The sequence below is a fragment of the Pantherophis guttatus genome, chromosome 3, assembly GCF_059756535.1.
Source record: "Pantherophis guttatus breed Tessera chromosome 3, ASM5975653v1, whole genome shotgun sequence".
Classification (NCBI taxonomy): domain Eukaryota; kingdom Metazoa; phylum Chordata; class Lepidosauria; order Squamata; family Colubridae; genus Pantherophis; species Pantherophis guttatus.
The window spans coordinates 28,804,559-28,876,647 of NC_142065.1; the positions used below are offsets into that span (position 1 = coordinate 28,804,559).

The 72,089-nt window shown below is 37.3% G+C and overlaps 1 long non-coding RNA gene across 2 annotated transcripts; it reads left to right on the top strand.

Moving 5' to 3' along the window:
• Positions 1–17,269: 17,269 nt before the first annotated feature.
• Positions 17,270–57,020, top strand: LOC148114532 (uncharacterized). 2 transcript variants are annotated; one of them, XR_015732994.1, is made up of 3 exons: positions 17,270–17,466; positions 48,273–48,390; positions 56,831–57,020. It is a non-coding gene; the product is annotated as an uncharacterized LOC148114532 (long non-coding RNA). The 2 variants fall into 2 exon arrangements; XR_015732995.1 differs by lacking the exon at positions 17,270–17,466 and adding an exon at positions 33,957–34,054.
• The last annotated feature ends 15,069 nt before the right edge of the window (positions 57,021–72,089 follow it).

Below are 72,089 nucleotides of genomic sequence, written 5' to 3' on the forward strand. Positions count from 1 at the left end.
TTCTGGGGCCAGCCAGAAGTGATATTTGCTGGTTCTCCGAACTACTCAAAATTTTCGCTACCAGTTCTCCAGAACCTGTCAGAACCTTCTGAATTTCATCCCTGCCTCATGCACTAAAAGTTACATCATAACTCTCTTCTTTTTATAATCTGTCCTATATAACCTTTGTCAGAACCATGGATTATAAAATCATTCTTTTCTTTTTTTACACAAAAAGTCCGTAACAGTTTTCCAGTCAGCAATAACTACAGGTATTGTCTTTTCTCTAATCAATTTGTCTATCTCAGCAACTTTCATCATCTTTAGCAATCATTCCTCTATTGTACATATTTCCAAATCTTTCCATCCTTATTTGTATAATAATCTTGCTTCAGTTATTATGCGTAAAAACAAAAATCCATTCTTTTTTCCAACTCTTTGTCCATCATTCCCAAGGGAAAATGTTCTAGTTTCAGTTGTATATTAATCTATAAAATCTCTGAATCAGTATATGCATTTAACTTCCAAATCTTCTAGCTTTTTTACATATCCACCAAGCAGCCACCAAAAATGACCCTTCTTGTTGTTCAACAAGAATATGTTGTTCAACATAGATTTGAAGAACCTTTATAAAGGTAAAGCTAAAGTTTTCCCCTGTCTAGTCATGGGTGTGTGTGTGCTTATCTCTGTTTCTTAGCTGAGGGAACCAATGTTGTCCAAAGACAGTTCTATCTTCATTTGGCCAGCATGACTATCTACCGAGGTACATCGAACACTATTATTGAAGTAGTACCTATTTATCTACTTGTATTTGCATGCTTTCAAACTGTTAGGTGGGCATAGCATGTTGGCCGCATGACCTGGGAAAACTTTATTTGTACATAAAAGCAAAACTTTTTTTCTTATGCATTATTCTAATTGGAATTACTTTCAAGTACAATTATATCTGTATTATCAATCTTCAATCTTGTGTTAAAATTCTGCTGGTTCCTTGTCTTCTTTCTGACAAAATACACGAGAACATCCCTTGGAATTTTTCTTAATTTTGTAAATTTTGCATGTAGTCTTTAAACATTATCATTTTCTGCATCTGCATCTGCTCCTTTCCACCCCACCCCCACCCCCAGAAATGGAATAGTTTTTATTACTTTTTCTCTAATGCCTTCACCAGAATCCTTCAGAATCACTCTGGATCTCAAGAAAAACATACATTATTTCTCAACTACAATAATACCAGATTATCTAAATATGTTTCCATCTCTCTAAGAAACTCTGGTATAATTCCTATTTCTGCAGGCTGCTCTAATGATCATCTCCTCTCTTCTTCTGGTTTTTTTGCCTCTTTTCTGGTAGTTGCCATTCTAATAATGTAATCCAAAAATGAAGTGTGTTAATTATGAGAGGGAAAGTAAAGGACAGGCTTTTCCCCTTTCCTTTTCCTTTTCCTTTTCCTTTTCTCTTCCTTCATTCTTTCATTGCAAATGGCATTCTATAATTACAGTTGACATCACAGTCTGCCTCATATTACCTTTAGTTTGCAAAATCCATCAGTTATCTACATTTTTTAATGTTAAACAAATAACATTCCCATGAAGGTCAAGTTAATTTGTTTGTTTCTTTTAACAAAATTTAATCTTTCAAAATACTGTCCCCTGCACCAGCAGAATTCACTGTCTGATGGTAACAAAGAGATATAGAAAACGTCAACTATTTTCTGCTAGCTAATAGTCTTCTGAATTTTTGCAGCCCAATATATGAAAGGCAACTTGCAAACTCCAATTGATGTTAGAAATATTTGTTGCATTCACTTTTATTTTTCTGCCCATTTCATATGCTTCTCAACAAATTGAGATCAGTTGTTTTGTGGTGTTTGAAAAATGTATATTTAACTTACTAAATATAATCAGAAGTTCAAAATCAATGACATGAACCTCATAAAGAGTCTCTTTCCACACAACCAGTATGGATCTCTGGCAAAAGTCAAGCTCCTCTTACAATGGGTGATAATAGAGAAACAGGTGTTAGAGAAGCTTAGGAGGTTTATCCTTTTCTAATGTTGACATAGGATGTAACATTTTTGTAAGCCTTGTGAGTGCATAGTACCACAAAAAAAATTGAAAAGCAACAACTGGAACATCCTCTAATGTTTATTTTCTCCTGTACCTGTAAGACTTAAGGTCCAAAGCCTGGTGTCCAATGTCTGCAGAAAAGCTATGAAATTATGAATATTTACAACAGTGAAGGGGTGAGGGTGGGTGCGGATAACAACATAAACATCACGAGGTGATTATGTAATTTTTGTGCGATGACATCATTACATCACATCATCATAGGTTGTTCCTATGCCTATGCTTGAATTTAAATATGTGCACCTAACTCAAAAAATCCCTGTTGAAAAAAAAAGTGGCCTTGGTGACCTCTCACATTTAGATATCTCAAGTAAGACATAAAGATATCTCTTATTACATGTCCATGTCTGGCTTCTGCAGAACCACCACATGCAATTTGGCCAGCTAACAGTAGTGCATCTCCATTCCACTAATCTTAAGTAAAATAATTCAGACTTGAGGGTAATTGTTTAATTACAGTACTAACTATAAAAAATGAGTCCTTATTACTAATATTTAAACAGAAACATCAATCTCATGAAAATTCTGTTCATATTAGGATTAATCACCAGAACTTCAGGAGTTGTGGGTGCATCATCACTGGAGGTTTTTAAAAACCACTTATATGACATGGTATAGGTATAGGGGCAGCTGCTTAAACTGTTGTGGCCCGCCAGCAGCCTGCGCAGATTGTTGCTGATCCTGACGACGAGGAGGCTGGTGTGGGGTCGCGCCAGCAGCCTGTGCAGCCAGCGCTCGAGTCAGACAGCGAGGAGGCTGAAGAAGATGTGGTGCTAGAGGCAGAGATTCAGCCAGGGACTTCAGAACCTCCAGAAGCTCCTTCAAGTGAAGAGGATGAAATGGAGGAGCCTCTTCTCAATGCACGAGCACGCAGAGCTGCCAAAAGGCAGGAGTGGTTACTCAGGAGGAGGTCTCAAGAGTAAGGCTTGGGGCTAATTGGCCACTCCCTTAGCCTATTTAAGTTTGCACACAGCTTGTAAACATTGCAGGAAACAACGCATGTTCGCTCGCTGGTCATTGAATGTGGATTGTCTTTGCAAACCTGGCTTCTGAGCTTTCTGCCAAATCTCGTAAGACTTTATCTTATCTGTGGACTTCCTGGCAGATTGTTAAGGACCTTTTAATTAACAGCCTGCATTTGCAAAAGACTGTGTTTTGAAGTAAACTGAGTTGTTTGGAGTTTTGTGTGTGCTACATTCTTTGGGTTCTGTAGCTGGGGCAGAACATAAACTGGGGATTGGATTAAAAGACCTTTGAAGTACCTTCCAACTCTGTTGTTCTGTTATCTGTTGTCTTGAAGGTCCCCTTTCACTTTTAGAGGTCTGGAATTGAAGGGACAGGATATTATATATTATAGGAGTGGAGTCCTGAATCTCCTTGCATTAGCTGTCTCACATCCAGATAAATGTCAGAACAGAAACTTCATCAACATCATCATCATAGGGCTGAAGATGTGATATTTCTACAAACTACTTCGGATTTTCTTTCGTTTTCATTGAATTGATTGTACTCCTAGTGATATTGTACTAATATTAAATATGCTGCAAACATGGATGAGAGTTATTCCAAATAAATAAAAATAAGTCAGCAAAACTACTATTTGAAGAAAGTCAGTTTAACAATTATGAGAAAAGAAACTGGCCAGGCAAAATATTATGGGAAACAGAAGTCTCTTCTCTTTCTTTAATGCAACAACAAATCAATCACCTGAGTTCAAAGCAATATTGTACATATTTAAAAATAGCTAAGCAAACACGAAGTATTTGGGAGAGTGGCTACTCTGGTTAGATGATAGATTCTGTTGCTTAATATTTTGAATCTGCCTTTCAGGGTTTAATTTGTAAGAGTGGCTTTCAGAGTTTGAATTCAGCATTTCTGGGCTGATGGCCTTTGTAAACATTCTCAGAAACAACCTGGGAATGGTTGAGTGGTTCGGTCTATCAGGACAGAGACTTCAAGACAGTTTCTCTCAGTAAGATGTGGTTTGGCACAACCATCCAAACCACTTACACCTGGTTTACTTCAATACTGTAGGCAGGATATGGTTTAAAATCTAGAAAGCAAGAATCTGAAAATAGCAGATGTTTTATAACACAACACAAAAGTTTTGCTCTCTTTCATATTCAAATAGCCAACGTAATCCAAATAATAATTTTGAGAAATGAACCATATATGAAAAAAGAGTTCCGACTCAAGTTTCTGCACTGGCTAAAGTTCAGGTAAAAACCAAAACTAAGCAATTTGGATTCCATCCCTTTCCCTCAACATGCATATCAACAGAGAGACTGATATTTAACTTGCTTCTTTTCCAAATTTATAGAAGCACTGGGTAAGACAGAGTAAGCTCTAATCTTCTGTCTTTCCTCTCCCTACAGAAGTTGGTAAAACTTGAAGCAAGATTCAGACTTCTTCAACCCACAAATGAAGTGCTGATCCACCCAAGGACAGTTTACAACAAACTTGGATAACTGAGTGGGATTCACTCTGTAAAATAATCAACTCAATCCTGCTTCAGTATATAAACTCCTATAAAACTGCTGGATGGGCAGCTTCCCAATGGAAGAAAACCCCAACTTAGTTTTTTATTATTATTAGATTTCTATCCTGTCTTTTTTCTGTACAAATCAAGGCCACATGTATAATGCGACTGTCTATTTTCTCTACAATATCAATCCTAGGACCTGGATTGGGTTCTAAGGAAGGACCAGAATTCACATCTTCTAGTTTCTAGCCCAGCCTGGAAACTGGCTCTTCACTGAGCCTTGCTCTCCTTGATAGACAGGACAAGAAGAAATGGATGGAAACTGGTCAAGGAGAGAAGCAACCTAGAACTAAGAAGAAATTTCCTGACAGTTAGGACAATTAACCAGTGAAACAACTTTCTTCCAGAAGTTGTGAATTCTCCAACACTGGAAGTTTTTAAGAAGAGATTGGATAACCATTTGTCTGAAATGGTATAGGACCGTGATTGGGAACCTATGGCATACGTGCCACAGGTGACACATGTAGCCATATCAGTGGGCATGCCAGCTCAGCTCTAGCATGAATGCATGTGCTGGCCAGCTGATTTTTGGGCCTTCTGGGCCCACCAGAAGTAGGGAAACAGGCTGTTTCCTGCCTTCGGAGGGCCTGGGGGGGCTGGGGAAGGCCCATTTTTATTTCTCACTGGCTCCAGATCCTCTCTGTGTATCTGGGGAGGGTGAAAACAGCCTTCCCCACCCCTTCCAGAGGCCTGAAATTGCCCATTTCACAACTCCTGGTGGGACAGGAAGTGACTTTTTTTGCTTTCCCCAGCCTCCAGAGACTCCTAGAGAGGCTCTGGAGGCTGGGGACAGCAAAAACCGTCATTTCCTGTCCCACCCATTGGGAAATGGGCTGTTTCAGGCCTCTGGATGGCCTCTGAGGCAGTGGGGAAGGCTGTTTTTGCCCTCCCCAGATGCATAGAGAGGATCTGGAGCCAGGTGAGAAAGAAAAACAGGCCTACCTGGCCATCACGTGCCAGGTGCAGGAGGGAGGGGGGTTGCACATGAATGCACAGTACATAGAATTATGGTGTGGGCACGTGCACACACAAACTTCCCCTGCCCACCCCCTCCTGCCATGCGATGACAAAAAGTTTAGCCATTACTAGTATAGGGTTTCCTGCCTGAGCAGGGGGTTTGACTAGAAGACCTCCAAGGTCCATTCTATTCTATTCTATTCTATTCTATTCTAGTCTAGTCTAGTCTAGTCTAGTCTAGTCTAGTCTAGTCTAGTCTATTCTATTCTATTCTATTCTATTCTATTCTATTCTATTCTATTCTATTCTATTCTCCTGGCTGCTTTGAAGATGACTGCCATTCCTTCCAAGGGGTTAATTTTCAAGGCAAACAAAATATGTATTGCAAATCAGAGTAAGGAAGTGATTGTCTGCCACTTTTTCTATTCCCCTACTATCTAGTGGGGGCATAGAAGGACAAGGATAGTGGGTGGGTGGGGGATAAACATTGGTTACCAATCCTAAAATTCAAGAGTAAAGGAGCCATCTCTTAGAATACCACTTATTTCATCTGAATAAGGAGGTCTTCATCCCACAACATCAAAGAAAAGTATTGCTGGATAGCTCCTGCATACAACAAATATTTTAGAGACATGTGCTTCCTTTCACTTTTAATGGTTTATCTAGTTATATTCTGGTCTTTGTAATTTAAATATTTTCCATCCCAATTGGTTTCAATCTGTAGCCCACATCATTATATGTAGTTAGTTCTGGCAGAATGAATGAAAGGTCTCTAATGCAGAAGCAAATAAAAATGAATCTTATAATTTTCTCTTAGTTTTCAATGGAAAACCCTATCTGCTCATTTTCTGTTTTGAGCTTTGGCACTTTCAATGCAAAGGTTGTCAAATGTTTAGGCTTTGGTATAGATATCATTGCACAAGTAGTATGTCTCATGTATGCAATGACATTATGATGCATGTGATAGGAACCAGGTCTGCCAGCTAGAAAAAAGAACGGGAAAAATAAAAGCAGATTCATTCAGATTTGTTTTTCATAGTTTTTTATTGAATTAGTTATACTTTGCTTTAATGTAAATCAAATGTGGGTGGATTTTATAAATGAATGCACAAATTTATTTTATTTAACTCATTTCAGCAACCTCAAATTCTAGTGGCAATTATATTTCACCAGGATATAGTTTATGAGATGAGTCTTCTTGATTTCACTGAGTACTTTGCCCTTTATTTATGCTGTATGATTGCAACTGATTATACTGTTTTGGGATGTTTCCAGGTATTTGGTTGAATGATATGAATACAGGAATCTTGGAGGATGTAGGCATAAATATACGCTTTTTTGTATGTTTCGATATATTGAAAGCCAATACCTATAAGTGTTGTGTAAGTGCCTTCTGAAGATGAATTTACACGTCTCTCGAAATATCTTATTATACGTATTTTGACAGCAGCACGATTACTGTTCGCTCAAAATTGGAAATTAGACCAACTCCCAACCAAAGATAAAATCATCTCAAAGATAACAGAGTGTGCCAAAATGGATAGATTGACGCTAGAACTCCAGGATAAGGAAGAAAGTGATTACTATCTTGTGTGGCACCAATGGTACCAATGGCTGGAAAGGGAAATCAGTACAACTGTAGATGACAGAAAATAGGGTGAAAGATTAATAGTAAGAGATGAATAAAGAGAAGATGCAAGAATATCCTTAGTTTAAAACATTTGAATTAAAAGGTTAATACTATTTTCTTATTAATACATAGAGAAATATATTATTTATTCTGTTAATGACAAAAAACATATATGTAGAATGTTGTGTGGGTTTGTAGGTGGTGGGGTTTTGTTTGTCTTTGTATTGTCTTTATATTTTTGTTTAATAAAAACATTTAAAAAAAAGAATTTACACATCTCCTATTATCTGAAACTTATTGTGCTTAAAAATTCTTTACAGCTCTTGGTGTTGATTTAAGATTGATTGGTGTTGGTGATGAAGCAACCTAGAACTTAGGAGAAATTTCCTGACAGTGAGGGCAATTAATCAGTGGAATACTTGCCTCCAAAAGTTGTGCTCCAACACTGGAACTTTTTAGAGATTGAAAAACTATTTGTCTGAAATGGTACAAGGTTTCCTGCCTGAGCAAAGGGTTGGACTAGAAGACCACCTAGGTCCCTTCCAATCCTGGTAGTCTGTTATTCTTGAAAGACCACATAGAGGTAAAAAAGAAATGAGATTAGAATGCTTTTATTTCTGCAAAATAATGTACAGTATGTTTTGAATTTATACTTATATCTTGTTATACTGAATTGAAAATATTTACAGATGCTTCACATCCTGTACATAAACTGTTTCAACTCCTATCCTCCTATAGAGCACTGCACACCAGAACAACTATACACAAGAACAGTTTTTTCCCGAACGCCATCACTCTGCTAAACAAATAATTCCCCCAACACTGTCAAACTATTTACTAAGTCTGCACTACTATTAATCTTCTCAACATTCCTATCACCCATCTCCTCCCACTTATGACTGTATGACTGTAACCTTGTTGCTGGTATCCTTATGATTTATATTGACTGTTTCCTGATATGATTTGATTGCTTATTTGTACCCTATGACTATCATTAAGTGTTGTACCTTATGATTCTTTTATTTTATGTATACTGAGAGCGTATGCACCAAGACCAATTCCTTGTGTGTCCAATCACACTTGGCCAATAAAGAATTCTATTCTATTCTATTAAAAAAAAGTCTACCATTGTTGTAAAATGCAATTATTCATTTATTGCCCAATCATAAAAACAGCTACCAATATTTACAGTATGAATATAGTTTTGTATTTCCTATCTATGTTTCCACTTCCCTGGTACATTACAACTCTGCTGTTGATGATAGTTCATGGTTACAGATTGCTTTTGGTTATATTACAAAAAAAAAAACAATCTGTTAAAGCAAAAAATAACCTTTTATAAAACCTTGAAGACGAAGCAATTATGGCAAGGATTTGTAGATTTATGCTTTTTTAACCGTTTTATGAAGTATATTTTCAGAAGAATGGCTAGAGAAAGAAATGTATGTCCTTGTATTTTTAAATAATGTGAAATTCAATGCAAGAGGGGAAAAAAAGCCATTCTATGACATACAATGTACACTTGGTTTCATCCCTGTCCATCAAGGAACAATTTAAGTAGTCTTCTCTACAGCTTGGGGCCTGAATTCCAAAGAACAGAAACATTATCTTACTTTTCTTGTGGATTTTCTCACTGATATAGGCCTCAGACAAACAAAGCTGCAAATCAGTAATCAGAAAGCAATCTACATCACCTTTATTATAATGATTTCATATGCTTCTCTGTTGCAACTATTTCAAAAATTCTTGGCAAGACACTAGACCACATGAAAGTGGCTTGCTTATTACCACCCTTTAGAGCAAACATTCTATGATTTTTCTTCCTATTTATTTTCTTCATCAAATGTTGGACGATCTGTGCATCATGCACATAAGCTTGACTTTTCCAAGTCCTCTAACCTAATACACTTGAAAACATTCCATAACAAACTGGGGAAAACATACCACCCAATCTGTATGACACAATTGGTTAGATGTTTACCGCCTGCAGCTCTTTAGTTCTGGCCCCCTCTCTTCATATGGCCCAGGGTGAAAGGTTGCACACGGGTTGTTGTTGTTGTTTGGGAGACTCTATGATCTCCAAACAATTCTTAGAGCATGGTGTGAGGCTGTGGAGTTAACATTTGTGTGATGCTGTTTGTTATTATTTTATTACACAGATATTTAGAAAAGCCAAAATCCTTGTGAGGTTTCTTCTGATTGTTCCAAAAAGAAAACATTTGCATTCTGTGGACCATGATTGGGAACACATGTATTTCCCCACCCCATTTTAGGCTGCTCTCTATTGCTAATATCTTAGAAAACAAGCTAGAGCTGCATTCTCTGCTGTTCTTTAATTTGAGAAACTCAGCTGTAGCAATTAGACTTGATGTATTCCCCATAGATAGATCCCATCACAGAGTATTGGGCCTAACTGTGGGCAGGAGGGGATATGAGTGACTGACTTGGACAACATTATGCATATGATCCAAAATGGGTGAGGTTAGTTAAAGGCATGAAGAGCAAGTCATGCAAATACTTTTGAAAAAGAATAGCATTTTTTTTCTTTTGTCTATATATGATTAGGGCTTTTGCATACAATATGATGATAACAGATACATTTATCCTGGAAGACAGAAAGTTAAAAGATGGTATGTTAGGCTATCAAAAATTTGAAGATGACTATTGTGAATATGGGAGAGAAGACCTGAATTGTGTCCCTTCACACATCTAGATTCACAAACTGCATTTGTTAGAGTATCAAGAAGGGACAAGGTATTGCCTATATTCAGAGGTGGCATTCAGCAGATTCTGACCAGTTCTGGAGAGCCGGTAGCGGAAATTTTGAGTAGTTCGGAGAATCAGTAGTAAAAATTCTGACTGGCCCTGTCCCCATCTATTCTCTGCCTCCCAAGTCCCAGCTGATCAGGGATTTTGCAATAACCTTCCCCTGGAGTGGGGAGGGAATGGAGATTTTACAGTATCCTTCCCATGCCACTCCCACCAAGCCACACCCACCAAGCCACGCCCACAGAACTGGTAGTAAAAAAAAAATTGAATCCCATCATAGCCTATATGTGTTTAATAGAAAATTTATGAATCAATGGGTTCAAATTAAAATTTCTTGAAACATTAGGAATAATTTCTCTTAATATCAGCTGGCTACTGGTTAAATAGTCTGTGAATTCGTCTTTCAAGAAACTAAATGTCTGCCTTTCAGCAATGCTTTATTTATTTATTTTTATTTATATCCTGCAGTTAATATTTTTATAAATAACTCAAGATGGTGAACACATACAAATTTCCTCTTCCTATTTTCTCCACAACAACAATCCTGTGAAGTGAATTGGGCTGAGAGAGAGTGACTGGCCCAGAGTCATCCAGCCAGCTTTCATGCCTAAAGTGCAGTGGTGGGTTGCCCTCTGTTCAGACCGGTTTGCAAGAACCGGTAGTAAAACCGGTGGGACCCGGATGTCATCAGGAAGCTTCTGCGCATGTGCAGAAGTGTGCGCGCGAGAGCGAAGCAAGCTCATGTGCACGGCCCCATTGCAAACTGGTAGTAAAGGTAAGTAGAACCCACCCCTGCTAAAGTGGGATTAGAATTCACAGTCTCTTGGCTTCTAGCCTGGTACCTCAACCACTACACCAAACTGGCATTTCTTTAACATTAGGACAGCTGTGCAAAAGCTTCAAAAGAATGCTTTACTTTGATGATACATCTGCTTCACAACACTGCACACTCCCATTGTTTTGAAAAGTGAAGCAAAGGTGTTGCAATGTTTGGCTTCATGTCATTCCGAAGCCTCATCAGCTGGTTCAATTCCAGTAGCTACAAGAAGCATTTCTGATTTGCATGTAGAAACAATCTTCAAATGCTTCCAGTTAGTTATTTCATCAGTTAGCTTCTGCTGATTAGCATAGGCCTCAACAGTAGCAATAGCAATAGCACTTAGACTTATATATCACTTCACAGTATATACAGCCCTCTTAAGTGGTTTACAGAATCAGCATATTGCCTCCAACAATCTGGGTCCTTATTTTACTGACCTAGGAAGGATGGAAGCAGGGGTGCTATTCAGCAGGTTCTGGAGAACCGGTAGCAGAAATTTTGAGTAGTTTAGACAACAAGCAAATACCAGCTCTGGCTAGCCCCAGAGTGGGGTGGGAATGGATATTTTGCAATATCCTTCCCCCAGGAGTAGGGAGGGAATGGGGATTTTGCAGTATCCTTCCCCTGGAGTGGGGTGGGAATGGAGATTTTGCAGTATCCGTCCCCTGGCATGCCCACCAAGCCATGCCCACCAAGCCATGCCCACAGAATTGGTAGTAAAAAAATTTGAATTCCACCACTGGATATAAGGCTGAATCAACCTTGAGCCTGGTGAGATTCGATCTGCCAAACTGCTGGCAATTGGCGATCAGCAGAAGTAGCCGTCAGTACTGCATTCTAACCACTGTGCACTGCAGCTCTTGCAGGATGATCTTTAAGGTTTCATAACTGGAGTATGATCCATTTTCTAATAGAATCATGACTTCATATTGTAGAGATTGAATCATGTGAACAGAAGTCCAGACTGACCACTGGACCTACAGAACAGTTTCTATGTATTTAAGAAATAAATATATTTTTTCTTTGCCTTCCTAAAAAGATAATTACAGTTTGAATGGAAATCACTGGTATTGCAATGGCAGAGTATTAGCTTCAAATGAATAGAAAATAAAATCCATATAAAAGTAATAATAATGAATCTGTTGTTTATGAATTTGGTTTAAAAATGAATGGAAAACAAATGAAACAAATTTAATTCCCCAAACAAATAATAGAACTAATAAAATGATTTCCAGAAACTTAATAATTACTAACTAGGTAATAAATTACCAAATTACATGCCATGGATATAATTGTTGATTTGTCTCAAAAGATGGCAACTTTCTTATCACCCAGACTACACGGGTGAAGATCTCTTCAAATATAGCTGGAAAAAAAAATAAAGGTTTCCCATTTAAACTGGCAAAAATAATCATATAGGGAACCTCTTTAATTTGTATTTTGGAATAAATGATTCACTCTGAAGGAATAACTGAAGCTCATAGTGGTGAATTAGAAAAGAATTTATTTGCTGAGATTGATTTTGTCCTAACCAAAGGTATGATTTTTATTTTATTTTCTGCTCTAGAAAGAGGGAATTCATTGTCTGCAACTTTATTTGATTTCTCAAATAAAAATTTGAGGATGATGATTGGGTTGTTTCCATAGTTTGCAAGCAGAAAAAAAATCAACTAAAACGTTTACATGTTTACTTTATAAAATGGCCACATATTTTGCAAGATTTTCCCCCAGATATAATATATTTTTCATATTTTCCCTTTATGGATTTATTTTGGAACTTTCATATATAATCTCATTCTCAGGGGCTACACAAAAGGCATGCTGACATCATTAACACAACAATAGAATACATACAATCAAACCAAACCACGACCTTGTATAATAGTGAGGATTTTACCTAAATAAATATAAAAGAGGTAAACCCCAAAGACCTTCCAGCCAAGTGTTACAAGTTTTTGGGCTTCCTCTAGAACAGCAGGGTTGCTGAAAACAATATGTTTTGGGGGTGGGTGTCCTTCTGCTTTAGCTCTTGATAAGTATGACTGCAAATTCTCCTGTGCAGAATTAGTCTGGTAGAGCCATAAACGGCATTACTTTCATTCCAGAAGTTACCAACATCCAATACACTTTTAGCTCTTAATTCTTTGCAAAACATGAAAATACATTCCAGGTACAGCCAGATTTTGACTTGAATAAAGGTTTGCAATTGTGCAAATGGGTTTCCTTTTCATCTTTCCACTAGACCTTATCACTTTATTCATAGCTTTCTTTAATATAGCACATGCAAAGGGATTCTAGAAGGTGTATTTTATAAACATCTGGATGTCATCAAATTAGGGATGGCTGATTTGGTGTTTCAGATGTTTTCCTCGCATCCCCATTTTGCTGGCAATTGCTCCTTATTTTGCATTTTCCAACTATAGTCCTGCACTCAAAAAAAAAAAAAATCACTTACTAATAAGATCACTTAAATAAATTATTGCTTGACAAGTGAAAATATGAAAATTTAGATAGTATTGACGAACAGATTTTGGAAATAACTTACCAAGCTAGTTTTATAAACATATAGGGTATATCTGCTAAAAATTACAATTAAATAGATTAAATCAGTAGTTTCATCAATCTGGAACAACTGCTGGAATTTTCATATCCTGTTACTGTCCCTCTGTATAATTTGAATTTGAGCCTATTGCAAAACATATCACCAGAACTTGAATGGCAAATGAACAAATTTATGGAGGACAAGGTTGACCCAGCTGCAACATCAGAAGCAACAAGTCTCTTGAGATCAGTTTTTAGGGAACATGAACTTGAAATTAGATGTACATTTATCCTGTTTGTAGGCTTCTAGAGCAGAATGAATAAGGCTGACTCTTCTTAAAATGGAGATCAAGAGTTTAATAAGACTGAACAAGTGCTGCTTAGATTCACTGCTAATTTTTTTCCATGTCTGCCTTCCATTTTAAAAATACATGATCTGACTGTCAGACAACCTTTCAGATAAATACCGCCTTTGAATGTTTGGCAGCCTATAGAAAATCATTACTGCTGGAACTATATAACACATATGCATTTAAAATAGCTCTTGTAGGACAAGAACAGCCTATCAGAGTTATTATATGGGGAAATGTCAACTTAATATATCTCAAAAGAAATGAACCATTGCTGAAAAATATGTTTGGCAGTGCTGTATGTCTTTGACAACCATCTCCAAGCTGAAAGTAGACAAGAATAACAGCAAAAAAAAAAAACACAAAAAAAACAATAATATAAGGGTATCTTTTGAAAAAGAACAGAACCTAGTTTCAACCATTTTATATATATATATATATATATATATATATATATATATATATATATATATATATATATATATATATATATATATATACGCACACAATTTACTGTGGCCAATAAAAGCCCAGTTAATTTCTAAATCAGCATGTAGCCAAGTCAGCCACCCAGTAGCTCAATCCTTCGGCAATATTACCAGCGTGCAAACAATCTATACTAAAGTGATCAGTTTCCCTCTGGCCTGCCAAAGGGATGCGTTAACTGAGCCCAAAATATGACAGGAGGAAATTTATGTGCAACTTTTTACACATAATATCTCATTATGACTCTTCCCAATCTTTCAATTTTAAAAATAAACGGCCTTTGTAATGATTTTACCAGGAGCATGTTGGAAGGAAGATTGAAAACAAAAGAGAGAAAGGGGTTTTAGCTGTCATTTCCCTCCCCCTTTCTCCTGCTCCCCCCTCCCCTTCTGCTCTTCTCAGCTTTTGCTTTAATTTTCCTGAAGATGTTTCCACTCAATTTAAGAAGAAATGGAATTTTTCCTCTCATCATTTCTTTCATTTCTCCTTCTTTCAGTTTTGGTCAGGGGTTTCAACTGACAGAACAGTTGACTTAATGAAACCCCTGTTAATAGCGAAATCATACATACTTACACACACACACACATACACCACAGCACACCACACCACACCACACCATGCCACACACACACACCATCTGGGAGGGTGTTACTTTTTAGCAATATGCATAATCCAGAAGCAGAGCTGGTTATTGTTTTGCAAGGAAATAAATGAACTTTGGCTGGATGCATCTAAACAAAGGATGACAACTTGGCAGGCCAAAGGCTAATTTAAGCTAAACCCTGCTGATGACCTAAATTTTAATAAAGCAATACTAAGATATTTACCCATTGCTCTATTCATTGGCAATAACAGATATTTTTTTCCAAGTTGTGAGAAAAAGATGCTTCTAAATTTTAGTGCAATATTTCTGTTCTGGATTTTGTTATGTAATATTGCAGCTATAGTTGATTCCATGTATTTCACAACTGTAAAAACTAGTAAATGTTGCTCATTTGAATAAGGAGCCCTTCCTATACACTTATTAAGGCAGTCAGCTAATCTGGCAAATATATATTCCTAACTCGGAGACTGTTTTTGAATTGGAAGGAGGTCTTTAGATCAGTTTCCCAATCTCAAGAACCTTAAGATGTGTGGCCTTCAACTCCTGCCATTTGCCAGCCAACAGATGCAGTCCAGCAGCTTAAAGTTGCCAAGGCTGAGAAGTACTGCTTTAGACCATCAAGACCTTTCCTCAGTGAAGGAGCCCAAATCAAAGTATCCCAGATGGGTGAATGTTTCACCTCTCCTTAAATATATCCAGTAAGAGAAGGGCAACTCATTCCACTGCCAAATTGTTCATAGTTTGAAGAATGGTCCTTGAATAGAGATGGAAGGTAGAACCTGCCATATTATCTGTGGTAGTGTGATTAAATACCCTACAACTAAATCTGGAAGGCAGATTTACAACACGTGTAGAATAGTCATTTGTAATCTTGATTTTCCTATACCATTTCTATTGTAGACTTTTCCCTGCCAAATTGATAGCAGAAATGCAATACAATAGCAGCTAATAACTAGCTGATTCTACAATATGAATATAGAGTGAAGGAACACAGTTAAGAGAGACAACAGGAATGGAGATTGTAAAAGCTAAAAAGCATGCAAACCACATTGTGGCTTAATGCAATTTCTCGATGTTTGGGAAACTGTGAAGCACATTGAGAATGTTGAGACCATATTATGGACAGTCCTACAAAATGGCTGCCATGGTAAGTGTAGCCAAGAATAAAATACACATTTAAGAGAAGGGCACCTGATAAGATTGGTAACTGAAACCACACAATATTTTATTTTCTGAATTTACAGAAAGTCAAGGAATTTATGGGGAACCAAAGCACATCTTTCACAATAAACATTATCCTGATTAAAATAATATTTTTTTTTAATTGGTGGAATGGGAAGTCCAAATTTTTTCAAGAAAGCCATTGCCTGGTATACTGGTACACATGAAATTTTGTTTGTGAGTTAGTATTAGCCTAGAAAGGTAAAATACTCTTCAAATCCTAGTGACTCCATAGGCATGTCTAAGTACAACAATATGGAAGTACCTTTTATTGCCCCATCTAGGATGTTTTCGGTATTTCCCACTGTAGCTACAGCCCTGGAATTTTCTGGTGACCTCCTATCACAGTCCTAACCATGTCACAACACAATGTGAAACCTTTGTTAACATAAGTTTTTAAAATGATCTTCTAATCTTGTCTGTCTCAGCTGGACTCCCAATCAATTCACCACCATACCGTCAGGAATTTGTAGTCTAGAAATTCTGATATAAACCAACTAGAAGAAAGCTGTTTTAGCAGATAATGAGGAAATATCCAGATGTTAACAATGACTGATAACAATAGCTGGTGGCTGTCCAGCTGTCAAAAAATGCCTTCTTACACATGAGATGACTTTTTGATTCTAGAAAGAAAAACAGTCCCTTGTTCAACTTCATCCGTTTATTTCTTATCCCCAAAGGAAATATTTAGGGGACCACCAGGAAGGAACTGGTGGGCAGGCAAGTCTAGTTCTCAGACCACACTCTGAGAAATATTACCTGATTTTAAAACCCAGAGCAAGCATTGGGGGGAATGGGGTGGGGAATATATATATTTTCTCATGAAAATGTGTTTTCCTCTTGAGAATATAGCAGTGGTGGTAATGTGGGAAGTTAGCCTTCAAAAGTGGGAAACATTTTATTTGCCAATACATACTGACTGAGCTTCCACTGAGATTCTATTTTAAAAATGAATATAACCAAATAAGAAATAATTGGGGTGGATTAATGTAATCTCTCTCCTCCCCATTTTATTTAATCTTAACATTTACGAATATTAAACAAGCCAAAAAGAATGTAACTCTGATATGCAGTCCCTAACCTTTCAACTCTTTAGAATATCAAAACAAGATCACATTCCAACATGCCTAATTTTCAAGGAATGCCAACCATTGATTTTTAAGGTCTTTAAAAAGCTGCTTAGGTCTAGCTTTTAGAGAGTCTTTAAAGTAAGGCTTGGCCATTGCTGTTTCAACAAGGATTAACATTTTAATTCATTTCTATAAGACTGCAAGGATGCTAACCCCAAAATGAGAGAGACTTTCTCTGAAATCCCAGATGAACTCTAAAACAATGTAAAGCCATAATTCTCCTCCAGTCAATAAACTCAATGTTTACTGCTTATGCTGTATTAGAAGACTGAACAAAGGAACACTGCATACCACCAAGATCCAATGATGTAAGTGAATAGAATGAAAATGTTTATCATTTTTTCTTCTTTCAGATTTACTAGCTTTCTTTTTTTCTTTCTTTCTAATTGGAAAGTGGGAGAAGGAGAAGACAACATAGGGCAGCTGTTAAACTAATCTACCTTTCCTCTAGGTTTCAGATTGAAGAAAAGGACTAGGACACCATAAGATTTCTTGGAGGCAACATTGATCTCACCCTACCCTTAGCTTTTTCTGGCACAAACACTTTGAGATTTTTCATCCTTGGAAAATTACAAGACATATTATCCCAATTCCAGGGTCTGTGAACTGCACCTTAAACATTCCATATATCCTTGTATGCTGTATTTATCTTATTATAATCCCCTGTGACTGATGTGCAACTGCAACTTTCTGAAAATTAATTGAAAATGTATCTGCAGACATAAACACTCTTCTCTGTGTAGATATGTCAGTGTCAATGACTTTGAGAAAAGGACACTGCAAAACTGTAGCTCCTTCTCTTCCATAAATCTTGTTTCTTGGATTATTCTAATAGATCCATAATGCATGTGCATGTAGTCAATTCAAAAAGTAGGAAATGACTTTGTTTCTCCAGTTCACTTTTTGGATTCATTTGTTGTTGTTGTTCAATATAAATGCACGACTCATTTCCAAGAGCCTTGGTGGCGCAGCAGACTAAAGTGCTGTTAATTAGCACCAGCTGCCTGCAATTACTGCAAGTTTGAATCTCACCAGGCTCAAGGTTGACTCAGTCTTCCATCCTTTTGAGGTAGGTAAAATGAGGACTCGGATTGTGGGGGCAATAAGGTGACTTTGTATAAAAAAGAACACTGCTGGGGGGGGCGAAAGCCCTACTAAGCAGGTATATACAAAAGTATGAAGGCTATTTCTTAATGCATTGTAAGCCGCCCTGAGTCTCTGGAGAAGGGCAGCATATAAATTGAACCAATAAATAAATAAATAAATAAATTTCCCTTCCCTATTAATAACCACTGTTAATCATGTAAGTTAGCAAAATGGCAAAATTAACACCTTCAATATTCTATTGTTATCAGTTAAAAATTATCTTTGTTAAGAAAATGTCAACATCTTTAAAATCCCATGTACATCTACACCAATTATGATATCAGAGGGCCAATTTGGTGTAATAGTTTAGATGATGGCCTAGAAACCAGGAGACTGTCAGTTGTAGGCCTCTTTAATGCATGAACCCAGCTTGGTAACTTGGAGCCAGTTAGTCTCTCTCAGTCCAACCTACCTCACAGGATTGTTCTGGGGAAAATAGGAGGACAAAATGAGTATCAGTTATATTCACTGCCTATATTTGGCACTAATAATAATGTATTGGGCCTGGTCAGATGTGGGGCTGATGAACTTGCAGAGCAAAATGTCATGTGTCAATGCCCAATTTACAAACTCAGTTTATCAGTTCTAGTTGTGTTCACTAACAAATCTTCTGCAGTATTTACACATGATGTCATGTGAGCATGACTTATAACTTTGTGCTTGCTTCCCTATAGATTTTGCTTGTGAGAACCCATCTGTGAAAGTTGCAAATGGCGTTGCAATCCTCATAAATGCATGCCAATTACCAAGCACCCAAATCACAATCATATAACTGAAGTATGTGTGTGTGTGTGTGAGCTGCAATGGCCACAACTTTAGAGACTGGTTGTAAATTTCCTTTTTCTTTGCTCTCATAACCTCAAAATGTCTTTGAAGGAGTGGTTACTAAGTGAGGACTACCTATAAGGTTAAAAAAACATAAAAAATGGCTTATCAAATGCTTTACTTCTGCCAACAGGGGAAAAGAACAATCTATATTTTCTCTCATATAATAAAGTAATCTGATATGCATCCGGCTATGCACCTTTTACCCCAGGAACTAATTAAGATGTTTGCATCTCTATTGCTTCTGTACTGTGTCTTTCTGTTTTCATTGTGTTGCGTCTCTGTTTTATTTACATATACATACATTGGGAAGCACAGGATGGGATGCATACGGTCTAGCCTTGATCATAAGGGAGGAAAAGGAGAAAGTCTTAGAATGCAGCCCTCAGCAGCATTATGAACTGCTTCCCCAACTGTCTCTCCCAGAGAACATTGGGATTATTTTTCTGGATTTATTCTTTTCTGGAATATGAGCAGCATGGTAACCTAACCATGGTGGAGATCTTGTCTCACATTCAGGAGGCTGTGAGTTTGATCCTAGGTAGCAGCAGATATTTCTCTCTCTGGGCATAATGAGTATTTGTCTACTATGAACTCTGCAGAGGTGTCAGGAAGGGTATCTGGCCAGTAAATTCTCAAGCTCCATTCAGTCGCCCCAACGGAATGCAAGGGATTATAGGGTCATTCAAAGGGGGGGGGAATCTTCTCTGGAGACCCTACTCCATTCCACACCATTTTCCATTAAGACTTTCTTTGGCTTTTCCTGCATACCCAATTTAAATCCATTCTGTTTAGTTTTCAGAGTTTATTCTGCTGATGAGAGTCAGAGTCTGGAGTCCCTTAATGTAATTTATCTCCAACGTTCCATTGGGCTGCAAAGAATAACAAAAAGTGTGAGCAGTAACAGGGCTGGGCTAGGAGTCAGGAAACCTGAATTCATTCCAATTTAATTTCATCCCAGGGAAGCTTTACTGCAAGTCATTGGGCTGATTACCAGCTTTCAGCTTAATTTACCACATATGATTGTTGTGAAAATAAAACAGAACTGTAATAAACAAGTCAATTAATGAAGAAGTATGCACATATTACAGAAATTTCCAAACTGGGTATTAAGCAAACAAAACAGGATGTGGGCAGTGATGGGAATAAAGAAGAAAATAAAAGATGTTGCTTATAAAGGCACCATTACTTGATTTCCAAGTGATGCCAACATTAAGATGTTGATTTGATGTAATTCATCATGACCAATTTAGTTGAGTTTAGCTAACAATGAGTAGTGTTTATTTTCAAGTAATTGACAGTAAAGACTTAGTTACTGTGGTCTCACTAAATTTGGGGATTTATTTATTTATTTCCAACAACTTGGTATCTCCGTTGGCCTTCAAGAGATGTCCATGGTGATGAAGAAGTTCATTGAGAAAGTTCAGTAAGCTAATGTATGTCCCCTATTGCAGACCACGAATCTGTCTTCTCCAAGGGCTTCTCCTAACTGCTTAACATCTGATTTGTCTTCTCTCCTCTCCTTTTGGGCAGATCTGTGGGAATGAGAAATGGTATTGGATCGTTTTCCAATTTCTCTTTTTTTGACACAGCATTTGCTTCATACAATATTTTTAGAATAAGCAGAAGGTCTACTTCTGTTATTAATTTCTAACTGTTGAAAGGGTGCTTTTGGGGAGGTAATCAATGTTTGGCTGTGGTGCATCTTATAGCTATGCTTTTTATATAGTTATATTGACATGACTGTACATATAATAATATAATTGACCTTAGCTGGGGCATAATATTATTAAATGAAGGGAGTGTCCCAAAATTTAACTATACTCATATATTTAAGCTGTCAAATAATTTTAAAATCATTTTGAATGACTGAAATATTATTTTTTTTCCCCGACTAGCCTCTTCTCTAAGGAATTGGATTCATACCCAGTCAATACTCATCCTCAGTTTGATTCTGTCACCAGCCCCTTACAACATTCAGCTCATGCCAAGTTGGAACCCTTTAAAAGGTGTATTCAATATTTATTAAAATATTTTTAGTTGAGGGGCAGACAATTTTGAATGACCTTTTTTGAATGCATTAGGAATAATCTGATAGGTGAACTTTTTTTCCCCATTCTCTCTTCGAAGCATAAATTCAACATGTTGAAAAAAACAATCTTATTCTTTATCTCCTTTTTCCACTGGAGAAGTTAGTCATTTTGTTGCTGTCCCAGGGGCTGAACAGAGATTTATTTGTGGCATTCTTGCAAAACTTGAGGAAACCACAAAAAGTCTCAAACTTCAGCCCATGTTAAACAAATGGAGCATGCATATATTTAGTACATGATCCTGAGAAAAACATGCATGCACGAATGTATATATGCACAAAGATACATCCGATATAGTGTGTGTGTGTGTGTGTGTGTGTGTGTGTGTATCTACGGGCGAGGAAAAGAGATCAACATTTACTTATTTATGCATGGCATAAAAAAAGAAATTTATTTTTAAGAAGAATAAAGGAGATTTATAGTTTCATGAGTGTATGTATGTATGTGTGTGTGTGTGTGTGTGTGTGTGTGTGTGTATATATATATATATATATATATATGTATTCCTATAATTAGTAAATACATACTACTTTATATATTACACACACACACACACACATACATATATATAATGTGTGTGGATATATGTATAATATAATATATTATACAATTATCTATACAAAACAATTATATATACCCTGTTTTCCCCAAAATAAGACATCCCCTGATAATAAGCCCAATTGGGCTTTTGAGTGCATGGCAATAAGGCCAACCACTTATTTCAGGGTTTAAAAAAAATATAAGACAGGGTCTTATTTTCGGGGAAACACGGTATTATATAATTATTTATAAAATATAGTCTATTTTGCACTGCAGGGAAGATTATAACCAAATGATATCTTCTTCAAGGTATAAAGAACAAAGCATTTTTCACTTTTTTTTTGTTTATGTATTTTTAAAATGTTCAAAGTATCTTCCCTCTTATCACTTTGCTATAGATTATTTTCATTATTTAAATTAACATTTAAAATTTTTTATTATGGCTAAACTTAAAGGTATAGTCTCTTTCCAGTTGAGCTGAATTCTTGGAGGCCTTGATGACATGTCCAAGCATATTTTTGGCAACTGCTTGAAATGTTTTCCTATTGCCTTCTTCCAGAACATTATTTTGACTCCCCTGTCTGTTCTATAGCACTGGGATTCTCTAGTAGTTTTGGATGTACTAATCTGGCCAAAATGTGTTTAACTTCAGAATCCAGGTTAGGTCAGCTAAGTGCTGTTACCTGCTTAAACTGTGTTATGGCAGAGGTCCCCCAGAGTTGAAATGGATCTTTACATTTCTGGCAAGACTTGACAAAATGTTCTGAGCTAGCACATGCTGTGCAATTAACATAAAAGCATCCCTCATGATTGTTGCCAAATATTAGCTGCATTTCAGCTGTTATGAAAATGCTACCCCTAAATTACAGGAACAAAATAATCCCATAGCTAAAAAATGACTAAAAAAAGTTTTGCAGATAGTTTTGGCAGTAAACGTCCCCTTTTAAAACAAACATGCTCCTTTATAAATCACACACATTTATTTAATTGTATCTTATTTGTGGGCTTTATACATATTTTTTCATTCATTTATATTTATATACAGTATATATTTATACAATGTATTTTCACAAATGTCACCAAGATGGCATATAAAAAGAAGGGCAGGGTTAATCTATAGCACTTATTACATCCAATTTGTATTAAAATAGAATGAAAACAACATTAAATATGATAGTATCATGAGCAGATATTACTGATCATGCAACTTTATGACATCACCTCATTTAGCATATAATGCCTGATTCACAGGCACTCATTCCTAACCTTGATGATCTATGTATCATCAATCTATTTATCATAGACTTAGAATAACTTAGAATAACTTTATTGTCACTTTAAATTTACACTACCGGTAATTGTCTTACATTAAAATGAAATTTCGTTGCATTCAGCTCTCAAAAGGACCTCCAATATGCACTACATAAACATGACAAAATAAATTAATACAAAAGTATGCATATAACCACATATGTTATATGACAAAGAGAAACAACACAGTCTAGTCCGGATGTATACATGTACATGGCGAGAAAAAAGAATCTTGCGAGTTTATCAGTCAGATGACATAGGGAACAAAGCTGTTACAGAATCTGGTAGTCCTGCTAGAAATACTTCAAAATCTCCTCCCAGAGAGGAGCAACATCCATCCATCCATCTATCTATCTATCTATCTATCTATCTATCTATCTGTCTGTCTGTCTGTCTATCTATCTATCTATCTATCTATCTATCTATCTATCTATCTATCTATCTATCTATCTATCTATCTATCATCTATGTCTATAATCCAAATCTAGCTATAATCCAAATAGTCTGCAAAGCAAATAAGATGGCAGATCCAGTTAACAGCAATATATTATACATGAACCACTCTAGCCCAAAGCCAGGGAGAAGAGCCAGGTCTTTAAGGCAATTTAGGATATCAAGGAGGGAGACACCCAGGTCTCAAAGGGAGCCTCATTCTAGAGGACAGGCATTATAAAAAGAGCAATAGCACACAGAATTACTGTATATACTGCTCTGTGTTACTTTACAGCAGTCTCTCAGCATATTGACCCCAACAATTTGTCTCCTCATTTTACCAAGCTCAGAAGGATGGAAGGCTGAGTCAACCTCAAGAGTTAAAAAGAAATTCAAATACTAGAGCCAGGATTTGTCTCAGTATTGAAGTATTTAGTCCCACTGAGACTGAGCATAGGATTTTCTCATTCTAAATATCACAGTTAGTAATGAGACTTGTCTTTTCTTAACAAATGGGGGGAAAGGCTAATAATTGCATAATCATTCTCTAATGTGTTCACTCCAGTAAAATGATGGAGCTGTTCAAATAGAATCCAGGAACCAATAAGAACTATTGAATGAAAGTTGTGGAGGAGTAGGGGTTAGATGAACAGCGTAGGAGCATTTTAAGATTGTCAGAGATGAGCATGAGAACAGTTGTTTGCCAGATGTTTTGGCATAGGGATTTTAAATGTTTATGAGCAAAATAGATAGTCCTGAGACATGTATCACTAAATATTGTCTGTAATAAAAAGAAATATCTTCTGCCTGTTGTTTGTTTGTAACTTTTAATTAGCCCAACAGGTGCATCATAGTGCAACAATTTTTGACTCAAGATATCTCAAATCCATTAACTTAAAGAATTGTATAAAACCTGCAATCTGTTATTTCTGCAGAATTTAAAATATCTTCAGACCAGTTGCACATGCAAAGCTAGGGCCATTGAAGAGTGATATGGTAAGCTGTGGCCATGTGATCATGATTTCCAATCCTACTTGCCAGTTCCTCACAAAGTCAATGGGGAAACCAGCAGAAAGCCAGAAGTTGTTTCTGTTCCCAGTGAATTATTACAATTTTAAAATCAAAATACATCAGATCCACTAAATTTAAAAAAAATTACCTAAAATCCCAGGAACCACTTTTCTTCTTATTTTGGCCATATGATCCAAATGGTCATATGCTACTTTTCTGAGATGATAATGATGACAGGACCATGTAGTGTGGTCTAAATACAGTAAGCATATGGAAAAAGTCTAAATACAGTATGCGTGTGGAAAAAGAGGTGAATTCCCATTGTGTCATAGGTTTTTTTTAGTATATATATATAATAAATATTGCATCACATCCCCTAAACTACATCCAGTAATAAAGGTGAAGCCATGGGGCTCTCTGGAGCTTTTGAAAGCCGTGGTTGTAACCCCCAAGGACCCTCAACATTTGTTGGCAAATTGATATTTTGAAGGTAACTTAGAGGGGCAGAATGGTTAAATATGGAAACAGTGTGTAACTTTTAGGAATAAAAGCAAATGTAAAAGCATATTATACAGGATAAGGTTTCCTGTTGAATCTTTTTTCCCAGTGGGAGGCGGTGGGGGAGGAGAGAGGATAGTGCTGTGCGAGTAGTGGGCACATGTACCCACAGCTTGTACAATAGACCTGTTCATGTGCACCCCTGCAGCTTGCACCAACAGAATTGAACACTCACCCACCACTTCCATGGCCCAGTTTCAAATGGCTCAAGGCCCGGTAGTGGGCCATGGACAGGGGGTTGTGGACCCCTGGTCTAAGCCATGGTTTCCTAATATATGCAAAGGGGTTAAGCATAAGGTCCAGATATCTATCTATTTTGATCACAATAGCATTTTGTTTTCTGTGCTGGTTGTAATTACAATTTCTGTGCTGTTTCATGTTTTTTTATTGAAAAATGCTCAAAAATTAAATCTAACTTCTAGGTTTGCACAATACGGGACTTTGGCCTCCTCTTCTTCTCTTTTCGGTCTCCTGTGACCCAACAAACATGTTCCAAAGCCTCTGAAGTGGATTTTAGGGGTTAATAGAGAAGGCTAATCACTCAACTTTCTACTGAAATGCTGACATTCATTGCATTATTTCTCAATTGATGTGAAGATGCACCCAGACATTATTATACCTTCTTTTTTGCATTTCTATTGTATCACAGAATCCAGTTTAAATCCTTAGACCTCCTAAGGCTTTTCTAGAGGACCAAAGGTTCCACTCTGACAACTTGATGTTACCAAAATGAGAAAATGATTTAGTGAGTAACAGTTTGTGGTTCCCAATCCCAGAAAGGTCAGACAGAGTTTCTAAGAGAATAGGGCTGTGACCTCTCTGTTCTCTAGTTTAAAAATTGTGTAGAGTCATAGCAAATAAACATAAGTATTAGTGGTCACAGTGTGAAAGAGTCACATATGTTTTCATTTTGGCCACTAAGTACATCTTTGGCTTTACCAAAATACAAGTGAGCTAAATTTGAAAATCGGTCCTGATTATAAAACAATTTTAATTAATTAGTCACATTCCTATAAATTCAGACAGATGTTTGAGAAATCTACATTGGGATTTATGCTTATTTACAGCAAACAAGAAACAGTAAAAGGCAGGAATAAAAACGGCTGATAGGGTTGGCCAAAGGTTTTGGGAGTACTCTAAGATATTCAGTGTTTAGATCCAAAGCAGGAAACAGGTTTTGAATGCAATGTGGGACTCTTATTACACTGTTGGCTACTCAGCAATTGTATAGCTCAAGAAAATACACATTTGAGGAGATGAGGACTTATGGCCATATATAAACTGCAATTGTCTAAATGTCTAGAAAAGACTCAGCTAGAAGGAGCTACGGTGAGAATTCCCATGCTGATTCCAAAGTTGCTAATTTGCACACTTCAGATATGATATTGTAGATTTTTAAAGAATTCCATAAAGGAAGATGAGATCAACTGCATTTTTGTAATGAGTTGAGCTGATGATCATGCTCTTGACTCACTATCAGGTTTTATTGAGACCGATACTGGAACAGGAAGGCTTAGGAAGATATTTAAGGATGTATTTCTTCATCAGAGAAGTTTATTACAGATTTTAGAGAAGCTATTAATAACAAAGAAAACCAGAAAGACAAGTGGTGGCAAACTGTGCATTGTTATTGTAATAGAACATTCTGATCTCAGCCCCTATGCTTTTGACCTTGCTTGCTTGATCAAGCAAGCTTGCTTGAGATTGATTAGGTCATTGAACTTTTGTAAACCATATCTGGAAGTCATACACATGTGTACTGGAAATGGTGCCATATGGGTGGGAATTTGGAGAAAGAAGTTGAGCAAATAAAGATGCATGAACCCAAAATAAGGTTACTACAATTTCTGAAGCCTCACCTGATTTTCCACATTTCTAACGTGATCACCTGAACAATGAAGGCAAGGTTTAACTCCTTCTTCTCTGGTAATTCTAGTTTTTTTTTAAAAAAAACATCACTGCTTTTATTTAACAGCAATAGACATAGTTGCATTAGAATCAGGTTGGGGGGAGACATTTCCCATCTGTTTCCTGTGATTTTTCCCAAAGAGCCTACAAACCGTGTGTCTATAACCTGGGAAATGTGTACATTAGCCTCTTTATGGACTTGAGGGATGGGAAAAGGGTAAAAAAATGGCTTGTAGTTCCACATATGAACTTACTAAATATTCATATATCCATAACAGGAAGTAAGGGAAGGAGACAGCCAAGGACATTTTTCCTGGAGTTTGTTGTATGTACTTGTTACTGCAAAGATGTTAGAGCCAAGCTTACAAATAAAATAAAATAATGATACCTTTTTGGTAGCTGGATGACGAAAAATAAACAACAGAGTTTGAAACACATCAAAAGTGGTTTCTCCTTTCCTCTTAGCAGATAGGAGGGGGCAAAACCACAGCTCGTATGTTTGCAATAACACAAATCTTGTTAGTGGCCTGAACTTACTGTGCTGGCTTTTTTAAAATGCCATTGCTTTTGCGATGAGGAAAAGCTGAGGAACTGCCTTGTGGGAACTGAAAGAGTTGATTTTTAGCTCTATTTAAAAAAAGAAAAAAACCACCCTTTCCAGGATCAGAATTGTTTAATGGCCAAAAAAAAAAAAAAAAAAAAAAAAAAACCAGAAAAGTGCTATTGGGTATTTTTATTTGTGGCTACAATTGCATCAAAATTATTTCTACTCAGTGTCTTCTCAAGCACCAAAGGTTAAGGGAAAACCAAATGCAACTTTCCCAAGGATTCACATCCACTGCTTAAAGGTATTCCTGTCAGTTGGTATATGAGCATCATGCACACCCAAATCAAGTTCTAGCTTTGAATCTAGAACTCTACAAAAGTTTTACTTTATACTGAGAAGGGGTAGGGAAGTAAATTCAGAGTTTCTGGCCAGAAAACATAGACGAAATAAGCTTAAATAGCACATTTTATCAAATGTTTGCTATTGGTTATCAGTTCCAACGATGTCAAGTATGAAGTAAAATATCCTTCAAGTCAAGGTCAGCTCCTGTTAGTTGCATGGATACCTCCATATAGTTTTCCTCTCAGTTATATGAAAATGATTTGCTAATATTTCCTTCTATGATTTCCCGCCCCTCCAGATTCTCAGTCTAGCATATAGCCTACTGGTTCCCTGATAGATTTTTATTCCAAGTATTAAACAAGGATAACACTGTTTGCTTCTGGCCCAGAAAACATCAGGCAGGCAATATTGGCATTCAAATTTGTTTCTAGTTATTTGGGGGACTAGTGGTAAAATAATATGGAAATAGGCTGTGATGCATATTGTTGGCAAAATAAGAATCTCACTTAAACCAAAATTAGGTTATTATGCTTTCCTACCTTTTGACAGTTTTTTGAGAAGCCTTATCAATAATTCTTCTCAGAACCCCTTCCCCATAGTGTCTTCTGTTCCTCAAGAAAAAAAAAATCCCCAATAAATGGAAATATGTTTTAATGCTCTAGAGTGTATTCAGGGCTTTTCTTTGTTGCTGATATTCATATATATGGAAATTTCTTTGTTGAATGAGTTGGAAGAAGAGTCATATCACACTAATTCCCATCTGATCTAGTGGGAAAGGAGGCTTCTGACATTTGAAAGACTTTTGGCCTTAAGCCAACCATCCCTTCCCACCATTTGTTCCCTCCTTTTCAATGGAATTGGCTTGACAAGATCAGTTGGCAGGGAAAGGTAACTCTGAGCCAATTGTGAACAAATTACCAGCCAAACCCAAAATGTTGCATGAAGTCTTGATATTTTTAAGGATTGTAAGATGAGAAAATGAAAGCTGTTTAAACAGAGAAGACAGCCTTATGTAATGCCTTCCCAACAACATTTGAATGTTTTGTTTATTGTTTTCTAAATTTTGTTTTATCTAGAAATGGTTATTCACTTCTGTGCTGCAATCACAACATAAATATGGATCACATTTGCTTAAAGTTAATTAGATGACTGTGCAGTCCCTTTTTTGCCAGTTACTGGACCATTAAAGCGAACATGAAAACTGTGGCTTGCCTTGTGGGTGACCCATTCCTAGCAATCCATTTCTGGCATGTCGAATTCATCAAGGATGCCTGCTCTAAACTTATAAGCTTAGGTAGTAAAGGCTGGGCTTTGAAACTGAACCAACTGATTGGTAATCAGCATTGTTTAACTACGGGTTAGTTGCTTCCTTCTCTAGTTATAGTAGGAGTCTTTAATGCACAAATACTTGGAACAAGCAGATTTGCAAAGCAAAATTTAGTGTGGAATTGTAATGTATCCTTTCTTTAATTCAAAAGGGAAGTAAAGACAGATCGATTTGAATAAGGTACATTCTTAAATATTCAGTTGAGCAACACAGCAGATGTTACTAATATCACTAGCTTTATACTTATAGCATCCTCTGTTAACATCACGTAGTTTCCAGCAAAGTTGTTTTTCAGCAGACATTTGCTCTCCCAAGGCAGAGGACAAAAAGAGGTTCTTCAATCCTCATACCCAACATCTTAGCTTCATTGTACTGACAAAGTCAGCTGAATTGACAGCTGAATCTTACTTCAAAAAGAAATGACAGGGTAGCTTCCCCCACTGTACTGAGGGCATCAGGGTAGCGTAAGAACTGTGTGGCATACAATCTGGTCTCCAGTCTCAGGATGAGTCAGATAGTGTATAGAGTGAGACCCATTTGAACTCTGATTCCCTGGCAGAGGTGGCAGCCAGGAATGCTTACTTCTCCATCTCCTCTGTTCACAGAACAAGTTATCATTTCTTTTCTATACTCTCTAGATCAGCTCCAGCAAAAATATTCAAGATAGGGAAGCATTTGTTTCAAGCAAAGTAATTCAGTTCTGTCTCAAGAGGTCACTGGGATGAATTGCCTTCCCTGGCCTTTTTGCATTCTTTTGGGTTCGACACTTCCTGGCTAATGAAATGATCTCAGAATAGGACTGTCCCTGTGGTTAAGGAAGTCTTCTCCATCAAGTAGGGATGCACGTTGCCTTGAGATGTACAAAATAATATTTATTCAATTTCTAAAGCTGCCCATCTCAGCAAATGATTCTGAGCAGCTTACAGCTCAAAAAATATATTGCAATTAAAATACTGAAAACAAAACATTTTTAAAAACATGTTAAACATCCCAATTAAATAAACATAGTAGCAAAAAAGAAAAAAAAATACTTGCCCAGTTAGCAATACAGCCAGGAAACAGGCTGTATTGTATTGTAAAACATTCAGCACTCCAGCTGCAGGAATATAGCCAAGTTTTTAGGACCTTACAAAAGGCTAATAGAGTTGGGGCATTCTAATCTCCCAAGGGAGAACGTTCTATAGAGCAGGGGCCGCTGCAGAAAAAGCTCCCCTTCAAGTCCCTGACAGTGACACTCTTTGGCTGATGGAATCTGCAGCATGCCAATTCTGCTCGATCTGGTTGATTGGTAAACTCTTGGAGAGAAAGACATATATTCAGATATATTCTTACCTGCCTCACAGAGGCAGTAAGAAAACTTTCTCAGACACAGGAACAAAAATATCCCATTCTCAAATGTACAATTTCTGAGAAATTTGACTGCATATTGCACAACTGGGGATTTACGGTATTATTTTACAGTAGTTCCAGTCTTTTATCTTTACCTGTATTGGTAGATAAGGCCGGGCTAGTGTTTGAAACCACTGATATACAAGGTCTGGTGTTCTGTTTTGTTCCATATTCTGTTCAACATCTGTATAAAATTGCTGGGGGAAGTCATTCAGAATTTTGAAGTAATAACACCGAACTGTTTCATTTTTACTCTCTAATTCCAAGGAAATAATGGATGTTGTTTCGATTTTGCCTAATGTGATCATGGGCTGGATGAGGGAAAATAATCAAAATTGAAGTTGGAGATTGAAGCTCAATCTATTAAGTACAGGGTTATACACCTTCTAAAAGAGCAGGTTTGAGATATAGGAGAGGTCCTTGATCCTGAACAATCAGTGTATTGGCAGCTGGTGGTTACATGAGGAAAACTTTGCACAATCTTGTGTACCAGCTTTGTCACTTTCAGAGCTGGTTAGATTTGGCAGAAGCCATCTACACCTTGATTATATTCTGTTTTGACTACTACAATGCATCCAAGATGGGACCACTCTTCAAAAGTGTCTGGAAGTTATTGGTGATATGAAAAGCAACTGCTAGGCTGCTAATTGGTACAAAATAGAATCATATGATATCTTTCTGAAATTTCTGCATCAATTACCAGTTCTTTACCAGGAAAAACTCAATATGGCAATTTTTAAAGCCCTAAATAGTTTAAGATCTGTCTATTTGGTGTTATAAATCTCTCTGGTTGTTAAGAGGGCTTCATTGTTAGCCTTTCTTTGGCAGTTATATTTGGTCTTCACTCTCAGACAATGCATTATTCCAACAGGCTTTCAGCTACAAGATTATTTTGGTCTATTTATTTATAAAGTATATTTTATATTTATACTTCTGTGTTATATTTTATTAGCTAGCATGATTGCTTGACTAGGAAAAAAAGGGAGAGGCAAATCAAATAAGTAAACAAACAATTAAAATTGTTCTGGAAGCTAGTGCTTTTCTTTGCGGTTAGCCATCTTTGTTTTGAAAGTTATTTAAAATTTTAAAAAAAATTGCCAAAAGAAAGTAGAGGGGCATCATGGTAGGTACATGCATGCATTTTGGTCCACAGTAGCCCCACAGCTGGGGCTGGATCTTCAGCTACAGTGAGATGTATCTGTCCCCATCACTCCTCATGTTTGACCTGGGTCAGTCCCCGTCTTTAACAATTCACTCAAACTAAGATCTAGTATAAATCTCTCTGTAATCCTTGTTTTACTCTGTAACAAGCTGAAATCCTGTCTCCATTCTTAGAACCTTTCCATTACTTTGACCTGACTGCTGGGCTGCCACAAGCTTTTAAGTCAAAGGTAAATCTCCTATTGACTTTAATGGAACAGAAATAGGCCCTAATTCTCTATCGCCACTGGAGCCCTCGTTCAGAAAATTGAATCTTCTTTAAACATTGGCAGCACATCACAGACATCTCAGAAGTATATCCCTCTCCCTCACCACCCCCCACCACATATCCTCTCTTTCTTTAACAGGAAACCCAGGAGTTAAGTTACATTTACAATGACCTGGAGCTCCAGGGGTACATGAATATCTCACTTAAACAAACAGGCAGCATTTTTCTCCCAGTTAAGAGGAAAGGGTCTAAAAAGGAAAATTTAGCTGACTGGAGACTGACCAGCCCCTGCAGTGCTGAACATACATGCAGCCCTGGGTGTCAACAATTTACTAACCTACAGACTCCAAACGCAAAGAAATCAATCAAACACCACCCACTAGTTGAAGAAGCAGAGCTCAGAAAGTTTAGAAGAACTGGCAGGTGATTTGGGAAGGAACAAGGTTTGCTGTGGCCACTGACCTTGCCCTTTAGCCTCTGTATTTGTTTTAACAAGTTGATTGTTTTCTTATTGATTATGGTCTGCAGCAGGAGGTCCCTCAGGAGATTAGGCTTCGGTTTAGAACTTAAGTATGGGAATGGACCTGAAAAATCACCTTAGAATTTGCAAAAGTTGAAGTGACAGAAATTCTCATAATAGAAATGCAAGCAGTTACAAGGGGAGATGGAATTTTCCTCCCTTATTTTCTTTCCCCTCTCTGCTCTTTGATTCTTGGCTGTACATCCTTTTCTACTTCAAGGGCTGCACACAGCCCTGAGTGATGGGTTAGAGACTGTTGAAACACATGTGTTCCCTATACAAGCACAGTTATGGGCAAGCCCCTTCCTTACTTTGCTTTGACTGAATTGATGTGGCCACAGCTGCTGGATTTTATCATATTCCCACAGGTCCATTGATTTAAAAAAAAATCCTTTGGAAGACTTGGCTGCTTGAAAGGCCAGATAATTCTTCCATTTGGACTGCTAGCCAAGAAAAGCTGATCTGCATGCCCAGAATCAGAAAAAAGCATCCAAAGCACTCTTCCAACTTCTATGGTTATTTTTATGCTTTGAGGAGGAGTGCTTTGGTCATGCTCACCTGTTTTGCAAAGCATCTCTTTTGAACACTTTGCAGAGCCTTCATTCCTTGTAAATTGACTGGAATATGATTATTACTGTATATTGATCATTGTTCATTAACTTTGACAGAAGAAACCCCATTCAACATTTATTTCTTTGAATGGCATAGAAAAGCCACTGTCCATTCACTCCAGCCTCTGCCTGAATACATTTCTATCCCACCTCTGCCCCTGCAGCTACTGGAACAATCCCAGGTCTGTTCTGGATACTTCTAGGAGAATGCAAGAAACATGAAAAGGAGGAGAAAGCTCAGGATGTTGCCATCTCATAGTAGGATACTTTATATCAAGTTACCTTGTTGATCAATATAGTTGGCTATACTGATCATTAGTAGTTCCCAAGAGATTCAGAGACAGGTTTTTAGAATATAAACCTTGGGTCTTAGCTCTATACCCTTCCTTACATCTAGCTTCATGTTAAATCTTGCTCAGTATTGTAGATTGTCTGCGGTTGGCTTGCATTTCATAGGCATCTACCACACACTAGCAAATTTTACCCAACATTTATCTGAAGCAGTTCTATAATTAAATTGTTTAAAGACTGGGCACACTGCCAGCATAATCTGGATTGTATTTGGCTCTGGCCTGTTGTGTGTCATATTGTTCCAGTTTAAAGAGGAACCAGCCATTATTCCAGAAGTACAGTGCTACAGTAGTGGGTTCTCTCTCCCTAACACTTTCTCTCTCTCTCTCTCTCTCTCTCTCTCTCTCTCTCTCTCTCTCTCTCTCTCACACACACACACACACACACACACACACACACAGCTGTTACAAATGTGTTTAAAATTTTCATAGTGATTCCATGGATTTGTGGAGTTGTGAAATCCACAAATGCAAATTCACAAGAAGAAAATCCATAAGAAGAAAATATTTGAACCCCATGGATGCTCTTTGCTGTGGATATGCTCTTTGGGAGCAAGAGAGTAAGTAAGGATAGGTAAGAATTTCTACTGGAGCAATATCTCTTAGACCAAGGGTCTCCAACCTTGGCAACTTTAAGACCTGTGGACTTCAACTCACAGAATTCCTCAGCCAGCAAAGCTGGCTGAGGAATTCTGGAAATTGAAGTCCATAAGACTTAAAGTTGCCAAGGTTGGAGACCCCAGTCTTAGACTGTCTGGAAGTTGAGTCATCATAACTGAACTTTTCTCTTTTTTTTGTTTCATGATTAATCAAAATAGCTTCTTCAGTCTGATTACGCTAACCCTAACACTGTTAAGTTTTGAGTTTTACCACAACACACTCATGAAATATTTGCCTGTATCTTTTTAAGGCAGAATAAGAAAAAGGACAATCATTTTAAAGTTTTCCTGCAAATTATCTAGCAAAAGATCTATGGATGTAAAAGGTGTCTTACTCCAACTTAAAAATACACTTTCAAAAACTGTTTAAAGTCTCTTTTTATTTTTCTATACAGGCATGGCATAGGATTGACAAATATTCACTTTTCCCTTCTCTTTTCTTTCACTGGGATTTATAGATGCTAGGAGGCAGTTTATTGGGAACATTTGCATCTGGGAAGAATTTCCTAATTAATGGCTTTAATAGAGCCCTGGTTGGTAAGAGAATATTGAAAGAGATCAGTCACCTGTGGATGGGACTAAATTGTAGTAGCATCGTGGTTTGTAACACTATACATTAGCTAGTTAGCAAAGGCACCAAAAGCAGGCTGGCATAATGAAATTCAATACTAGAGACTGACAGCCTCATAAAAAGAGGCTGACGTAGAGAAAATATCATTTATAACATTGACATCTCTATTCCTCAAAGCAGTAAACTGTGGTGCCACTGGCTGAAAGTTTTAGACTGGCATTCATTCACTCACTGTTGAAAGGAATGTGCATCAGGTTTGCAAATGACAGAAGATCAGCAAATTAGCTCATGCTTTAGGCCAGCATTCTGCCCTAAATTCAAGGGTGAAATGCTTCTGGTTTGGACCGGATCACCTGATCCGGTAACGATGGCGGCAGGTGGTTCGGAGAACTGGTAGCAAAAATCCCTGCCCCCACCCCCTCCATGCCCAGCTGAGCCATGCAATCATCAGAGGCTTTTTTTTTTACTTTTAAAATCATTTTTTCTTCAGCCGAAAAAATGCTTTTAAAAGTAAAAAAAAAAAAAAAAAAGCCTCTGATGATTGCACGGCTCAGCTGGGATCGTCAGAGCCTTTTAAAAGCATTTTTTTCTACAACCTCTTTAGCTGAATTTAGGCTAAATTGTATTCTTAAACTGTATTCTGCAAAACAGCATTGCTCCACAAACCAGTTGAAAGAAAACACCAGTGATCCATTTGAAAAGAATCCATGAAGGAAGAGATTTTGGAGATCAGTCCTCAGATTGAAACAATTTGTACAGATGTGCTGTGATATATTCTTTTGGATGAAAGTACATGAAGTACATCATTGTTTAAAGGAAAATATATTCAAGGCTATATCTTTTCTTTCAACATATATTTATAAAAGTGATTTTCAACACGCACGACAACCAAGTCCAAAATATAGAACTAGGCTGCATGTTATGCCAGCTCTGTGGTTTCTTTGCCAGATCTCAGTCCAGATGCTGATGAAATATACTGTCATAAGCAAGCTCCTATATCCCATAAATGTATAATTAATGCATTAAATGTAATGGAAAATAAATACCATTACTAAAATCTGTTTAATTGGAATATTTATTATTTTCTTTTTAAAAGGAAAAAGGAGTGTTTCTCATAAAAATGGTTTGTTGTTCCATAGTCTTGAACAATTTAAGAAATACTCATCTCGAACCAGAAACAAAATTCAAAATGCTGTTGATAGATTAGAGACATGCACTGAAAATAATATAATGAAATGTAATAAAGGCAAATATAAAGTTCTCTGCTTGGGAAAAAGAAATGAAATGTACAGATGAGAAAAATCTGTCTTGGAAACAATAAGAAAAATCTTGGAGTTGTAGTTGATCAGAAGTTAAATTTGAATCAGCGATGGGACACAGCTGTTCAAAGTTACATGGAACTTTAAGGTGTATCAGTAACATTATAGCTTCTTGAACATGTAAACTATATTTCTACTCATTCATGCACTTCAGGGGCTATAACTTTAGTTATTGTGTCCAGTTGTGAGCACCATGGTTTAAGAACGTTTCAGAAAATGATGCAAAGATGGTTTTTAAAAAGTGATGAGGGGACTGCAAATTAAGTTGTAAGAAGAGATTGGCAAAATTTTTATTAGTTTGATTTATATGCTGCCCTTCTCCAGAGACTCAGAGCGGCTTACAATGCTTTTAAGCAATAGCCTTCATACTTTTTGTATATACCTGCTTAGTAGGGCTTTTGGCCCTCCCAAGCGGTGCTCCATTTTATACAAAGTCAGCTTATTGCCCCCACAAACCGGGTCCTCATTTTACCTACCTCGGAAGGATGGAAGGCTGAGTCAACCTTGAGCCTGGTGAGAATTGACCTTGCAGGCAACTGGCAGCTAAATACTACTTTAACAGTAGTTTAGTCCACTGCACCACCAGGCTCCTGTTGTATATCTAGATCAAATAGGTATATAGGTATATTTGATCTAGAAAAAAGGCAAATGAAGAGGATATGATTGCATTTTTCAAGTACATGAAGCTGGTCGACAGAGTGCAGAACACAGAATGATAGCGTGCGTGTGTGCATGATTGGAAATACAATAGCAGATTGCTATTAAATTTAGTGGTGGGCGAAAGAATAGAATACAAGTTCACAAGTTGAAGCAATTGCCAAGGGAGATAGTTATGTTTGGGTAACAGAATAAAATATGGAGAAGAAGACTTCAGAGGTCTTCTAGTCCAATCCCCTGCTCAAGAAGGAAACTGTATAACATTTGAACAGAGACTGGAGAACCATCTTTTATGAATGTTTCGATTTGGATTCCTGCCCTAAGTGAGAACTTAATGGCCAAAATCAGTATTTCCTAATTTTGGCAACTTCTAGAAATGTGGACTAATCTTTGAGAATTCCTAGTAATGAATTTTGAAATCCACATACCTATGTGCCCATGACTGGGCAACACAGAGCTAAATGGTCCCTTCCAACTCTGTGATGCTATATTCATATTTGTGCTCCTGATTCTTTATTCATTTGCTCACCTATTTTAGGAGATTTATAAATCAACTCAACCTAAGCCAACTCTGAGCCTAATATACATGCGTTTAACATAATATACAGGAATTTAAAAATAATTTTAAAGTATAGTAACTTGATTTTTCCCCACTTTTTGTTTTTGTTTATTGATTTAAATATTGAAATGACTTTGTAATTGATCTATCAAAATCTGATCACTGATGAAATTAAAATTAATTAATTAATTAATTAATTAAGGAAAGGAAAGGAAAGAAAAGAAAAGAAAAAGAAAGAGAGAGAGAGAGAGAAAGGAAGAAAGAAAGAAAAAGAGAAAGAAAGAAAGAGAAAGAAAGAAAAAAGAAAAGGGAGAGAGAAAGAAAGAAAGAAAGAAAAAGAGAAAGAAAGAGAAAGAAAGAAAGAAAAAAGAGAGAGAGAAAGAAAGAAAGAGAAAGAGAAAGAGAGAAAGAAAGAAAAAAGAAAAAGAGAGAGAGAGAAAGAAAGAAAGGAAGAAAGAAAGAAAGAAAGAAAGAAAGAAAGAAAGAAAGAAAGAAAGAAAGAAAGAAAGAAAGAAAGACTTTTCTCAAGCTTCCTATTTTCATGGTAATTTATGGAAAACTACTGGAGGTATCCTCCCAGAATAGGTTTTCCATTTCCAAGTTGATGACTGGTATGAGAATTTATATAAAAGAGGTATCAATGGCACTGATTATTTTTCCCATCTTTGGAAAATTTATCCTTCAATTACAAGTGTTCCTATTAAATGGAATTTAATATTTTGCAAGAGCGCTCATATGTTTTGCCAGCATATTTTTATACACCATTTGGAATGAGGATACTGTAAGGAATGACACATTTCACAACATGAAGTCATGTTCTTAGTAGAAATGAGTAAACAAACATGATTATTGCTATCCTTTTCCTGTCTGAACAGGCAGAAACCAGCAGTAAATTCCCATTTTTACCCCTTTCTGGATACAAAAAACCCAAAATAATGTGCTGGTATGATTGGCTATATCTACAAAGAGAAAACAGCCTTCGGCCTTCACATGTCCTCTCAAATGGAGAGCCTCTCAAACAGCCTCCAAAAGCTCCATTTGAGAAGTTGCCTTTGCAGCCTCCAAAATCTCCAAAAGCTCTGTTTGCAAAGGAGCTTCTCTTTGCAAAGGCAGCCTCTCAATGGAGCTTTCAGAGGGTGAAAAAGCAAGGCGCAGAGGCCAAATTGGCAACCCGGAACAGCTGCTGCCTTGTCAGACCAGTTCCACGCTTCCTCTGCTATACTCACTGGAGTGCCCTGCAACAATCAGCTGCATTTTTGAAGCTGCATATCTGCCCCAATGAGGCATGTGCATGCTCACAACCAATGAACCTGTTGCTAAAGTTCACCTCTGGGAACAGCTGATTGGGGGTATTCCAGGAGGCCATCCACCAGTCAGCTGCTCATGCTTAATCAGGCTAATTTGCTGAAGCTGATCAGGCTGTTTGCTAAGGATACTAGCCAGATGAATACCAATGGATGCTGGTAGGCAGAGGCAGAATTATTTTTTTCTTCTTTTCCTCCCCCAAAATTAAGGTGCATCTTATACTCCAGAGCATCTTATGCTCCGAAAAATATGGTAATTTTAGTTTTAATTTAATTTTTAGCCTGAGCTAAAGAAGAATGAAAACAAGAACCCTCCCAGATATGTGTGTTTAATTTTGTATGTAAAAACTTTAATACAGGACAGGAATTTAGTACACAACAAATATTATTTGAATCTGTATGCTCATATTGAATATTGAAAGACAAAAATATTGAACAACAGTACAGGAAACTGCTATTAGTATTGTTTTGCCCTGTGTGAGGCACATTAGCTTCAGCAGATCTGTTATGACATCCTGATTCTCCTTGGGTTTTTTGGGGGAGGGTGGGGGTGTGAGGCAGTGGTGGGTTGCCCCCGGTTTGCACCAGTTCTATAAAACCAATAGTAAAACTGGTGGGAGGCTCCGCCCACTGGCCCTGACATCATCAAAACGCTTCTGCGCTTATGCAGAAGAGTGCACGTGCGAAGCGCGCACATGCGGCCCCATTGCGAACCAGTAGTAAAGGGAAGTAGAACCCACCCCTAGTGTGATGGGATAAAGCAGCATGATTCTGCCATCTCAAATCCTCAACAAGTTCCATTATTGTGAGAGGGCTCTGTACTTGCCCAGCTATTGGTCCTGCAAAGTTGATCTGAAAAGCCAGACAAAGCCAACAACTTTGCAAAAGCTTACTATTTTGATTTATTTTTCCTGGTCTCATGAACATCTTTCTGCATTTGTGTCTCTTAGTATTGTTAGTTTCTTGGAGGTTTGTATGAATACTCTTGGAGATCTACCTGGAAGATTATCAAATCTTCACAGAAAATATATTTTTTCAGCATAAAATGGGTTTTGTTTTAGTGTCCCCAAAATATTTTCCAAAGGATAACTGAAATAAGCAGTTGAAAATTACAGTTATGATGTCTGATACTTTTTTAAATGAGTTTTACAAAGATTATTCTTTGCTTAAAAGACTATTTTAAAATTAAAGAGTCTTTTGTAATTTGACAGTAATTTTACTAGTTGTACCCTACTAAAAAAGTCAAGCTTCGAATAACAAATAACATGGCTCCCTTTGCAAAAGTATACGTTAATTTGGAAAATCAACATATTCAGACAGAACATTTGAATAAACCTAATCTTAGCAATAACTACTGGCAGAAAAATCACAAATTGTACAATTAGAATCCCTGGGAGTTGAAATCAGTAATATAATGACTGAATTAGATGGCACAGCTTATTATACGGTGCACTGAGATATCCACCCCAAATGATTGGATAATGTATAGCTATATACATTATGTTTACCAATATAATGTTACTTGAGGTTCATTACTGTCACTAGCTCCACCAGAGCAATAAATTCTCAAATAAATGTTCATCCAATAGCAACAATGCATAACAGAACTAACAAAACATATCATAATCTATTCAAGGAGTCACATATGATGCTACTAAAATCCCAGTATCTACGATTTTACATCACAGATACACAAAACTGTCCTAAATGAAAGGCAGTATATCCTATCAACAATTGGAAAGAGTGTGTATACTTCTCCTAGTAGAGCTCATGGGTCAAATACATTGTTTCATTTTTAGGAAAGTTATCAGATATTAGCAGATGCCTAGAATTTCCCCTTCCCTTACAACTGTAAAAACATCTAATCAAAAAATCGAAAGCAGACAATGTAGGCAGAAAAAAAAATAAAACAATGGAAATAGATAGCATCTCTGTAGGGAGAGAGACTTCTGTACCTATATATTTAAGGGAAAGAAATTAGTTCACATAAACTTCAAGATATGAGGACATCCTTATGGTTCGACAGGAAAGAAGAAAATAAAGATAACTTTTATTCTGATTCACTCTCACTCACAGTCCCAGCCTTACAATCAATTGCACTGCGGGCAATTCCACTTTGCTTGTCTCCTGCTATTTCCTAAACCTACTTCAGAAATTCTGGTCCAGATTATAGATACTAGTCAATCCCTCATTGGCTGATTTTATGTAAGACCAATCTACCATTAGGTATTTTTTCCTTTTAGGGACTGTTCCTCTTCACTAGTCCCCATATCTTTATCTTTACCCATTGTACTGTTTCTTTGACTGGTGCAGAACCTTCAAAGTTTTTCTTTTTTCCATTATGGCACCATTGTCACTGTAATGTTAGGGATCAAAGCAATATGGGACAAATCCTACCTTCCAGGAACATACAAGGAAATTTTGAAGCAAAGAAGAACTAATGGCTCAACTTTATTGAAATAAATTGGCAATGTTACTACATGCAACTTTAAAAGAAAGGAAAGGCAGGGGAAGGCAAGCATGCTTCACCTAGCCTAGGCAGAACCTGAAATAGCAATAGCAGTTAGACTTATATACCGCTTCATAGTGCTTTTTACAGCCCTCTCTAAGTGGCTTACAGAGTCAGCATATTGCTCCCAACAAATTGGGTCCTCATTTTACCCACCTCGGAAGGATGGAAGGCTGAGTCAACCTTGAGCTGGTGAGATTTGATCTGCTGAACTGCAGCTAGCAGTCAGTTGAAGTAGCCTGCAGTAACTGCACTCTAACCAGTGCACCAATTTGGCTCTGTTGTCCAATGGAAGATGATGATAATGTATCATGAGCTATTGAAGGGTCAATGAAAAGTCTCTTGTTAAAAAGCCCTACACACACAGACTTGCAACTACAGAGAACAGCTATCTGGTAGACCAGAAGGAAATAATTACATAGAACAGGGACCCGCCTTGAGATGGGAGAGAGGGGGTTAGGTACTTCAGCCAATCAAATCTGGGGCTGCCATGAAATGGAATGAAATGTTGGAGACTATCTGCTCTGAAATGCTTAACCTTGGATGTGTTTCAAATGGACAGAATGATAATCTATAAATGGTTTCCACGTTAAACTAAGCGCAGCATCAGACATATTTCTTATGTGAAATTATTTTAACTTTGTATTATTCTTAAAGTGAGCCCAGAATATGCCATGAGCATCCAACAAATTATGCCTGTGCCTTAATAGGCCATATGTCCCTAATAAGAATTCCCTTCTAGAATTTCTTGAGCTTGATTTTTACAGCACCTGAATGACATATTGACCACCCTGCCCAGTGAATGACCCCTCCATTATAAATAATGGCTTGCTGCTGAAAAGGCCACACATCATCTCCAGATTACAACCTTGAAGAATGGGGTTCTGAAGGCTTTGTTATACTAAAAGGCACTCTCAACGTTACACATTAGGTGAGACCTGAAACTGTTTTGCATGGATTGATGCAAACTGTTAGTAAGTTCTTGTAATATGCTCCCCTGTGCATTCCTAGCCCTCCCCAAAAGTGAAACTTGACCGGCCATCTAATTTGTGTAGCTCCACAAATCATTACTGGTGGAAGCTGCCAAGAACTGTTGGAACTCATGCCAAAGCTCGGCTTTTTTATATTGACAGACAAATAAGCTATCCAACAAATGAAAAGGTTTCACAGCTGACACAGTTAATTTTACTGTATTATAATATATAGTCTTTATACATCTATACAATGAAGAAAAAAAACATATTCTTCAACAGTTGCTTTTCAAATCATACATAGAAAATAACCAGTTCATAAACTCAAAAAAAATATGTTTCTGTATATATCAAATCCATCAGGGATCATTACTCATCTTATTTTGTTATACTTCTCTTGCTGTAGATGTGAAAAATAGCTTCCCTCGCCCAGTCCTGAGATACTTTATTCTCTAAATATAGCAATAATTTAAATCTTTTAAGTGAATGAGAACATAAGAAGGTCCCCAAATGGATCAAGCCATAAACCCCTGCAGTCCAGCACTCCATATACAGAGTGGTCCCATGGATACATTTGGAAAGTTCACAAGGCAGAGCAAACTCCTAGCTTCACATCATCTATGTTGGGCATGATTTTCTATGCCTCTGTCCTCTTACTTTCCCTTTTTCCATGTATAAGTGCCCAATCTGTAATAGCCATTCCTCACATTAATCAATCTGGTTACTCAATTTTTCAATCTTTTCCACATATTCTAGCTATAAACAATAATATTCTTGTCAAAAAGGCCATATAACCTTGCTCTGTGCTTTTTAAACCAGAAAGAAATCCTCCTGATCTCACTTGAGCATGTATAGAAAACCTGCAAACACCGCTCTGTAATTTTACATTGCCCTGCCCATATTTGGGATTATAGCTAAAAATATCCAGGCATTTGATGTGCACCTCATTCACTCATTAGTAATGTAGAAGCAATAGTTGGGTTGCAAGTTCAGATGCAATATAGTCTAAATGTTTTCCATCTCCGCTGCATTTGGATAAATCAGGGTTTTTTACAATTCAGAGAGGTCTGGGGGAGAATGATCATATAAATCCATTTCCTATTTTTCTCCCGCAGCATCCATTGTAAATTAAATCTTTTTCTTTGTTTTTCTAATCCATTGAAGCTAATGGCCCAGTAAATAAGAATGCGTGTTTCGAGAGGGGGATCCAGAAAAAAAAATGACATAATTTTGTATTATATTTTAATTGATAGGTTTTACTGTCTGAAATAAACATGTTCCAGTTAGTAGTCTGAGGTTTTGAATGGGATTCTCTGTATATTGACAATTATCTCCAAATTCTCATGAATATAAGGAAGTCACTACTGATTCTTCAATACCAACCATACCTAATCCTTCTTGACATGCAGATTATATATTCTGCGGATTTGGTACATGAAACACCATTCATTCATTCATTCATTCATTCATTCATTCATTCATTCATTCATCCATCCATCTATCCATCCATCCATCCATCCATCCATCCATCCATCCATCCGTCCAATCCCAAAAGTAGGTAGCCAACTGGAATGATCTAACATTTACTATGTTTTAAACTATGTTCCAGTCCGATTTTAGCCTTATTCCAGTCACTTATGCAGAATTAGGAGTTTCTGCATAGGAGAGCATCAAAATATCAAGGTGGTAATCAAAATTCTGTGGCTGAAGATCCACCCCTTTTTAATCTGCACTGCAATCCAAAGGGGGTGGGGTTTTGGTCACACAATCATAATTGCTATCTTGACCCACCATGTGGATATCCCTGTGAAGGATTGTTGTGTCATTTGAGGTAAACCAGAGACATTAGGTACGCTTACCACCTTGAGATAAAGATATATTAAAAAATATTTAACACTAACAATAATAGTTTGTTCATTAGTTGTAATATTTATAGCCAGTTACCACCCAAGCTGAATTGGCAAAAATTCCACCCTGTTATTATTTCCCCTTTTCATTTAATATTTTACTGTATTTTTTTCCCTCTGTGAAATTTTGTCCCTTAAGGTAAATGCAATTAAATCTAGTGTTTCAATGGGAGAATTGCCATCAGCTTCTCTAGATGGTTCCTTGCTTATATTTCCCTCTGACTTTAAAGCTTCAGAAGCCCTCTGTGACAAGGCATTCACCTTTATTAATGTACTTTTAAAAGAAATTAAAACTGTGTTTTAATTTGGAAAATTCTTAAAATGTGCCAGTCTGTAAAAAGGCTAGAATTCTGAGATCCAAGGTCAAAGCTCCATTTAGTCATGAAACCACTTGGATGAATTCTGATTAATCTACACTTTATCTCACTCTAATCTTCTTGTCAGGATTGATGAGACGACCAAGAAGGACTTGGTGGGCTTGTTGAGTTAAAAATGAGTTTAAAGAAGGAAAAGAAGAAAAGTCAATTTCAAGATCTTTGTGGATTATTTATACTTTGTTTTCCATTTAAGTTTTAAACTGTCCTATCGCATATGCATCACTCATACATCTTTGGCTCATACGAAGAGCCCAGTTTCACACTCAGTTGTGACTTCTTGATTGTATACAATTTCATCCTAATGCATACTACCAGGTGATGAACTGTACATATAATGTGTGTGTGTGTGTGTGTGTGTGTGTGTACTATGCATGTGCTCCATACTTTTTTTAACACACCCTGAAAGTCTCTTGTGGCAGGTTGAAGGGTTGATGAATTCTGACCCTTCATAGCCAGATGAGATACAAGAGCCTGTCTTTCCCACTTTATAATTCTTCACTGAAATGCTTGTACTAAAATTGTTTCAAAACCACATGAATTTGGAGTTTTCATTTCACCCTTGGACGAAATGTAGAACCTGGCATGGTGACAAGTATAATAGTGCGTAAAAGCCCAATTAACTTGGGATACATGTATATAAATATATACATACACGCACACGCACACATATAGAAAACACTTCTAGGGAAGCAGTGAAATTTCAGAATGATTGTTTTCACACTGGAGCCAGTGGCCCAGGTTTCCTTCAGTTCATCAGCAATCCCAAGCAATCTCGTATACTTTAATCGGCAACACATGCCCATCCAGTTCAGAGCCCCAGCATGTCTTTGGGTAGAACCTTAAAATCAGAAACACCCAAAGGACTTGATGACTGAAAGGCAAAGTTTCAGAATAAATTAGACCTGGGTAGTTAGGCAAGGTGACAATCAATGACTGCCAATGATTGATTGATTGATTGATTGATTGGTTTGATTTGTGTACCATCCATCTTATCTAATTCACATCTTCTATCCCTATTAGTCACTGTTTTTGGTCAATTACTCTTGCCATGCCCTTTCAAAAGATTGTAGAGTGGTTGTTGCTGTTTTAAATATAGTATACTGTATGTGCATATTTATTTAAAGGTACTAATAACACTCCATTCCATCCTATGGTTTATAAAAGCCTATTTAGACATATCAGAAAAATGTTTCAATATAAAGTATATCTAATGCGAATACCAATAGCACTTACACTTATACACCACTTCATAACGCTTTGAAGCCCTTTCTAAGTGGTTTATAGAGTCAACATTTTGCCCCTAACAATTTCATTTTACCGACCTCGGAAGGATGGAAGGCTGAGACAACTATGAGCCAGTCAGGATTGAACTCCTGGCAGTGGGCAGATTCAGCCTGCAATACTGCATTCTAACCTGTGCACCTCTTTACCATTACCACCTCTTTACCATTGAGCCAAGCAGTGGTTAGAGTGCAGTACTGCAGGCTACTTCTGCTGACTGCCATCTGCCTGCAATTTGGCAGTTTGAATCTCACCAGGCTCAAGGATGACTCAGCCTTCCGTCCTTCTGAGGTGGTAAAATGAGGACCCAAATTGTTGGGGGCAATATGCTGACTCTGTAAACTGCTAAGAGAGGGCTGTGAAGCGGTATATAAGTCTAAGTGCTATTGCTATTCTAATGATAATCAGGATAATCAGATTTATTCTATGATTTAACTTTTGCTAGCAAAGTTTCCTTTCTATATTATGTTTTTTTAAAGAAATTACTATCGTTTACTAATACAATTGTGTTAAATGCCCATTACAGCATGCTTGCCAGTTAGTTTGCTTTCTGATGATTTTCTGAGTGACTTGTATTAAAGGTATTAAAATACAATGAAGCCTAAATGCAAACAGGGCATTGTAAGTATTCAACTCAGAATAGAAAGCAGTAAGAATCAATAAGGGTAGACATATATAAATAACAGAAAGGAAGATGATAAACTTTACAAGGCCACAATGGCCTTGGAAATTTCTTGTAGGTACAGCAGCAGCCGTAACGGACAAGGCCACGTTTTCTTAGTGGATTTCCTCCTCAATATACTTGACAGAAGCATCTAGAGAAGATTTTCCAAAGTTTGATATCTCAATAACATAAATATATGTATAAAGAGATGAATACCTTAAGCTCCAGAGCTTTAATGTTAAAATCAATATGTTGATTTGGTCCTGGTCTACCACACTTCCAAATCTGCCATCTGAAGAACGAAGATCATATTTGGCCTCAGGAGAAGCCTTCATGTATCACAACAAGCATCCTTTTTGAAATGCACTGTAAAACAGAAGAGTTTGCAAGGGAAAATGGCTTTTCAGACTAATTTTTCCTTTCCTCATATTGAAAGAATCACAAGATTTTGTCCATTATTCTCATCCTTCAGATGCAGCATTAAAATGCATTCCCCCGCCCCCCCCCCCCCATCTGGGAATGGAGCACTATTGCTAAAGGGGAGGCAGGCAGGCAGGCAATGGGGAAAGGAAGGTGGCAGATTCTTTGGTCCCAAATTTTGAGTTTGCTTGTGATCTCCCTCCCAGCTACATTTTTAATCTCAGTGTTTTAAATGCTTTAATTGACCATTTAAGAAAATACTACTGGGCTGTGGCTGTGGATTCAGTTTACACTTTCTGAAAATATTTGTTTTATGATGGCTGCAAACTCCACTTAGATGCTCTGTTCATTATAGCATCTTGAAAGAAGAGAAGACCATATTCTCATGGACACTATCTACAGTAGATACAAGTTTCATCTTGCCCTGATGAATCCCATGGAATTAATATCATTCCACATAGCTGCCTGGGAGGAATCTACCCTTTTAACTCTTCCATTTCTAACTTCTGTTAGCTGTTATTGTGTTATGTCCTCACAATCTATCAAAAGTATTAGACACTCTTGCCAGTCAGTTGCAGTTCAGGCAGGCATAGGAGATCTGCAGATAATACTAACAAGAGGAAAGGGTATGCTAATTTTTTAAAAAAATCTTGTTCCCACTGTTCCCTACCTCCCAATGCACATCCAACATATCATGCAAGATGTTAGAGTAACTTCCAAATTTGAACTTTTTCACATAACCTATATCTGCTGGTGAAATTCCGAAGAGATATAAACTGCTGAAAAGGTTAGGGGGTATATTAAACTTCCCCTTTTTTATTTTCTGGAGCTAAACATATGAACTCATCTTGGATAAACAGAGCTCGACACATTTTCATCCTGATGAAGCTCTCTTGATTACGGGGCACTGTTATTTTGAAATATCTTTGCCTTACTCATTAGAAGTTGGATACTCAGGGGATAGAATAAGATGGGGACCCTGGTCTTGGTAGCTAATTCCAATCAGGCTCAGGAATGGTTGTGACAGTAAGGAATTACTATCTGCCAACAACTCTGACATTATGTTAAGTTGCCAATTACACTAAATTTATTATTAGAAAGCTTTTATGAACAAAACAGTCTATTATAGTCATTTTTAGCCTCACACTAAATGTTCGAATATAATAAATCAATACTATAAATTACTTGAATATTAGAAACTAAACAAAATGCTTCATTTATTACAAAAAGAAGAATCTTCTTGTATTTTTGTTCTTTGTGGCATAAAGTGATATATTGATCTTTGAGTACTGAGATTTCCTGAGCTATGGAATTCAACACTTCAACACAAAGATTGAGTTTCATAGCTCAGCAATGCTCCATGATTCCACAGAAATATTCTTTGTAAATATTTTGGCCAGCAAATTGGGCAACATGGAACCTTAGGTTTGGTATATCATGAATATCTGACTTACAGGGGCACTATTTTATTATTGTTGAGACCTATTTGACTGAATGACTCCAGATGGTGATGCTATTGCTTGACTTCTCTATCATATTTAGAGCATGCCTTTGAAATACCATCATTTATTTCTTTGTAGAAGATACAAAAACAAGAATTTACCAACTACCAAGATCTGCCAACTAGCAGATAGTTCAGCAGATCAGCGGATCAAATCTCACCGGCTCAAGGTTGACTCAGCCTTCCATCTTTCCGAGGTGGGTAAAATGAGGACCCAGATTGTTGGGGTCAATATGCTATTTAGTATGCTGTCTTTGGTATAAGCCGCCCAGAGTTCTCGGAGAGTGGGCGGCATAGAAATATGAATAATAAAAAATAAAATAATAAATAAATGAATATATCTGTATTTTTGAAGAGAAAATAAATCTATTCTTTGGATGTCACAACTCTTTCTTTTTCAATCAGAATTCTTCTTTCAGAATAAAAGCAATTATCTACACCTTTTCAAAGTGATGTATCTAACCAACTAGGAAAGGTGTAAATAGTTGCTTTTATTGTAGTAATTGTTTTGATATCAGCACACATACAGTCTCACACAGTGTTTTATTTATCACCTAACTCAGTGCATGATCCTTATATAAACCTTCCCATCCATGTTATTCTATTATAACAAAGAGAAGGAAAGCATAATTCCACTTTTTGCATATTTAGAATGTTTAAATTTTAAAAAAAATACTCAAGAGACTTAGAATTACTCACTTAGAGACTTAGAATTACTATTAAAAAGTAATTAAAAAGATATGTATGCAAAACAAAAGTGATGTCCTAGGAAGAATTTGGATACAATAATAAAAGATTGCCTACAATCATAAGAAATTACCTACACAATGTAAGCAAGAAGAAGCCCATATAAATTTAATGGGAACAAGACTTTTCAGACCAAGGTTATTTTTGTTCTTTATTCTGTCATTCGGTAAATTTAGTATTGTGATTTCACCAAAGCATTTGGCAAAGTACCCAGTGATATTCTAGTTAGATACAGTCTGGATGGCATGACACAAGCTGATTATATTGTTGAAAAATCATACTCAAAAACTACTCAGCAACAGTTCTTCACCAAACTGGAAGAAATATAGAGAAAGATCAGATGTCAAGCCACAAAGTTCAGTTCTGTACCCGTCTTATCATTAACGATGTGTATAAAAAGGTGGAGAGAATGTTCATGGCATTCTCAAATGATGCAAAATTCAATGGGATAGCTAATACCTTAGAAGACAGAAATAAAATTCAAGATTTTGTTGTTAGCTTAGGGAAACAGGCTGAAAATAATGCAATGAAATGTAATAGAGACAAATGCAAAGTTGTACATATAGGAAACAAATAAAATGAACAAGTATGGAATGGGAATAGTACTTGGGAAAAGTCTATGGAGATTCTCATTCATCCAGGTCATGGTTGTCTTAAAGGTGCTCTTTCAAGAGGCAAGAGGACTTTTTGGTTTTTCTTTAAAGACATTTCGCTTCTCATCCAAGAAGCTTCTTCAGTTTTGACTGGATGGTGGGGAATGGAAAGAATCAAGGAGTATAAATTCTTCCATTCTACACCATCCAGTCAGAACTGAAGAAGCTTCTTGAATAAAAAGCGAAACGTCTTCAAAGAAAAAGCAAAGTCCAGTTGCCTCTTGAAAGAGCACTTTTGGGACTACTTAGGAAAGGATGTTGCAATAACAGCTGATTACAAAATGAACAAAAGTCAGAAATGCAATGTGGCTTTAAAAAAAACATATTTCATTTATTTGGCTATTTAAATAAGCCTATTTGACAATGCAATTTACAGGGATACACCAAACCATAAATTACTTGGGAAAAAAAGGAAAATAAAATGTAATAGCATGTAAAACTAATCAGCATTTACCCTAATTAGCATTTTTATCAGCACCTAAATGCCCTGGAAATTAAAATTATCAGCTTCCTCCTCACCATGCTTCAGGAGACAACTATTTCAGGGTGTAGAGACAGCCACCAAGAGGTATATTTTGGAACCCCATCTGGCATGGAGATTCTCAGTATCCCCTCTCTAAAAATGTTTAGTACTGATAGAAGAGAATATTTGTAGTTCAGGATTGAACTGTGGGGTCCTTTTGTGCTCTCTGACCTTGGTTGTTTTCTTGCAGACATTTTATTATTAAAGTAATAACATCATCACTGTAAAATGCATAGTGTTTTAAAACTTGCAGGATAGATGTTCTGATAGATACCAAGCCATGTAGGAATGCAAATGCAATTGTAAACTACATCAATAGACATTTGAAAATCTTGGGAAGTAAGAGCAAACCTATTTTACATTGGTCAAAACTCACCAGAAGAACTGGATCTAGTTTGGATGCCACCCATTAAGAGGAATTCAGACTAAAGGGAACAGGTGCAGGCAAAGTTTTATACAGAAAGATTGAAAGATTTGGCTGTGTTGAATCTTGGGAATAGAAAACCAAGCAAGAACATGTTCACACGTTCAAGTATTGAAAGGATGTCAAGTAGAAGAAAGCCAGGCGCTCCTTTCTGTCATTCCATAGGCCAGGACAAGAAATAATATGTTCAGGTTAAGACAGTTTCTGATGATGCATATCATAAAAATATCCCACAAATTAGAATGGTTTTATTGTGGGTCCAAGCAGGGGTACTATTCACTTACCTTCGCTACTGGTTCACAAATGTGAACTGGCTAGCTTAGCTCACACGTGCCACCTCCGCGCAAGCGCAGAGTATCAAAAATGTGGAAAAATGGGACATGATTACATCCAGGTGGGTGGGCAGAGCCACCCGCAGCCGCCACTACCAGTTTGCCTGAACTGGATAGTACCAGCTGAATACCACCACTGGGTCCAAGGACTCAGAGATTTTATGGGCTCCTCTTTGTTGAATAATCATTTATTGGGAAGGGTTTGATTTGGATTCCTGCACTGAACAGGGGAATAGATTCAGTGGCAGATCTGTTCCAGGGGTGGGTTCTATTTTTTTTTTTACTACCGGTTCTGTGGGCGTGGCTTATTTTGTGGGGGTGGCTTGATGGTCACGTGACAGTGGGCATGGCTTGATGGTTATGTGACTGGGTAGGTGTGGCCAACTCAATGTCACTCACGTCAAGGGGTGCCTCGCCTGGCCCCTCCCCTCCCAGCCATTCATTGTCACACCCAGCCTCAACATATCTATATTTCTGAAAAAAACGTTGTTCATCTTTTTTCAACTTTATTATCTACATACTATAGATGCACTTTCATGGACCACTGAAAGGAGAAATGGCTCATATGCTTTGCCCAAGAGTGTGATAGGCAACAGGCTTTTAAGGGGCTGCCAGAAAGAAGGGGGGGCAATGTATTTTCCAAAGCACCAGAAGGCAAAACAAGAAGCAATGGATGGAAACTGAACAAACCTAAAACTAAGGAGAAACTTCCTGACAGTGTGAACCAATATAGGTGCAGAAATATTTCAGTCATAATTTCATATATAAAATAGCCATTCGTGTAATACAACCTGCCTATTGTTCAAAACAGTCATTAGTATTATGGCTGATGTTTGACAGCAAGCCTAAAAGACAAAGATTACAAGAGTTCTTACAAGCATATTAAGATAGACTTATGCAGTGGTGGATTTCAAACTTTTTTACTACTGGTTCTGTGGGTGTGGCTTGGTGGGCGTGACGTGGCGTGACAGGGGAAGGTTACTGCAAAATCCACATTCCCTCCCCACTCCAGGGGAAGGTTACTTGCCTGATACTCATTCCACATTCATGCCAGCTGCATAAAAGACATTTTGTAAGAAGAAAACAGCTATGGTGCTTAGAGAAAATAGAAAGTGGAAGCCAGAAGTTCGGCTCCATTTCCAAGGAGGCAGAAAACTCATTGAAGACAGGTTATTTCACAATGGAAATTGCCCAAACCTTTTTAGAAATACAAAGCCCATGTTGCACAAACCCCAAAACTTCAAAAACATAGAACCATATAAGAATCCCTCCTCTTATCCAGTTTGTTGTTCAGCTGACCTAGAAACGAACTGTTGAATGTCACTTCGCTTCTGCAAGTAAGAACCTCCTTCCAGCAGCTGCTTCTTGGCTTCTCAATTTAAAGCGACGGCATCTTTTTTTCCCCTCCTTTTTCTTTGGCAAGTGATCTCCTGGCTGAGAAGCGTCCTGATTTTTTTCCTTCTAGCCGATCAGTTTAAAGCAACGGTGTCTTGTTTTTTTTCTCCTTTGTCAAGTGAGCCCTGATTTTTTTCCTTCTATCCAATCAGCTGGGAGTCGGGAGGCAGCAAATAGATTGGGAGCGGGGCCAGGCAGAGGTGGTATTTACCGGTTCTCCGAACTACTCAAAATTTCCACTACCGGTTCTTGTGAACCCACCACTGATCTGTTCTCTTCCAACTCCATGATTCTATCATTTTATTGGTCAGAATTACTTCTGAGTGCATTTGACTTAAAAAGTCCTCTTCTGCTTTGCTGCAGCCACTCTTCTCAGCACAAGAGATGGGAAGAAACCCAACATGAGAGAACACCACTGGCTGAACTACTTCCCACAGGGAACAGATTGATCTTTCTTTCTTTCTTTCTTCCCTATCCAATCAATGGCAAACCTCTGTAGCTGCATTTTAGTCTTATGGATTTTCAGTCAGGAGCTTGAAGACAAAAGATATTTGTCTATTGTCTCATATTGCTTGGCCCAATTTATAAGAATGCATTTGTTATACTAAAAGTGGGCATAAAGAATTAGGAAAAAAATAAGAAGAATGACCTGCTTGCTTTCTCATATAGTAAGTGCTGTCTAGTTAAAGACAGAAACAAACAAGCCAAAAACCTAGCAATTCCAGGAGGAATGAATGAAAGAGCTGGCCAATAATGGACCAAACTATCTTTCTAACCCCAATTTGCAGTACAAGGTTTATAAAGGACAATCAGTTCATTAAACACACTTTTTTTTATTAACAATAGAAAGATGACTCTAATGCTCCCTGGGTTCAAATGGCAGCTATTTGAGTCTAGCCATTTCTGAAATATATTGGAAAGCATCCAAAGTTATCAAAATATTTTCCCACAATAACACAAATATAATCACAATTGCATTGCTCTTTATTCTAATTATGAACTGTAATTCACGCCTTTGCATTCTGTGTTTCGACATTTTTTTACATGTTGGCAAAACATGAATCCCAAAGTGTCTAATTTATTCAGTATGCTTCCGGCCAGATAGCTACTTGCTGATTGTTTTTACTATATTGTGGTGTGCAGGTGTGCAACCCAACTCCCAAAATGTTCTAGTCACCTCTCACTCATTTTCAGTCTTCTTTAAAGAAGGAATAGTCGTATCTGGCTTTTACTTTATCAGCCCAGAGTTTCAAGATTCTGATTAATCCTTTTCTTGAAAAAGTATATATATAAAAAAAATCTCACTGGTCTGCATTAGCAACAGTGGAATGACTTGCTTTCAGAAATTGTGGATGTTCCATCACTTGTAGCTTTTAAGAAGAGACTGGACAGTCAGTTGTCTGGATTGGTATTGGGCCATGATGGTGAACCTATGGCATGCGTGCCAGTCCCTCTCTAATGGCACATGAGCTGTTGCCCCAGTTCAGCTTCACCATGCATGCGTGTGCGCCTCCCACTGGCCAGCTGATCTTTGGGTCTCTGCCATGCATGCGCGGGGGGCAGGGCACATCCAGGGGGCACGTGAGCATGTGGAGGGTGCGTACAGGGGACATGCATGCATGCATGTGGACTGGAGCGCATGTGTGGGGCCTGTTATTGGCTACAGATGCCTTCCAGCTGGCATCTGAAGGCAAAACGGAGGCCGGGGTGATGCATGCGAGTGGTGGCAAGTGGCTGCAGAGAGTGGCCACAGAAGGCAAGGCAGGTGTCAGGGTGTATGAGGCCTGTTAAGTAGATCAGCTCGACCACTCCCATCCCCACCCTAGCTTATTTTTTACCTGTGTGCCTCGCCCCACCCCCCGCACCCTAGGGTTGGAGGGGTCTTAATTAGGGCTAATTTTGTGGGTGGGACTTAATTTGATCACATGCGCTCAAAAATGTGATAGGGCTTCTTTTCAAGGTGGGTCATCTTTTTGGAGAAACATGACAAATAAATAAATAAATAAACAATGAATAAATAAATATCAATATCATTGATATTGCAATTCTTTGTCTCATGTTTTGCATGCTCACCCAATTTAAACATCTCAGTTTATCTTTAAAATGACCAAGGGCTTGGCATAACTCCAGCCTGCATCTGGTATGCATAAACTGACTTTAAGACCATTTGCCAAGACTCTTCTCCCTTCCATCTGATATAAAATTATCATCAAATAGTGCTTCTTTGTAACAGTATCCCAGTACTTTCCACAAAGAAGTGTAACTGATGCCAAGATTGCCTGACAATTTTAAAATCATCTATTTAGGAAAACACATACTGTAAATGGCTTTAAGGAAACATTAGGTTTGATCTGGTCCCTGTGACTTTGCTTTTATATACCGTCCTCAAATCCCTTATGACAGATGTCTAATTCTATACCTATGTTCTAAGAATCTGCACTAATGCAAGGTAAAAATGATTATTGTTCCTTTAAAGATAGTTTTGCTCATCTAGGCTCATACTGATTGCCATCTGCTGGGCAAAAAAATCTCTGAATGTACCCATTAAGTCTCTGAGTTGTGCTGCCCCATGAGTACCAGAGTTGACTGCACTTGGCAGGTTGGAATAAATTTTGGGGAGAATGGTCAATGAACAGCTGTGTTGTTACCATTCTGCTCAGCTCACTATAGGTTAGATACAAAGCCCCTGCTCTTCTTTTGCATTTAAAAACATTGTTCATTGATTGCTAGTTGAAAACAAAAGCTTATATAACTGAAGTCCCAAAGATGCTTTTTCAAGAATGGAAAGAATCAAGGAGAACAAATCCTTCCATTGCCCACCATCCAGTCAGAGTTGAAGATGTTTCTTGGATGAGAAGCAAAAAGAAAAAATAGAAAGCCCAGTTGCCTCTTGAAAAAGCACCTTTGGGACAATCATAACCTGGATGACTGAAAATCTCCACAGAGATATATAACTGAAGATTATTTTAATAATCTTCAAAATGCATTTTAAATATGTTTGAATGCCCATTTTGTGATTCTATCAAGAATAAGCCTAGCTGCATATTGCATATTGTCCTCAAAGGCCAGTAATCATCATGATATCATCCACCTCATATCCTCACATCTAGAGCGGGGATCATAATGACTTATTCCCACACTATCAAAGTCATGGGGAGGAATCTGAAGGGAAGAGATAATGAATTGGATAGTGTCAGGGGCCACAAGTCAATTTTAGAGAAACCTCCGCAGATATTTGAAGGTTTAATTGTTAGTATTTCAATTAAACTACTTCTACATCCATTTTTTTATTATCTACAGCCAACCATTCAGTGCATAAATACCTACAAAGCATCTCCTATATACAGTATATAGGTTGATATATAGTTATGTGAGGAAATGTTTATAAAAGTTGTGGTAAATCTCACTGGTATCATTTACTTTCTCACCAAAAAGTTGATGGGGGGAAAAAAGAAATCTAGTTGGAGCTGTTTTTCAGGCTTCACATCAAAAAATCTCATTTCCCTGTTCATTTAACCCCTTATTTGGGAATACACTTATATTGCAGAAGACACTCAGATGTAACTTGGCTAAACTAGAATTTTCATTAAAGACACAAATAACACATCAATGATGATTTGCCCTCTATTCAGGGAAACAAAAACATAAACTTTATATAAGGGTTACAAAGGCCCACCATTCAAACTTTGCAATTCTTCCTCCCAGTTTTCCAAATTAACAAGCATTTAACAGTTTTCTTTGTGACACATTTTATAAAGCTTATCTCTAGCCTTAAAATTGCTGGTTGCTATCTTGCCAGATTCAGCCCATAGTTAACATCTACATCATTTGCCTCTTCTGTTAATTTGCCTCTACTTTTTTTCTCTCCAGACTGGGGGTGGGGGTGGACCTTCAAGATCAACCATTAAAAACGCATGAAACAGAAAATAGAACTTTTACTAATTTGGTGTCTTGCAAATATGTTGAGACCAAAACTTATTTTTTTTTCCTGTCTAAAACAGAATATAATTATAATTTCATATAATTATATCATCTTATTATAATTATATAGAAGCTTTTAATCAACTTCATGGTCAACAGCGGGAATTAGTTTGGATTCTTCCTAACATTTTAACAGTTTGTTCATAATTTGTTGTATTTTTTTAATGCTAATAGAAAGATGTGGAATACTTGCAAAGGGGTGGGGGCACAGAAAGAGAGAGGAAAACTCAGGCTAAATCAACTCTCAAATTCCCATGTAAACCAGGATTTAAGAGTGGAAAATTTTCCTTTACCTATTCTTTGGGTGGTACAAAAATGTAAAATTCCTATAGCCTTGCTTCTCTGGGCCAAGTCAAACAAGGATATTGTCCTTTTAATGTCTTAAAGGCTCTGTTTTCTTGTAATGCCAAATGCAATATTTTTTTGAAAACACTACACCAGAAACTTCCCAGCTGAGAAAACAGGCTGGTGAAAAATGATTTCAGAAAATGAAATAAAACCATGCTAAAGTGTGTGTATGATGCGAACATCTGGATAGGGCTTGTTAAATTACCTCTTTTTTTCTCTCTCCTTTTCTCACAGCTGTTCAAAAGAGTCCTGAGAGCAAACAGACAGGTCAATGGGCTGCCTACATTTTTAAAAAAAATTCTCCTTCCACCTAGATGAAGAATCTTGATCACATATGTGTTTAATAAGTAGCTGCAAACACTATGAAGAGGGAAAAAGTTTAATTCCTGTTATATTTGTATGCTCATACTGGTGTATGTGTGCAGAGGTGATGATGGAAAATAAACTCTGAATTTCAAACTCTCTCTGAAAAAAAAAAAACCCTTCTGGTTCTAATCAAATATTTCTTTCAGTACGAGTGGGTGTTTTAAAATCAAAAGCGATATAGATGGTCTATTACTCTCAATGTCTTAAAAGAATAACAGAAGGTTATTCCATTACAATTTGGAGGAAAAGCAAAGGGGGAAATAAATGTTCTAGGTTCACTGAACTGTATCTTCCAAGAGTACTATAAAAATATACACATTTACATTTAACAAGCTTATGTTTAATTTCAGATTGCAACTTTCCTCCAACCTGATTGGCAAAGAAACTAAACAATGATGGAAAAATTAGTTTGTCCTTGTAAAAACAAATAAGAGATATGGAATACTTCTGACTTGTATTTTCATCTGGATTTCTAAGTGGATTTATCATTTTAATGTATTTATCATTTTTCTTATTTTAATTGACTCTGAACTCATCATAATTTTGGCCTATTGAGAAGATGCTCTACATTGATCACTATTTTTGTTGTAAAATCCATACCTGAATTTTGTTCATAAGCAGTTCATGGTTTTAAAAAGCAGGACTAAAAATGAACATATTGTTATGGTCCGCCAACAGCCTATGGTGCTGGCAGCGGAGTCAGACAGTGAGGAGCCTGGGGAGGACAATGGGCCAGTCCTGGAGTCAGGGGAAGGCCCGGACTAGGGCTCTGTGTCAGAGGCAGAGATGGGGCCAGGGCCATCTGGGAGCGATGTGCGGACTCCAGAGCCTCCAGAGGCGGATAGCAGAGAGGCAGAGGAACAGGAGGAGCCTGTTCCTAGTGCATGCATGCAAAGAGCTGCCAGAAGGCAAGAGCAGCTAAAGCAAAAATGACAACTCGGGAGTAAGGCCAGGAATGATTGGCCCCTCCCAGAAGGCTTAAAAGAGCAGCAACGGTTCTTGGTATCTTTATAGGAAAGCAACGTTGCTACATTATATTTGTTTCTTGTCGGTGTCTCTTGCTTCTGAACTTCATGGGGCTTTGCCAAGAAAAGCCTTTGGCAGGGTGCCAAAGTAGACAAAGGTTGGTGATAAGGCCCAAGGACTGTTTATGAAGAATTTGTTTTGGACTTAATTTAGACTAAGCTGAGAATGAAGTAATTCTCAGCTGTTCTAACAAAATATGTTTGTTTAGGACTGATTGTGTCTGATAATAACTACTTGGGCCTAGGTCACAACACATATATAAGAAAAAGAGTTTTAGAAATAAACATAGGAGGGAAAAGTACACTCCAAGCTTGAGAGAAACAAAAAAATGGTTATGTGTCCAGTTCTACCAATGGCTCAAATCTTTTCTATGGATCAAAAATGCAGCTTCACAGGAAATTAAATCCAACATAGATAAAATAATATAAAAGTGTCAGTCAGCAATAGCTGGACTCCACTAAAAGAGCTCCTCTTGATACTGTTGTTCTAGCTTGTTCTGATTTGTTAATAGAAGCCTGACCTAGAGCATATATTTTCTTTATAACTAGAGGTTATAAATTTAGATAGCTTTTCTCTCACTTCACAAAGTATTAAGGATTAGATACCTGGTGGAAATAGTTACAAAAAACATTAGGCATTGTACTATAAATGCTGAGGTGTCAATGTTCTAATTTAATGGGTCACTGCAGTAATCTGTCACACTTTGTGTTCTGGATTTGAAGGCCACTCTGCCCTCCCATTAAGTTGAACCTTCTCAGATGGTAGGTTTGAACACTGTTGTTGTAGCTCATGGCAGCTTTCCAAAAAATTAGTGTCAGCAGCAGTTGAAACCCTGTTCCTGATACAGCCTAAAGCTGTCCTTGGGAGAAAGAACAAAATTACTTTTACATATAAATTCAAATTGTCAGATAGGGTTTTTCAGAAGAAATGAATGGCAGATGTTACAGCGACGGTTCTGGAAATGAACATTGAGTCACTTATTTAGATTTTGGATGGTGTAGGAGAAACCTCAGCTAGACCAGGGCAAATAATTTAATTTTCTCAGTTTTTATTTCTAATTTCAGGTAGAATATATTTTTCTTTTGGATTGCTAATGTCGCTGCAGAATATCGCTGAACTAGCATAATGTTTGTATTATTCAGCTTGATGAAGTGCAGTAATGCAAATAAGTTCAAAAGCAGAAAAAGGTTAACACAAATTCATAGCATGAAGGAATATAAACAGCCTACCAGCCAAAGTAAAGTCAAGATGCATCCTCAAGCACAGCCAAAATAAAGACAAGATGCATCCTCAAGCATAAGAAAACCAAAACTATAAAGAGAGGTATGAAAAATGGACTGAAATGTTCAACATTATAAACTTCATTGTTATGCTGGAAGTTTATGAGGCTTCTGAAGTCTTTTCTGGGCCAAAAAAGAAATTAACTAATATGTAAAATCTGAAACTTATCAGAATGCACCAGACTTATAAACTAGATTCACTTTATTAAGTTTCAAAAATTGAATATTGAAACATATGCTTGTAGAAGGTAAGGTTTTGGAAGAGACCTTGGAGATCAATTTATTCAATCCCTTTCCCTCTAATTTAAATCTATTTTTGGGGAGGGCAGGGCCATATTCTCAACACAACTCTGAATAATTCTGCCTCATCTTCTGTATGACAGCTCTTCAGATATTTGATGACAGCTATCATATCTCACCATTGTCTTCTCTAGGCTAAACATATGCAATGCCCCTAAACTGTTCTCATAACTCTTTTCTTTTACGTCCCTTATCATTGTGGTTGCTCCAGTTTGTTAATATATTTGCTAAAATGCAGTGCCCAAAACTAAATGCACTAATTTTTGTGCTGAGTCGAGGTGGCACAGTGGTTAAAGTGCAGTACTGCAGCTACTTCAGCAGACTGCTAGTTCAGCAGATCAGTGGATCAAATCTCACCGGCTCAAGGATGACTCAGCCTTCCATCCTTCCGAGGTGGGTAAAATGAGGACCCAGATTGTTAGGGGGCAATATGCTATTTAGTATACTGTCTTTGGTGTAAGCCACCCAGAGTCCTCGGAGAGTGAGCGGCATAGAAATATGACTAATAAATAAATAAAATAAATAATAAATTTGAGTTGCTTAATGTTAATTAAAACACTTGTTAATTGCTTAGATATTATTGTTAGGTATTGTGGATAAAATGCATGACATACACTAATCTAATAAAATCAGACAACTGGTTTATATTTGGATTCCAGGATAGTGAACTATATTAAAATGTATACTACAGCCATAACAGTAATAATAAATTCAAATAATACATAATTAGCATATAATGGACTAAAAAAAGGACAAATTTAAATGTCTGGGAAAATAAATATTCTTAACCTCTCAAATTTATTCCAACCAGTCTTTGTATCGGTTTGCATCCCAAATGTGCCTTTTAGTAAAGAGAGATGCTTTAATTAAGTAATTAAAGATTTGTCTTTCCTGCATACAATTAATTTCCATATATTTGCAAATGTTTCCTCCAATTCAAATTTTAGTGCATAAGCAGTTTTTAAGTTTACATCAAATTACAAATAGAAAGAATTCCTCAGGAACACATATAGATCATCCTTGAGCGGCCATAAGTCAAGACATTAAAGTTATTAAGCAGATGCCATGGTCATTGACTGGTTTTGTCCAAAACAGAAGTAAATAATGGCTTTTGGCAAAACTGTCATAAAATGGGGTCATGTGACCACAGGATGGCACGAATGGCCCTAAATGTGGCCTAATTAATGGTTATCTGAGGGACCGTCTCTTGCTGGACACATCTACCCTACCCATCAGAGCAGGGAGGCAGGAATTGTTCTGGTTCCCATCCCCAAGGGAGATACACCTGGTGGGATCCAGAAGAAGGGCCTTCTCTATGGTGACTCCCTCTCTCTGGAACATCATTCCCCCAGAGATTAGAATAGCCCCCACTCTAATACTCTTCTGGAAGGTGTTGAAGACCTATTCTGTCAGCGGGCTTGGGGAACCCAGAGCGGGATAGAGCCCATTAAATGGCTCGTGTGATCTGCTGTTGCCAAGCGGTGGGTGGACAGTGGGGGATGATTTTGTTATATTGTACCTTATTAATTTATTTGATTCTTTTTTTTTAGTTTTTATTGTTTTAAATGTGGTTTTATATTCTGCAAGCTGCCTTGAGTCATCATGGGTGAATAGGCGGCAATATAAATTTAATAAATAAATAAATGAAAATAAAATAAATAAATAATTGCCAAGCACTTGAAGGTCAGTCATGTGACTGCAGAGGAGGGCCAACTATTGAAACTTCGAATCGAGGTCTACTTGTACACAGGGTATCACCGCTAAGGAGGCCATCTTATGATGCATAGCACAGCTCTGAAAACAAGCTTTAGCAGAGGTTCTCAAATCATGGCAAACTTTTGCTTTAGTCCTGCTCAGTAAGAATGTTATTGTGCCATGCACTGCTGGTACAGCGATGCATTTGCTGTACAGCAAATCCTTCTCTGTTTAAAATTTAGGAGAATCTCACATCATATTTTTGATTTTGGGGGGGGTGTTAAAGAAAAGTAGAAATAAGGTACAGTACATCTAGGCAACCTATCACATTCCATATATTTTGGATTCCTGTTTTCATCAGACCTTGGCAGAAGGGAGAATGACATGAGTTGTAGTCTAAACATCAAGAGGACAGATCTGAACTGTAAAGGTAGCTTCTGTGGAGGAAAAGAACAATGGAAGGAAATCTGCAGAACACTGAACTATTCACAGAGTAGAAATAGGTAAAGAATATTGATAATAATTCATTTTTTAAAAATGTGATGGCTTTCAGTGTAGTTAATAATCCCAAAACTGAAAAAGAGAGAAAGAAATAGGGCAACAATGACCTTGAAAACTTTAGTAAATAATTTTGTGCTGCTTTCTATTTTGCATAAATCAGGCTTTAATCATCTGATTTTTTTTTTTAAAAAATGCTTTTGTTATCCACTAACCGGGGATACGTTCAGGAATTGTATTTGAAACATGCTAGGCCCAGAAAAGAGGCTGGTTCTTATCAGAGGAAGAAAGTTAAAGCCTACATCTGCTGTCAATTAGCAGGCAATTAAGGGAGTTGAAAACAAACCTGTTTACATTGGCTATGAAGTCTCAGATAATTTGTGAGATGTCAGGACAGGATATTAAGACATTAATGATCTTCTTGTATCTCTCTCTCTCTCTCTCTCTCTCTCTCTCTCTCTCTCTCTCTCTCTCTCTCCCCCCCCTCGTCATGTGTTGCACTTCCTCATCTTTCTCTAAGTTCCTCACAAGATGATTAATGGAATCTGAGGAGGTGATTATCAGACAATTGAAGCTTGTTATGGAGGTAGAACTATCTCTTACGGAGGGGATGTGAAGCTGAGGGGAGCACCCCTATTTGAAACTTTCTTAACCCCTGTGTCTGTCTGCCCCACCATTTCTTAAGAGAACAAATTTTACAAAGGAGGTGAGCAGAATTATATTGAAAGTAGTTCTCCCCAAATTTTGGAGAGGATTGCAGCAAATAGTGATGCTCTCAACAGTTTTTTTTTCTCCCTCACTAGAGATTTAAGTGTTTGGGGGGTAGGGGTTTGAACCATGAAAGGGTGTTCCATGATTCATAGCAGAATTGAGCCTTTATCAACATCCTTGGAATGACTGGTTCAACACTGCAAATAGTGTTGCAGTGTCCATTTGAATAGCAATAGCACTTGGACTTATATACTCTTTCATAGTGCTTTTACAGTCCTCTCTAAGCAGTTTACAGAGTCAGCATATTGCCCCCAACAATCTGGGTCCTCGTTTTACTGGCCTCAGAAGGATGGAAGGCTGAGTCAACCTTTAGCCAGTCAGAATCGAACTCCTGACTGTGAGCACTGAGTCAGCTTGCAATACTGTATTCTAACCACTGAGCCACTATGGCTCCTATTTGAGAATATAATATCAGAGCCATAATAATTGTGAATGAATTCACAAATTCAAATAGGTAAAAATACATGAATGAAAGCATTAATTCATAGTATGGGGATCAGTATCTTGGTACGGCAAAGGTTGACAAAATGATGCCTGAAAATGTACACAATGTTGACTTCCTTATTCACAAAATTAAATGCAGTAAAATGCTGAATACTTTTCAACACGTTCAGCAGCAATTTTTAAAAAGTCCACAGTACTAAATGTATTAAATATAGTAATGAAATATGTACACGTGCATGTTCTATTAGAACATAAAGTTAGAACATTTTTTAAAAAACTGATAAAAGTAAAGCTGGCAGACATATCCATACCTACCTGTATGTGCATGTGGAAATGATCTATTAGAGTTGTTACTTAAGCCAAATTATGAATTCCCAAAATGAATTAGATTGATTCAAAGTGATCCTGCACTCTCACAATGTGAAGTAGAATTCTTGTGAAGTTTCCAAAAGTAATCAGGGACTTATTAGCAATTTGGCCCTTCTAACTGCCAAAAGGCAGGGGATGTGGTTCTTAAATCAGTACTTTTAAGATTACACTCTTCCAAATTATAATGAGGGAAAAAAAGAAAAGGCCCTGCCTTCAAGTTATCTGGAATCATTCTTCAGGATCTCTCCAGTCAAAGTGCTTGAGGAAAGAAATTATCTTTTGCCGGAAAATAAAACGAAATAAAATAAAGCTCTCAAACTCCAAACTTCAAGGTTAACCTTCTGTAATTTGGCAGGTTTAGGTCTGGGTTTTACCAAGGAGTATTTCTTTATTATCCAATGTTTTCACTGGCATTGCCAATCAAACAATAGTGGAATTAGTGAATATTTTATTATAGCCTATAGCTTCTTCTGGGATATGACCTATCAAAATATTTTGGGTGATTTATATTTTACATACTCTTGATTTGGTTGTTGAGTTCTCATTTCTGAAGTTCTCCCATGGTGAAATGATGGGAAATGGGAAAATTAAAGTGTAGCTTTTTATACTTGTGTGATATTTTTCTAACATGTTATCTTTCTAACTATGATGAGAGTAAAACATATTTTAGTAAGCTTGACAAGTGACTCATCCCTTAACACATAAGCTGTAGTTCTGCAGATACAGTAAGAAGGTGCCATATTTAGAATTTCTGACCATAACCACACTTCCACAGAATTGTGGATCAGCTGTTTATTTCCCAGAGTTACATTTTCCTTTGTCAAGTCTGGGAAATGTACATGTCATAGATGGATAAAATAGTTCTGGTATATATAAATGGAACTAGAAAAAGTCTTTATGATTTCAGAATTCTAACATTAAGAGTTAGAATACCCGAGTACAAATTCTTAAGGTTTTAATAAACTTTCCCTAACTCAAAGGGACGAAGAGAAAGAGGAGGAGGAATGAGGTGGGTGGGAGGAATGTTAGTGGGGTCTTGATCTCTTGACCTCTAAAGATAATTATTAAGAAAAAAAGAGCACACTCACTTAATTGCACGTAGACCCAAGACTGCTTGTTATAGTCATTAGAATAATATTTATTCTTCTGTCTTTTAGATGGAAATAAACTGAATATTCTTTGAAATAGATAATGATGAGAAACTGAGATTTGGTCATAGCTGCTGAAATTTTTTAAGACTAATTACTGTTTTCAGGATAGGCTACCAGAAAGTTAGCAGCATCATATTTTTTTCCAGTTTGGACAAAATGAGTACTTCAGATGACCATTAAAAACTACTATGTCCATTTGTGGGTTTAGGGATACACTGATTCTTCTATAGCTGATGCATAGTGATTATTGCTGTAGTGAATTCTAAATTATCCTGCAAACCATACATGATAGAGGAGAAAAAAGCAATTGTTGTTTTTTTCTCACCATGTCAAAATTGGGGGATAAGGAGCAATGTAGGCTGAAAATAATCAGTGCTTCTTTATAAAACACATACTTAAAGAATGGAATTTGCTGCCTTCACATGTCATGATCACCAAAATTAACATTGATGATAATCTTAAAAGGTGTTTAAAAGGTGATAGATAGATGGAGAATCATAGACGGAGTGTCTGCCACTTTTAGTAGCATTATATGTTTGGAAGATGGGAAAAGGGAAAGGAACTTTCTAGTGATTCACACAGTTTCTGCTGAAATTATATTTATTGTTACAGTGCTTTCCAAGAAAATAATTTGTACTTATTTCTAATGTATACAGTGACCTTAGTTTAACAAATGATACATACATTTCTGTAGAAAAGTTTCTTAACTTTTTACAGTCTCACTTCCTCTCTCCTTATCACGCGTTTAACATGCTCACGCCATTAGACAGCTTTGGTACTTTCACTTCTCTGCCTTGCGTTTAGCCTAAACAAAAGAACAGAAAGAGGAAAAATAACTATTTCTTGAGCTTCTTGAAATTCTAGCACCTTAGTCAAGCTTTTCTCACTGACTCCCAGTCTATTTTTCCCAAATACAGTTTTTCCAGGTATCTTCCCCTCAACTAATCTTGTTTTTTCATCCTGGGTCTTTAACTGAAGATTCTCTTCCCTGCCAACTCTGCCTGGATTCCCATGATATTTCTAGTTCATGTAACACAAATGCAACACTAAAGAAGTCCTGCAACCTTGTCTGTTTCCTAACAGATCTCATTTTATGTGTTTTATATTTCAAAATATAAATGTGTCTTCAAAATCAGAGGTTCCTGTTTTCAGATGTCTTAATTAGGCCAGAAGCTTCTAGGTGTCCACATGACACTTTGTATGATGCAAAAACCCAGTTAACCTTAAGACTGGTGTACAACTTTCCCAATCAGGGCATTTCCCCCAACCACAATATGACTTCCTAAATCTTCAGCAACATGTCTTTGAAACCAACTGCTAGAAACCTAAGAAGGCTGCTGCTCTTCTGTCCATGTGGTGAGCCTTCCTAATGCATATGACATACCCCACTAGGTGATGCAACATGTTGGACTAAATAGTCTGGCCCAGGGACGGGCTTCAAAAATTTTAGCAAGGGGTTCTCTGCTTGGTTGCTGGGTGGGCATGGCCATGGTGGGCATGGCCTAGTTGGCCTCCTGCATCTTGGCAGGTGGCTGTTTTTGCCCTCCTCGGGCTCTGGAGGCTTTCCTAAAGCCTCCAGGAGGGCAAAAACAGCCTCCCCAGGCTCCTGAGGCCCTCTGGAGGCCAGAAATGGGCCCATTTCTGGCCTTCCGATACTTCCAGTAGGCCCGTTTTTCACCCTCCCCGAGCCTCCGCACGTGCCCTGTACTTACCTGCATCCAAAATGGGATTCATGGGGAGTCCTGGGAGGGGTGGGGCAGAGTGGGCGGGGCCAGCCAGGAGTGGGATTTGGGAGTTTTCCGAACTGCACAGAATATTAGCTAGAGGTTCTCTTGAACCCCTGCAAACCCCAGCAGCCCACCCCTGGTTTGGCCTGATCCAGCAGGCCTCTTCCTCAGTTCTTCAATTATTGGCCTGTGTAAAGGGACTTGGCATGTCTTAAATAACCTGATTCTCTTCACTGATGCAAAGAGGTGATGCCATTTGCCTTTAAAAAATGCTTCTTGTTGCCTTGGAGCTTGAATTTGCAGTTCCAAAAACCGCCTGAAGATATTTCTGTGTTGAACATGTTCAAAACACTTTCCCACCAATTTGAATAACTTCTGTAATTGCTGCATGTCCTGCTAGGAGGAAGTTACTAAAGCAGCATGGAGAGAGAAGCAACACAAGAAAGTTCACAGCAATCTTAGAAGTGGCTTTACAGAAGAGCTTTGGGAAAGAATTTTGCTCAAATCTTGTTAAAATGAAGTACGCCCTTTGAAGATTTGTAGAGCTTTGATACATTATAATAATAAAGAACATTAGTACATGAGTAAGACTTATCTGCTTGGAGTATCATTTCTCTTCCTCTCTATAAAACTCTTTATTGAAGTAACCAGATCCTGATTTCTCTGAAACCAAGACATACTGTAGATCAAGAGAAAGATGGTAAGTGGCTGAGCTACACAGGTGACCTTTTAGTAACTGCTGACTGAAATATCAAGCTGGATTAAAGGGAATTAGTCATGTACACATTTTAAGCAAGTTTATATTTAACCAGAGGTGGGCTTCACATCATGGGTGGGTTCTACTATCCTTTCCAACCAGTTGCAGCAGGGCCACGTGCGCGCACTCGCTTCGCTCGCTAGCGTGCATGCGCTCTTCTGAGCAAGCACAGAGACTTGCGCATGCACAGAAGCGTTTTGATGATGTTGGGGTCAGTGGGCGGAGCCTCCTGCCGGTTTTACTACCGGTTCTATAGAACCGGTGCGAACCTGGGGCAACCCACCACTGCTTTACATAATTTAACAACCGGTTCTCCCCAGCACCAAAAATTCACCGAACTGGCTGAATCCCAGCCCTGTATTTAACACAGCTACCTAGCAGAGAACAGGAATGGTAAGAAAGAAACTTAACGAGTACAAATTTTATGAGTCCCTGAGGATTTCATAAACAGACCTCTCTGCCTGTATCCCAGTATCTAGGTGAACCAAGGTAGAATTGAAACAGTCCAACACTTAATGACCAAACAAATAGTCTATAATATGACAAATGAAATTCATTTAGATAGTTGCATGCAAGGCTTCAATTTCAGGGGTGTCAAACCGGCAGCCCATGGGCCAGATGTGCGATGTGCAGGCCACACCCACTCCATTTCCCACGAATGGGAAAAACATCATGAAACATTATGTGATGGCAACGTGATGAATTTGACATCTGTGCTTGATTTCCTCCATTTCTCCAACCTCAGAGCTAATATAGAACTAAACTGATACAATTTCCCTGGCTTGCAGTCAATTAATTAAATTCTTAACTCTGCAAAACAGATATATATTAGTAAGTAAAAACCTGGTCATGTGGTTAAGGATGAATTATCAGTTTATATTGTATCCTAATAGTGTAGTATGCATTCAGACTTTAATAAATTCTACAAAGTTCTGCATAACTCTGATTTTTTTTAAAAAACAGAAATCTACATTTATTTTTGTACACAGCTGTCTCTTAACTATACATATGCATGTATCTATTTATATTTTAAAAAAAACTTTTCATATTCTATGCAATTTCCCCAGGTAAGTATATTTTATGTTCTTCTAGAGAGATAGAAATCAGTGCCATAAATTTTAAACTTTAAATTTTAAATTGTTGTCCTAGATCCGTGATGGCAAATCTATGGCACGTGTGCCAGAGGTAGCATGCAGCACCCTCTCTGTGGGCATGCGAGCTGTCGCCCCAGTTCAGCTCCACCATGCATGCGCACACACCTCCTGTCAGCCAATTGGTCTTCGGGTGTCTGCCACGCATGTATGGGGGTGGGGCACATACAGGGGCCTGCGTGCGCATGCATGGGAGCAGGGCATGTGCGGGGTGCATGTGCACATGAGTGGGGGCAGGGCAAATGTGGGGGCTGTGGGCGCATGCATGGGGCCCACACACTCATTGCATTTTGTGGGTTTGGGTGCGTGCAGTCCGGAAAAGGTTAGCCATCACTGCCCGAGATCTTGTTTTCATGGATCACACCATTGCTTTGAAAATAAATCAGTGACAGATTTTTCCAACATTAATTTTATTGTTCTTGATATTCTTCCAATTATCAACATTTATGTACTTTGAAACATATTCCTTGGATATCTAGTGGCATATAGAAGGAAGGAAGGAAGGAAGGAAGGAAGGAAGGAAGGAAGGAAGGAAGGAAGGAAGGAAGGAAGGAAGGAAGGAAGGAAGGAAGGAAGGAAGGAAGGAAGGAAGGAAAAATATATTTTTTTCAACTGTACTTGCAGGCACTTCTTAGCATAGCATGTTGGATTTCTCTGTGATTTTGACATCACACTCATGAGAGTCAGAAAGTAAGATTGTTTTTCTAAATTTGATATTTGACTCAAGAACTTGCAAAAAATAATAAATACTATTCCATCACTGAGTTCTGAATTATACAATGGATAGGTAATACAAAGTAGGACAGGTCATCAAATTTGGAAAATATCAGACATTCTTAACAACACTGTTGCAATATTTTCAGGATCAGACTCAATAAAGATAATAGAAGTTAAAGCTTTAAATATATTTCTTTTTAATTATGATAGGCATTCTATATTCACTGAATATTCAAGGTAGAAGCGACGAGAATGGTGAGGGTGGCTCCTTATATATACAAGGGGTGGAGCTAGGAATGGGAGTGGTAAGTTATGAATACATTAAAGTCCAAAGAATAAGTTAACCTCTGATGTTCCATATATACATTATTTACACATTGGAGAATAAGGCATTTACATCTGACAAATCCCCCTCTAAATGCCGGTTCGTTACACAACACCAATTACATTCTGATTCAGGACAATATAATACATATAATTTAGAAGTTAAATATTTGTGTTGTTTAGAAGGTAAGGGTTTTGTTAATATGTCAGCTAATTGTTCAGAAGTATCGCAATGTACTGCTTTAATGAATCCGTCTTGAGACAGTTGTCTCACATGCTTAAATTTTATATCAATATGCCTGGACCTTTGTCCAATTGCATCGGATCTGGATATTTCAATGGCCGCTTTATTGTCTTCATGCATAATAAATGGTAAGGTGGGTTTCTTCCAAACATCAGTGATCAGATCATTGAACCATACAAGGTTATTTGCAGCTTTGGACAAACAAACATATTCCGCTTCTGTAGTAGAAGTGGCTACTAGTTCTTGTTTACCAGTATACCAGTAAACTGGACAATCATTCAATAGAAAAACATAACCAGAAGTACTCTTTCTGCATGATGTATCACCAGCCCAATCTGCATCAGCATAACAAGTAATTTTTGGTTCTCTGTCATTATTGGGTTCCAACATTAAACAAAAATCTAATGTACCCTTCAGATATCTTAGAATTCTTTTGACAGCTTCCCAATGATACAAGGTTGGTTTACTAACATATCTTGACAATAGATTGAGAGGTAATGCAATATCTGGCCTAGTCCAATTAGATATATAAAGGAGTGAACCTATAACTGATCTGTAAAATGTGTTGTCTTTAAATTCAGGGGAAGATTCATCAGTGTTTCTAAGAAAATCAGTTTGCATAGGGGTGTCACAGGTTTTAGCATTATTTAAGTTACATTTGTTTAGGAGTTCGATGATTTTATCTTTCTGTGTAAGTTTGAATCCCCTTTTAGTTTTGTTAATTTGCACACCAAGGTATTTATTCACTTTACCCAGAGATTTCAGTGAGAAGTGTTCATTTAACTTATTTACAAAGATTTCCCTGCTCTCTTTATGCTTTCCAATGTATAAAATATCGTCCACGTAAATTAATACAAATTCAATATGATCATTACTCTTTTTTACAAAGAAACAGTTATCAGCAGTGGTGGCGTTGAAATCCATGGTCTTAAGTACTTTTACCAAGCAATCGTACCATCTTTTGCCGGATTGCTTTAATCCGTACAGACTCTTATTTAATAACCAAATTTCGTTCTTATTAGTGTATTGACTGTGTGGTGCTCTTACATATATTTCCTTATCTAATTTTGCATGTAAGTATGCGGTCTGTATGTCATATTGGAATACGTTCAGATTGAGTGCAGATGCTACTACAAGGGCTGTTTTGACACTCTCAGTTCTCACTGTGGGTGAATATGTATCAGTATAGTCTTCTGGATATTTTTGTGCATAGCCTTGTGCAACTAGTCTAGCCTTGTATAAGGTATTGCCTCCTTCTAAGTTCTTAATTTTATAAATCCACCTGGTACCTATAATTGTTTTATCCTTAGGTGCGATCGCAGGTGTGAATACATTTAATCCTTGTAAACTTTCCATCTCTTTTTCCATAGCTAGTTCCCATTTTTCTCTTTCTTCATGTGGAAGTTTCAATACTTCTTCATATGTATTAGGTGTTATTTGTTCTCCATTCGTATGCATTATGTAATCTTTGTATTTATTTGGTATTTGGTTTCTATTGTTTCTAATAGTTCTTTCAGGCTTGCTATGGTTATCATGCAAATATCTAGCTTCCTTTTTTGTTAATGTGTCTGTCTTTATTTTATGCTGACTATTAGTCCAAGTTTTGGTTTTGTTCTTACTTTTGTTAATATTTTGATTTTCTGTTGTTCCTTCCTCGCAGGATATCGTATCTTTACATTTATTAGGAAATATTTCATTAAGGTGCAATTTTGACCAATTGGCCTGTTCATGGAACACAGCTGTTCTGGATACTATAAATTTGTTATTACTATCAATAAATCTGTACCCTTTGGTTCCAGTTTCGTATCCCATGAATCTTAATCTCCTGGATACGTTTTCTCCCTTTCTCCTCAATTGTTTAGGTATGTGTACGTCTGCAGTGACTCCAAATATGTGCATGTGTGATAATTTGGGTTTTCTATTGTACATCACCTCATATGGTGTCTTATTCACAATACTGGACCAGGTTCTATTTTGAGTGTAATTCGAATAATGTAATGCCTCTGACCAAAATTGTTTGCCTAAACCAGCATCCTCTAATGTGCACCTAATCATGGTTTGTAGTGTGGAATTTTTCCTCTCTGCAACTCCATTTTGAAATGCAGAAAAAGGATTGGACGTGAAATGTAACATTCCTCTATCCTTTAACCATTGGGAGAATTCTTTAGACATGAACTCACATCCCCTATCTGTCATAATTTGCTTTATTCTGATATTATGTTGTGTTTCTATACGTTTGTAGAATTCCTTAAATTTCTGAAATGTTTCATCCTTGTGCTTTAATGTGTAAACAAAACCATATCGGCTGTAGTCATCCACTATAGTTAGGAAGTAACGTTTTCTATAGGTAATTGAGGGACTTAATGGACCAACTAAGTCCATATGTACCAAATCAAAAATATTGTTAGTTGATCTGTTAGATTTTTTTGGTCTGGGACTGGTTTTTAGTTTGGTGGACTTACATACTGAGCATTCCAAATAATTTTCACAATTTTTTATTTTGACACCTTCTGCGTGTTCAGTCATTTTTTGTACTACAGGAAAGCTTGCATGTCCTAACTTCCTGTGTAAGATGTGAGCACACTCATCATGAATTGGTTTACCTATTTTTGGTTTCTTTTCCTTGTATGTATTTTTGTGATCATGAGTTATTCTACACTCATCATTGTCACT